Source organism: Manis pentadactyla, chromosome 8 (assembly GCF_030020395.1).
Source record: "Manis pentadactyla isolate mManPen7 chromosome 8, mManPen7.hap1, whole genome shotgun sequence".
Lineage (NCBI taxonomy): Eukaryota > Metazoa > Chordata > Mammalia > Pholidota > Manidae > Manis > Manis pentadactyla.
Window position 1 is genome coordinate 115,102,556 of NC_080026.1, and position 72,089 is coordinate 115,174,644.

Below are 72,089 nucleotides of genomic sequence, written 5' to 3' on the forward strand. Positions count from 1 at the left end.
CTGGGACTCCCAGCTGCTGGGCTAAGTGTCCCAAGATGTTTCCATCCAGCTGTGGGGTCCCTGTCCCTTTAAGACTTTCAAAGAGCACTCGCTTTTCTTTGTCCCAGGGGCACCGGCTGCGGGGACCCACTCAGAGATTTTACTGTCCTGTTTCCTTAGTATCCAGCACACCATGCACTGTGTGTCTGCGCTCCGATGCGGATGGCTAGGGCTGGGTGTTTAGCAGTCCTGGGCTCCCTCTCCCTCCCCGCTCCGATTCCTCCCCTCCCGCTGGGAGCTGGGGTGACGGGCGCTCGGGCTCCGCCGGGCTGCGGCTTGTATCTCACCCTCTTCGCGAGGCGCTGGGTTCTCGCAGGTGTAGATGTAGCCTGGCTGTTGTCCTGTATCTTCTGGTCTCTCTTTTAGGAATAGTTGTATTTGTCGTATTTTCAAAAATATATATGGTTTTGGGAGGAGATTTCCACTGCTCTTCTCATGCTGCCATCTTGGCTCCTCCCTCTAAAATTACAATTTTTATATAAAATTATTTTAGAAGATTTAATTAAAATAAAAATGAAATATAAATTTTAGCTGTATTTAACCAACTCTGATTTTAATTTTCAATTTTCATTGTTGTATTTTGACTTTTGAATTCTAATAAATCATTTAAAATAGTTAGATAAATGGCATATAGGTCTCTGTTTATATCCTTGTCTTAGAATTAGGGGTGAGCTTCATTTGACAATCTTCCCTCCCCACTTTGAACTAACTTTCTCAGTGTCCTTTTTCAAAGCAGTATCTAAAGCTGGTATGTTTAGTGTGTTATTTGCTGGGATGTTGGTTACAAACCCTTTCCTTGTTTCAATCTAGTGTAGTTATTTCAGCAACAAGATCCAAGTAAGCAACTTGGGACAAGAAATGTAATCATAAAGTAGTGCTCCACACACACAATAAAAATATTTGGAATATGAAAATAAAGTCTGAATCTGTTACTTAAATGCACAAAATAATAACATTCATCCACTTTTACTATCTGGCCCAGAATCTCCATAAAAATGGAACCTCTTTCCGCATTATTTATTCTAAAACTCCTGGGAATTATGACTCCCTATTTTTCCTCTTTCAGAAAAATGCTCACTTCAAGTTAAATGCCGAATTCAACTTAAAATTCCAAGCTTTCACATCTCCTGAAAAGAAGGGTTCTTTAAGACAATTACAACTAACTGAAATCTGCTTGAAAGTTGCAAGACTCTGGGCAAAACCTTAACTTTTCTGAGATTCAATTTTCCTGTTCATGCAAGAGGGATAAAATAATTCATGTGTCATAAGTGTAAGATGCCAGGCACAGACTTAGCAGCTTAATATTAGTTAGCTATTATTAGAGCAGAAAGGAAATCTGTGCAGAACATACAGACTTCAGAGGAAGGTGGACCCAGGTTTGAATCCAACTCTGCCACTAACTGAATGTGTGAATTTTAGTCACATACTTCACGTCTCTGAGTCCCAGTTTCCTCTGTAGCATGGTCATCAGGAGGATCCAGATTTAATAGTTCTTAACACATAGTAGGAGCTCAATAAATTGTGGTGAATTGCCCTCACTACTGTAAAAGGGGTCAATTACACCAGAGAATAAGTATATGTTCCCTATTGCAAACAGTTATTCTTGTACCTTAAAAAATGTTTCTTTCTACCCAGAGAAACTGCTCCCTTCTTATTCCAACTTTTCTTAAAAACTTTGCTACCGTTCAACAAAAAGAAAACAATTAGCTAATACAGAGGAGGTCATTTATTCATCTACATAATGGAAGAATTTCTAGTATGCTATATAACCTCTGTTCATATTTAAATGATCTTAGAAAACCTAGTTGATGGGTGAAAATTCATCTTTCAGATATCATGGGGTTTGGCTGGAACCCAGGAGAAGCCAGGAGTAAAATGATTTCTTAGTGTTTTTTTGTCTGTTTATGGTTGTGTATGGGTTTGTGTTTTAGGGCTCAATGAACTTGAACTGGCCACTGTTCTTTCGGCCTTTAAGACAAGCTGAATTCTACATAGGTATAAAAAAAATCTCATAAAAATTGAGAATTAGGTTTATTGTGTCCAGGACTGATCTAGTGGTGGTAGGGTGGACATATGCAAGGAAAGATGTAGTTGAGAGGGTTAGGGCAGGTTTAGCATGTTGGGCACTTCCTAAAAATGATGGAACGTACTGGTTATCACCTTAGGAAACTCCTTGGGTCACTGATTATAAAAATCATCTGTAGGTCTTAAATTTTATTTCTAATAACGGTGAATCATTCAGAGCAAGAACTGCAACAGACTAATCCCTCCCGGCTCATTCTCTGGGATGCTCTATACTTCCTCTCCTGAGAAAGACCACTCACATGGGTAATAATAACTTAAGCCTTCTAGGAAAAGAATGCCAACAAAGAAATAGTTTCCCTACTTTATTTACATGAGTCTCTGTTTTGAGACGAGGAGAGGAAGTGGAGTTTGCATTTTGCACCTTTTTAAAAAAATTTTTTTGTCATACTAAGCTCTGTAACCAGCAGGGTGTAGAGGTCAGGGCATGTCCTGAATATCAGCCACAGATATCCCCAGACACCCAGCTGGAGTGTCCCTTTTCATCTGAACTCCAAAGTCAGGGTTACATGGAGTAAGGGATCCACATGCTTTTTCAATTAGACTTTGTCCACTTCCTCTCTTGCTTCAGCACAGGGCAAGTTCAGCTTTCCGGGTCAGGGCTGATTCCAGCCCCAGTCAGCCTCTCTGCCCACCTTACATCCTCTACCTACCATTCACTGGGAGCAGTGGCACGACTTGCCCCATCACATTCTTCTTTGGTGTTGGCTTTAAAATGCTCCGGTTGTGGTTAAATATATGTTGGAGGGGGAGGGGAAAGGGCTTGGTCAAAACACACACAGGCCGACTAGTGAGAGAGAGGCCGCAGAACCTGCGCAGCGCTTAGGAAGTACTAAGAGGGGCAAAGCCTGACTTTTCTCCAAGCCATTTCTCCCTGTGACTCAGAAATGTGGAATCATGTCAGTTTTGTGCAGTTCTTTAACATTTAGCACTGCATGTGTTTGACACCCACATCTCAGCAAAGAAACTCTTTAGGACAGAAACACATCTCCATTTCTTCCTCACCCCATCTCAGCAAAGGACACCATCATCTCTGACTGTGGTAATCATAAATCTAGGAGTGTCCTTGACTCTTCCTTCCTTCTTACCCCTTTTTATCAATCCATCATCAAATCCTATAGATTTATACCTTCTAAAATAATTTTTCAATACATTGACTCATCAGTAGTTTCAGCTGGGGGTGATTTTATCCATATGTTGTCCAGCAGCTGTCTCTGGGGAGGTCTCTCCCTGCACACTAGGTGAAACCTCAGCCTAGACAGAGGAGGGTTCTTGATGCTGATGATAAAAAAAGAATTTTCAAACAGGTCAGAGGAGTAGAGGTAAGGAAGAAATTAATTAAAGCTAGGGTAGCAGCAAATAGCAGCAGTGCAGGCAGCAGAGCACAAGGACGAGCAGAGGGGGAAAAAGGAAGCTCATTGCATTCCTGCTCAGCATAGGGCAGATCCCTTGCCAACTTCTGAAGCCAGGGTCACCTGGCATCTGGTGTCTGCTTGAATCTTCCGGGTGTGGGTACTAAGCCCCTACCACCCAAGGATTTGGGGGAGCCATAGAGCACTGGATGGAGTGAGATTAAGTTCTGAGAACTTCCCAAAGGCAAAGAAAGTAGATTTGGGGGCAGGCTACCAAAGAGCATGATCTTACAGCTGCAGTCCTATCTGAGTAACCCACGTGACAGTGAGATAGGGAGGCAGCAGGGAGTAACTCTGCCCAGTTAGAGTATAGTGTGGACCCTGAAAAAAGACAAAGTCTTGCTGAGGCTTCAGAAATGTAGAGGAAGAACAGGGTGCTTGAGATTGAAACAATGTAACAATGTACACCCCATCGGGACCCAGTGATATGGAAAAGCTTGCTGGCAATAGTCACAGTAGGCCCATTAGTTTACATTAGGGCATCCGGGTAACCTTTACAGAGATAGGATAAAACATAACTAGCATTCTGCTAAACCTATAGAAAACTAACAGCTCCCACTGTAACAAGCATAAAACCCTAGACACTGAGACCCCAAGCGGCAGCCTTGCCCCTCCCTGCACCTGTGGGGAGTTCCAAACTTTCTCTTATCCTGAATAAAACTCTCTGTAAATCTCCTACCTTGCTCATTCATGAAGTTCATTCTTCAACTCTGTGAACAAGAACCCCAGTATCAACAGGAACTTGCAAGCCCATATCAGAGATCCCTGCAGCCCTTCCATCCTTGTCTGAAATAGAACAGAGAGAGTAAAGACTTGTGCTTAAGTCTAGAAAACTGAATGAAATAGCAAAATAACAAAGATGCTTACCATTGGAAGAGTGAAGAGACAAAATGCAGTAAGTTGAGCAGCAAGAAGTCTTCATTTAAGGCAAAGTACAGACTTGAAGACAGGGCAGTGTGGGCAACCTCAGAGAGAAGGCGCACTTAAGGGCTTAGGGTTCTGTCTTTTAAGGCTCTCAAGAATGGGGCAAAGGGCCAGGGGGAAGCATAGGTTTGACATGTAGTCTCATGATGTCTGTCTCCCGTAAGAGACATTATGTCACCATCCATAGTAAGTCCTCTAGATATTCTGTAAGATAAAGTTAACACAAGGAATTTCTTGCTCCTGTTGTTCCCAAGACAGTGGTTACCCTCAAGCAGTGGGCATATACCATTTAGGACTACTTGCCCTGACGTAAGACAGGGTTAGTTATTGGTTGATTATCATATAGAAAGCTTACCTGTCAAGTCCCAGGTTTTTAAAATGGAATCTAAGCCTTAAAATGGAGTCTCTCCTTTTCTTCCTTTTCATCATAGGCAGGAAAAATTAATCCTGACGCTTGTCTCATTTCCCTGCCCTACCTCACATAGACATTTTGGTTGTCCCATCTGGAGAAGTGCTCCTGGCACCCCCGAACCCCTCTTCCAACCCCAAATGCCAGTAGTGCTGGGCTTGAAAACCCTGCTTTGCTTTGCTTCCCTTGTTAGGACCATGAAATAGGCTCCTAAAAGATCTTCCTATTTCTATTCTCCCCACTCGCCTACCCAATTGATAACCCTCTTGCAGCCAGAATGATCTTTTATAAACATAGATCTGATCATATCATTCTTCCCCTTAAAACCATTTAATGTCTTTCCATGGCTTTTAGGGTAAAGGCCAGAATTCTCAGCCTAACCTTTACCTGGCCCTTGGCTGCTTCTCCAGGCCCATCATCTCCCACTGCTCCAATCACACCGCTTTTCCCAGTTCATCCAATCTGTTGTTCTGCCTTAATACCTTTACAAAAACTCTCAGCCCATTTCCCCCTTCCCCCTTGCTGTGCCTCCAGCAATCACTCCTCTTCCTTCTGAGCACGTGTGCAGACAGACCATCTGTCACTGCCCATCCAATTAGGTGAGGACCCTAACAAAAGCGCTCATGATATCAATTGCCTTTTCTACTTACTTCAGTCTATAAATTCTATATTTGTATAATGAAGTGGGTGTCTATTCTCCTCCCTGTAACTAGTTTCTAAGTTCCAAGAAGAAAGGAATTTTATCTGTTTTGTTCGTTATTTGTTCTAAGTGACTAGCACAAGGCATGGGAGGTACTCAGTAAATATTTGTGAATGGAATGAAGGCAAGCAGGTGGCTAAACAGCCAGAAGAGACCTAAAGAAGGAAAGAGGACTGGAAGGGAGGAGTAACCGCTGCGGACCCGAGCCGGGATCCGGCGTTCGCTGCCCGCGGTCGGGCTGAGAGACACCTGGCCGATGGCGCAAAGGCCGGGAGCGAGATGAGTCCGTCTACGCAACCAGCCGCTCAGCCCTGTCCGTGAGGTCGGCGTCCACCGCCCTGCGACTGACTGCGGTCTCGAGGAAACCCTTTCTTCCGACCTGCATCCCCTTCCTGCCTTCTTCCTCCTACCATTCTTTAGATCTGCTCTTCCGGAAACTTCGACGTCTTCTCCTTCAACCCCGACGCCTTCCTACGAGCTCCTTCCCTGTGTGATCTCTTTGCTCCACCCGCTCATCCCTTATCCGACGACCACATGCCCGGCAGTCTACCCCCGCCCTGTTTCTGCGACCCCACCCCTAGCTCGCTGACCCAGTAGTGCTTTCCTCCACTTTTCATTTCTGCCTCCTCTTTCTGGCTCAGTGTTCCCTTCAGTGACTTGCTGCCCCCCGACCTTTCATACATATCCCCAGCCCATGCTTGTCCCACAGTCTTCCCCCACAGGGCCATCAATTCCTGCCTTCTAACTCCTATCCACTAATTTTGGATTTACTTGCATTTATAGTGGCCTTTGGAAAGCATAAAGTGCAGCACAGATAAAAGGGGGTATTTCCTTACACATTCTAGACTGTTACATGCACTCTGTTCCATACAGCATCGTCCTTCTGTCCTGGCTGTATACACTCAATTTCTTGAAGTTTCTCACCAAACGGGTGTCCGTCTCTTGCCCTCTCCACCATTTTTGAGCATAGCTTTAATATTTAAAAGTAGAATCTCCCTTCATCTCAGATTCTCATTCCTTGTAGAATACACCCACAACACACTCCTTATTTAAAAGTATGTTCCTCTTGTGTTCTAACTTTTCCATTCATGTTGACTTAATTCCTTTTATTTCTGCATTTATCTGTATTTTTAGATCTAAAATATAGCTACACATGCTTCATCTCTGCAAAGATGCAGTTTTCTACCCAACTCACAACCACGAAGCAGGGCTGCCCTATTCAAAGTTGTTTTTTAAAGTTTATTTTTAAAATCAAAACAAATGATGAAAGAAAAGCCTAGGATATAACCGTTTTCTATTAGGATCAAGCTCTTCTTTCACTCTGTTGTTCTCCCTTTTTCTTTTCCAAGTATACAAGACCCCACAATGCTTTCTGAGACTTTCTCAAGTTTGTTCAGAGGATTTGCTTCACTGAAAAAGTTCTCTGAAGGTGGCTCTTGAGACTTATGGAACTTTAGATCTACTTTTAAATTTCTGTAGTGCCTGGACTAAAACTGTCTCACAGCCAATATGTGTTCTTTTATGTTTTTTCTTTTTCATCTTAGAGATTGTTTTGGGCAGAGAGGGGGTGGAAACCAGATAGATGTGTTTCAGAGAACTTGATGACCTTTTGTTTGCTTTGTTAAAAAAAATAAAAAGTATTTGAAATGTATTGATGGTGAACTATCTTTTCCCAAAGATGGGTGCAAGGATTCCCTAAGCAGAATGTTCATTTTGTCAACAACAGCACCATTTGCTATCCTTGTGGGAATTTCATAATATTTATTAATATTGAAACCAAGAAAAAGACTGTCCTTCAGCGTATGAATGGAGTTGTGGGCGTCGTGGCAACTAATCCTCCTTATGAAGTTGTGGCTTTTTCTGACCGGAAGCTAAAACCTATCTTCTATATATGCAACTTCCCTGGTTTGACCAGAAGGACCAAATTAAAAGGTATCCTGCAAGCCCCTTCCTCTGCCATAACTGAAAGATTTTGTTATAAGATGTGACCAGATCTAGTTCTTATCAATGAGGGGTTTTGGGGGAAGGGTTTTGTAATATACATTTTTAAAGAAGGAATCAGGCTGATCATGGCTGATTTAATCACCTGGGCTACAGCCTTGCTACTCAAAGTGTGGTCTGCTTACCTTCAACATGGCATCACCTAGGATGGTACACATACAGAAACTGTCCCATCCCAGACCCAGTGAATCAGAATCTGCATTTTAACAAGATTCTCCAGGTAATTCATATGCACATGAAACTTGAGAAGCACTGGATCAGAAGACTATCACAGCACTTAAAGCAGTTTGAGAACCTTTTTCAGAACATTTTTTTCTTTCCTGTTGATTTATTGAAAATCTTGGTGAATTGATACTGTGTAACTTCTAAAGATAAGTCTCCGAGCCTCAATTTCCTTATCTGTGAATGGGATAATAGTAGTATCTACTGTTAAGTCTGTGTTGATTATAAGTGAAATTGTATGGATATATGTATATACATACAATTTCATTTATGTAATGTGTCAATCAATGTTACCTATTGCTTAAATTATTGCTGAATCCTTATAGAAACAGCTGACCCAGACCGGACAGCTGCATATCTACTGGAGTCTTCATCTGATTCCCTCACTTAACACATTAGGGCAGAAAGCTCCAGGGAGCTTGAGGCTGGTCCTAGTTATGTAGCCTTACAGGTCAAATACGTGTTTGGGTCAAGCCAGGGAATTCCACTATAATTAATAACATCTTATTTGTGGAGAATTAAGTTTTCCTCATTAATCAGACTACACTAAGTAAATTCAGCAAATAACAAAGTTTAGTGTTATATTATGCTCAGTTAAAGTGAGAAGAGTAAAAAAAAAAACAGAAACAGAACCATTAAAAATAAACAGAACTTGCAATAAAGATACTAACGTAAAAAAAGACAGATGTAGAGAAGTCAAAGCTCGTACCTGTCTGTGGAAGCACACTGAAGAACAGCAGAGAGGAAGACCAGAGCCCCACACAGGCAGGCAGAAGCACACACCTCCTTGTCTTAGCATCCTCATAATGCACATTTTAAATACAGTGTTGCTAAGACTTAAAGTCATGTTTCATTTCTTCAACTACAGGTACAAACGAGAGTAGAACTTTGTATAGTTCTTCCAAGAACTGGAAGATATTAAGTAAAGTGCCAGATATCGCCTAAGGTACAGAGATATGGAAGTAAGCTAAAATGATTACAACTCCCCAAGTATTTAAAGTTGTTTGAATAACTTTTCTAATTACAGAGTTTCATAAGTTTATGGAATATTTTATGGTTCTTAGGTCATTTCAACTCACACTGGGACATACACACTGCAGTATGCTCAGTCCTGCATGGAAGTCTCCAGACAGTGACCTAATGGTCTTAATTTACTCTTAATATTTTTTAAAAGCAGATCTTAACTTTGCTCCTAGTTTTCTATTCCTAGTCTTAAAAATCAGCCCCAGGAGATCACTTTTTCCAAGAGCTAAATGCCTTTGAATTATGTGAAAATCTTTAGATAAAGGAAATAAACTCTGGTCTGGGCTTAAACTTAATCTGAGCATGATAATTAAATCCTTGTAATGGATTTTGTATTTCAGGCAATGTTCTTCTGGACTACACTTTGCTTTCATTCAGTTACTGTGGCACCTACCTGGCTAGTTACTCCTCTCTTCCAGAATTTGAACTGGCCCTCTGGTAAGTTGCAGCATCCTGCAGATATTCTTTCACTGAGTTAACATTTTAACCTTGTCCTTCTGGGTGTTATCAAAGGATGAAGACATGAAAAGTCTGTAACAAAGAAAAATGGAAGGAATCAAAGCCCTAATCATAAGGTTTAATATAGTTGCTACTTTCAGGCATAAAGTTTGGCAGGGCAAAAGCTATATGAGACTTAAATTGCTTACTGTCCTCCTCTTTTTATTAATATGTTGTATTTCCTTTGTCAGGTAAAGAATACATTAATAGATACATAAAAGTTTCATCTTCAAATAAATAGTAACTGAGTTGTTTGCATATTTTCCACTAATGTTGAAATTAAGGTAGTCTCTATATAGAGCTCAATTTGAAGTAATTGTTTTTAGACACATCGAAACAATTATATGTCCAGAGAGTGGAACATTCTACCACATTTGGCAGCTGCATAGGAAATACCTGTGGGCAAGTATTGTGTCTTTGCTGGATCATTTCATGTGACCAACTTCAAAGCTGCACTTACCCTTCCATCCATAATATAAACTTCTTCAGGCAGAAATATGTCTTTTAAGAAGTACAAAATGTTCCAGCAATAATTGAGGGTACACCTTACATACCAACATTTCTCATACAAAAATGTAATAATCTAGATTCAGAGAGCCCATTTAGTTTATGCAGTTTCTTCTTCTAAAAAGTTTTATTCAGGTACAACTAATATTAGTAAACTGCTCATATATAAATTATGCAATTTAGTAAATTTTGACTTGTGTATACACCCCTGAAACCATCACCATAATCAAAATAATAAATATATCCATCACCCCAAGAATTTCCCTGTGCCCCTCACTGGCCTTCCTTATTGGCCCTTGCCACACATGCCCCTCCCCCACTGATGCCATTCCCCCACCCCCAGCCCCCAGATAACCACTGGTGTGCTTTCTGATGTCCTCTGCATTAGTTTAGTTTGCATTTTCTAGAATTTCATATACAGGGAGTCACACATTATATACTCTTTTTTTTGTCTATCTTTCATGTGGCGGCATTATTTGGAAATTCTCTTATGTTGCTGTGTGTATCAGTAGTTCATCCCATTCCATTCCCTGGTATGGATATACCACAGCTTGTTTATCCACTCACCTGTTGGTAGATATATTATTAGTTTGCTAGGACTGCTGTTAACAAAGTACCACAAACTTAGCGCCTTAAACAACAGAAATATACTGTCTCAGTTCTGGAGGCCGGAAGTCTGAGATCAAGGTGTCAGCAGGATTGGTTCCTTCCGGGTTATGAGGGAGAATCTATTCCAGGCCTTGCTCCTTGGCTTGGAAATAGTTTTTAGAGACATTAAACATGTCTTCATCAACACGTCTTCATGTTCACATGACGTTCTCGTGCACGGGTATCGGTCTCTGTATTTCCCCCTTTTATAAGGATACTAGACGTACTGAGTAAGGCCACACTAAATGACCTCATTTAATTTAGGAAAGACTCTACTTCCAAATAAGGTCACATTTTGAGATGTTGACGATTAGGGCATCAACATATTAATTTGCCTGTGGGCAAGTAAATGGGGAGGATACACAATTCAACTCATAGAAGTACTTATGAGTAGGAATCAGCCTCTGAAGAGCAGAAAGAAGATGATTCCAAGCAGAGAAAGGCATTTGCAAAGGCCATGAGGTCAGAGAAAATATGGCAATTTTGAAGATTTAATTAAGAGGTCATAAATGGAACAAGTGCTTGGCCATGAGAGGCAAGCCTGAAGGGACAGTCTGAGGCCCGCTCATGAGCAACCTTGTAAATGAATAACCATGTAGTTTTATCATCCAAATCAGGATACTTGTGGAAGTGACAAGGGCTGTTATTAATTAATACAGAAGGATACTTTCCCTATCTACGAGCCATGCTAATGAGCACATCCTTTATCCTAAGGGCGATATTAAAGGGTTTTAAGTAGGAATGTGACATGCTCAGATCTGTGGGTAGGAAGACCCCTAGCCATACCGTGAAGGTATACTGGAGGGGATTAGTGAGAACATGAATTAGAAGGCTGTGGTGGTCCAGGTGAGAGATGATAGCAGCACAGACTAGGGCTGTGGGAGTAGGGATGGAGGGCAGTGGGGATCCTGGGAGTGTTGAGGAGGCAGCACCATGGCACTTGATTACTTGGCTGTATGTTGGGTGTGGTGCTGAGGGAGAGGAACAGTCAAGGGTCATACCCAGAGTTGTGATGGGCAACCTGGGGACATTATGGTGCTATTTAGAAAGATATCCCAGAGGGAAGTTGGGAGAGGCAGTCAGGGAAGATGAGTCGAGACAAGCTGAGTTGAAGGTGCCTGTGACAATAAACAGATGTGATCACCCTACAGAAGTGGCTTAAACAAGACAAAAGTTTCTTTCATGTGCCTAAGTCTGGGTATGAGCAGCCCATGGCTGGTATGGTGTTCCCTGGTGTCAGGGACCAGTCACCCATTATCTTGTTGCTCTCCCACGCTTAATGTGTTGCCCTCGTCTCTAGTTTAAAGTGGCCACTGCCCAAGTAGTTTTGGGAGCCAGCGGGAAGGGAAAGGGATAAGGGAAAGGGCACAAACCTTTCTTGGAATGCATAGCCTGGAAGTTGCACACATCACTGCCACATGGTTCCCACTGGCCAGCTTAGAAGCAGGCCTTGTTGAGCTACAAGGCTGGCTGGGAAACATGGCCCTCACCATGGGTGACCATGTGGCTGGCTAAAAACCAGGGGTTCTGTGACTTGGAGGGAGAAATGGAGGATAAATGTTGAGGGCCACACTAGCCTCTGCCACAGATATCCAGGGCTGGAGCTCAGCAGAGAGGGCTGGAGACAAACATTTGGGAGTTGTTAAATCAGACTGGTAATCAAAGTGCTAAAAGTGGTTAAGAACATCTAAAGGGTGGAACCAAGAGGAAAACAAATAAAAGGGACTGAAAGAGGACAGGGAACCTAATATGAGATTCAGGAGGAGCAGTTGTGGATGGAAAATGGACACTAGGCACGAGGGTTCCAGAATATGGCTGTGTTCTGTGAAAGCAGAGCCTGAGGCAGCAACTCGGGAACCCCACCTTTAGTTGGGGTTCCCCAGGAAGGAGGAAAGGAGGAGAGCTCAACATAATGAGGGCTCGTTATTTTGCTGGCCACCACTTAGCACCAATTGACGGCTTCATCTCCCAGGTGGTCTTCTGAGAGGCTGTATGAACTACATGAACGGGGACAGTCCTCAGACAGTGGGCTGGGAAGGGCAGAGGAAGAGGTAAGAATTTACCAGTTCCTGCTGTCCCACCAGTCAGAAGTTCACTGCACAGGGTGGTAACTGCTGCATTTTCAGGTTTAGTGAGACCTTCTGTGTGTCATGCCCAGGGGCCATGCCACTAGGCATATGGAGCAGGCATGAGGGGAGGCACATGTACCCACGTGAAGTCAGTCGGAGCCTACCCAGTTGGACAGCCCCTGAGTCAGCGAGGCAGAACAGGCTCCAGAAACTGTGGAAGCTGAGAGGTTTGAGATGTCCTGTAAGAGGTGTGTGCCAGCGAGGCATTCCAAGAGTCATTCCAGAGGCAGTAGTGGTGAGCTGCATCAGATCCCACAGACGTGAAGTCAGACAAGGACCAAGAAGAGCCTGCTGGAATTAGAATGAAGCCAGATACTGCATTTGGAGAGGCTGTGTCAGTGGAATGGTGGTGGGTCCTGGGACAGGAAGAGATGGGGAGCAAGGAAGAGGAGGCAGCGAGCTTAGGACAACCCCGTCAAGAAATTAGGCTCGAGGGAAAGGGAGAAAGACATGGAAGGGTAAATTTGAAGGAGGCTTTTTTACAGTTGGTACAGATGAGCACTCAAGTGTTGACAGGAAGGAGTCAGGAAAGAGTCTAAAGATGCACAAGTGAAGGAATAACGGATGAACTAATGCTCCTAAGAAGGTGAGACCCAGCGCCCAGAGCACAGGCAGTGCGAGTGGCCTTAGGTAGGACATGCCTTCCACTGTGATGGGAAAGGACAAGGAAAGAATGATACAGGGCCTCACAGGTTGTTATGCTTGGTAGCAGAAATTTGGGGAATCATCAGCTGACGGCCTCTATCTTCTTCATGGGACCCAAGGCCATTTAGTGGGAGTAAGAAGGAAGTGGAGGAGTTAGAGGCTTTGGGAAAATGGGCAATATTGAAAATGGCTGCTTTTGAGAATGGGAGAAAGAACTGACCAGAGAAGCAGCAGGACCAGAGGTCGTACTGAGGGTCCAGTGGAGTGATAACCGTGAATGTATAATGTCACTAACACGTGGTCCTGTGTTCTTTGTTCCTCTCTCTCCAGCAGCCTGGGCTCCCAGTGGTATGTCTCCAGGGCTGATGGGTTTTGCCAGGCATCTGAGGCAGAAAGTCAAAAGATTCCGGGAATCAGCAACGCTGGTTGCTGGCTGATAAGATGGACAGGACACTTGTGATGGGGATGCAAGGACAGGAGAGCCAGAAGGGAGCTGAAAGACAGGGCAAGCTCAGTAAGCAGCAGTGCCAGGTTCTTAGTCACAACTCTGAATGGAGTGCTGGTTCCTTGCATGAGGGGGCAGCTCACATTTATTTTTTCCTCCCATTTCATTTAGCAAAAGATCTTGCCTGTGGAAGGAGTTCAGGATATTCTCTTCAATGGGTAAATGAATGAATCCATGTTAAAGTACTAATACTGTGATTTAAAGTCAGGAAATGATCAGTTGGTATCAATGTGTATAGTACACCTAGATCCACACAGAGTATTCGTATTTAGTAATTAGAGATTTAGACACCCACAATTGTTTCTCAGCAAATGCGATGATACATTCCACTTTCTAGATGTGGATGGATTAAATCCACATTTAATAAAGAGGATAAAATAGTGTTAGTAGCATATGATAGAGTGTTATTTTTAAAACACTCAGTTATTTTGCTTTTTTAGAAGGGTATACTATAATTATTTATAAATTTGATATTAATATGGAGTAAATAAATTGCATCATAAGTTAAGTCTCAATCTATGTAAATTATTTTCAAATAATTAAGTAAATGTCCTCAAGATATGAAATTCAAATGAATTATTTTTCACCAAATGCAATTTTCCTCTAAGGAACTGGGAATCAAGTGTTATTTTGTGCAAGAAGTCACAACCTGGTGTAGATATCAGCCAGATGACTTTTAACCCCATGAACTGGCACCAGCTGTGCTTGTCAAGTCCAAGTACAGTTACTGTGTGGACCATTGAAAGAAGTAACCAGGATCATTATCTCAAATCCAAGTAAGAGACTTCGTTACACACAACAGAGTTGTGGTCTTCATTTGCATTCATGTGATGTGACTGGATGCCGTGTGTGTGTGTGTGTGTGTGTGTGTGTGTGTGTGTGTGTGTGTGTGTGTGTGTGTGTGCGCGCGCGTGTGTTTGTGTGTGTGTGTGTGTGAGAGATACGTGATAGATCCTCTCCTGTGATGCTGGGCAGAGGCAGCCAGCTGCAGCTCCCGACCAGCCAGGTGATCCCACAGGTAAACGACCCATACAATTACAACCATTCCGTACCTGTACAGCCATTCTGTTTTCACTTTCAGTACAGTGAAATATTAAATACTTTATTGTAAAATAGGTGTTGTGTGAGGTAAGTCTGCCCAACTAAGTCCAATGTAAACGTTCTGAGCACCTTTAAGGTGGGCCAGGCTAAGCTATGATGTTTGGTAGGTTGTGTATTAAATGCATTTTTGACTTACAGTGTTTTCAGTTTATGATGGGTTTATCAGGAGGTAACCCCATTGTAAGTTGAGGAATATCTGTATATATATTTTACTCAGTGTTTTCAAACTTGCATTAATTGTCAACATTTAATATTTGGTAAGATTTCTCATAAATATCCAGATTACGATATTCTCTTGAAATTATGGAACCAAAATTCTCATGTCAATAGACCCTCTTGACTCGAACTGAGTGCCACCTACCACCTTTAGGAGGGAAGACACTTTCCTGTTTGCCACAGTCCTCACCTGGCCACACACATCACTTGCCTGACCTGTCAGTGCTCAAATTTACATTTCCTGCTTTCGATATTCACTTTGAACATTTCTGAAAATCTCTGTGTACTTAATGTATAACTGCATTACTCATCCTTTGGTGATCTAATATATAGTTTAAAATGTACTCTTTGGCTTTTATCTGTCTTTTTTCGTAAATTATAACACTTTCGTACCTTGCTTACCACCCATAAGCAGCAATTACATCAGTGACTGGTTTCTGTTAATCTGATTATTCTGATGTCTCTTATTTCTACAGGTTGGTAAAACTACCTATGGAAGATGGGACATTTTTTAATGAAACAGATGTAATTTTCCCCCAGTCATTGCCCAAGGATCTTATCCATGGACCTGTGCTCCCACTGTCAGCCATGGCCGGGCTAGTAGGCGAAGAAGCAGAAACTTTCGGGGTAATCACCCGTCGCCTCTCCCAGTTTGCTTACAGTTCTCATAGTCATCCTATGAGACATGCAGGATAGACAGGATCATCTTGGTTTAGCCCTGGACACCACAGAGAGGAAGGCTCTGGAGATTTGAGTTTGGACCTGGGCGGATGATGGCGCTGACAGCAGAAACAGGGAGCCCAGATGTGATACCCGTTTTGGACACACTGAATTTGTTGGGAAGGCCTGGTGGGAACTGGCCAAGCGGACCTAGCACTGGGGAGAAGGCAGGGCTGGAGACGCAGAGGTCAGAGTCATTCCCACGGACAGGCTGATGAGAGGGCTGGGGAGGGGACCTGTTTCGACGGAGAGGAGAGAAAGGGCATCAGGGAAGAGAGCCGGAGAGGAAACTGACTGCCAAGAGCTGGGAGGAAGAAGACGAGCCTGAGGAGGAGCAGTCACAGAAGCAGGAGCAGGTCTGGAGAGAAGAAAAAGGCCATGGAAAATACGGCCTTGAAGAAAGTTTCAAAGAGAATTTGTCAACTCTCATTCATTCGTCCAGCGTATTTTTCAGGCTCCTCCTATGCAGCAGGCACTGTTTTAGGCACTGTGGTCACGTGGTGACCAGCCAGGCATAATCCCTACGCCTTGGAGCTTCACTCTATCAGGGAGACAGAGCAACACTACCACCACCACCAAGAGTAAAAAGATCCATTAAATCATTGCAAAATGCGATGGTTATAACCTGATAACTGGGGAGGGCAGGAGGTGGAGGTGAGGATGAGGTTAATATATGGTCAATGGGGAGATGACACCTATGCTACAGGCAGGGTAAAGAACGTTCAGGCAGAGGGAACTGCATGTGCAAGAGCCCTGGGGGAAGAAAAGAACTCTTATGTTTGAGAAGCTGAAAAAAGACCCATGTGGCTGCAGCAAGTAAATGAGGGGACGTGCAGAGCAGGCTGGATCAGAGAATAGCACATTCAGGGCCTTTGCAATGAACCTAAGGAGTTTGATTTAGCTAAGCTCCAAACTGCAGTATACTAATGTTTGTGTTTGAGCTCTAAAACACCAATAATGGAAGTAGAGGCTCCCAAATATCTTTGACCACTGCAGAGAAGGAAGCTATAGATACTAAAAATAAATCAGTGTGGTAAATTAGTTGATTAAAAAATCTCTGGCAAGCAAGAGAATAGGTGGTATGCTCTTAGTATTTCCTCTAAAGGATGACAACTATTCACTTTTAAAATTACAGAATATGCCTAATTCCTTCTAATAGCACAGGTCTTAGCCTTGAAATTCAGCCACAGAGCGGCAGCCAAGTAAAAAATAGATCAGTCATCAAGGTTTACAACTTGAAAAAAAAGTTTCTATGTTTATTATTTGATGCCTAGGAACCCACATTTCCAACTATTGCAGGTCTTTTTTCCTGCAGTAAATTTCTGTAGGAGTCCTCATCTTTCACATTTTGCACCAACATGATCAACTCTGCATAAAATATTTAAAATTCAGGCATTTGTCCTTGTCATTTGAAAAATGCTATGAAATTCCTGCTTTAAATAAGTGGAGTTATCTTTTTTTTTAATGCTCATAATAAACAGGCGTCTTTATTTCCTAGGACTTTCGCACTTAGGGTATTTTAAACTTCTTCTGAAAACGGAAATTTAACGTTAAAGTTTGACATCTCTAAATCATATGTGGAATATTAATGAAGTGACATAATTTAAATCTACATTAGAAATTAATTTTCCCAGTACTTTTTCATGGGATGGGTAAATAAGGTGAGAAAAATGACTAAAATGTTGATTAATGTCTGAACAATGAGTGAAATCATAACCAAAAACAGATCTCAATGTCTCAACTCTATTCCTGCAAATGACAGTTCTCATGACCTGGGTAAAATGGCAAAGAAATCAGTAATGACTTGATCTATGTAAGAGTCTTAAAAAATGTCAAGCTGTGGACTTTTACAAAATTACAAATATTAAATACTCCCATTCTCTCTCTTGTAGCTAACACTAGAAAGGTGCATTATAGGCCTTTAAATAGGCCTGCATCACACTATACAACTAATTTAAGGCCTTAGAAATGGTATCCAGTAATAGCATGGGGGAATCAAAGACAGATGTTATCTGAGCAGAAACTGGATCGAAGATAATGAATTTAATCTCAAGTGTCCACTTTTCTTTTTCTATCTACCTTTTTTTTTTTTTCAAACAGTTGCTAAATAGGAATTCCTTTTATAAACTCAGGTATTCTGAGACATATTCAGATGCTTACAATTTTTGCAGCAATATTAAGTTAGACTTAGATTTTTCATTTTTGGTGTTCAACTGATCAAAATGTTTGATTTATGATTCCAGAGGACTGAACAAGGAGGTGGTGTTACCAACAAATATTTTTAAACACTATTGAAATCTTTTAAAGTTCTCAGAATTAAAAACAGTTTGTTTATATAATCCATAATATCACATTCATTTTTAAATTGCACAGAACATGTTTATTGATGAAGGGAAATAATAGAACAGGTTTCTTTTAAAGTAAGAAAAGCCACACACAATACTACTTTAACGTACTAAGGCCAGAAAATTCCAAGTTTTAATCCTCACCTTCTGCTGCACACACACACACATTCACTGGTGGTGTAAGAACCATATACATGTGCTTTTTAAGCATTTTTTTTAGCCCATTGCCATGCCAGGTAAGAGTATGTCTTTTTGTGATTTATAGTATAAGACTAGATGGCATCAAGACAACTCAAGAAACTTTTAAATAATGGTATATAATTAAATAATGGCATTTAGAGGGTAACTCTTTTCCCTTAGAGTCAAATCTCAGACACACAAATGTCATCAATCAACAGCACTTTAATCCTCTTGGGTGGTCTCACCCTTTACCCACTGGGTGATGAAACTGTTACTCATGTATTTATTTTCTGACCATCCAAGTCTGTGAGGGCATGAAATAGACCAATCACACACCTCAAGTCAATGTGTCCTCCTAAAAGCTTATCATGATGAGTACTCCTATGTAATGCTCCTGTGGGATTTCTGCCTTAGTCATATTTCAAGGTCCATCCCAAATGATAATTCTCTTTCTCCACACTTCCTGTAGTCCACGGAGAACCAATTGCTTTCTCATCAGTGCTCACATAATATTTAAACACCCTTCTACTAAAACTTACTATGCTTCCCGATTCTGATATTTGTTGATACTATTTCTTCCCTCAATAGGTAAAATAATTACTTTGGCAAAGCCACACCTGTTCTGTGCTAACAGAAAGGGGGATGGCCCCTCCCTTCCTGGACATGAGGCTGCAGAGGGCATAACATTGAAGTATAACTGTTTAATAAGGCAGAGATCAATGAACTATGACCTGTTTTTGTATGGTCCCAAGCTAAGAATGGTTTTTACACTTTTTAAAGGGTTGTAAAAAAAAAAAAAGGGGGGGGATATGTGACAGAGACCTATGTGGTTCACAAAGCCTAAAATATTCACCATCTGGTCCTCTATAGGAAAATTTTGCCTCAAGTCCTTAGTCCATGTTATGTTTAGACTCCAGAGCCAACTTTTATTCTAGGTACCTCTCATAGATTTTGTACACTTCTTTTTGAGTTTTCCATGGAATTAAAGTTACATAGGATGTTTCATGAACCTCACTAGGGAGGCCACCAGAATCAGGCAAGGGATCCTCTTCTCATCCCCAGTGAAAGCTAACTAAGCAGAGGATGTAGGCCAGCCTCTCAGTAACCACTCAAGGAAAACCACATCCATGCCCTCTGAGGAACCAGGAGGGAGATGTGGATGCAGGTCTTCCTCCAAAAGGGCGATTTTAGCTAGACAATGGCTTTCTTAGAGATGCCAAAAAAGTCCACCAAAAAAGAGTACAGAAGTTATTACTCAAAACTTTCACAAAAATCTGTGACATTTGAACTCTTGTTCTAGAATGCCTCATTTTTTCCTGGTGATTTAAAATGTAGCGAGAGAAATGGAGCCAGGAAGTTCACTTAACTGTTGGCAAATGACAGGACCAGTGACTGTATATAGGTCCGTATGCATTTGTTCCTTTTTGGAAACTGTTTTGATGGGTATTATTTATCTGGCTCTTAAACCATGACTGTTGTCTTAACACAAGGTTTCTAATCCTTCCCTGAAGCCTAAAGATGATGTATATCCGTTGCTCCACCCGACTATGCATTGCTGGACTCCCAACAAGTGACCTTTACATTGGCTGTGAAGAGGGTCACCTTCTGATGACTAATGGAGATACCTTGAAGGTGACAGTGCTTAGTAAAACAGAAGATGGACCACCAATGGGTGAGAAACGGCTTTGCTTCGTATCCCCTTAAGTGCAACTACTTCTGGTGTTGGTTTTGCACTCAAAGATGGATGTTTTGTTCTCTGTTTTTCTCTTTCTTGGAGACAACTTTGATTCTTCATTCTCCTTTATCTGCTCATTAAGTTACCAGGTTCTGTGGGTATTCCTTGCAGCTATCTGATGTTTATTCAGTGTTCTATGCTCTAGGCATTCTGCTACCATTCTATTTGCATATTTCATATAATCCTCAAGACAACTTTATAGGAGATACATTTTTATCTCCATGATACAGATGAAGAATGGAAGTACTGTGAGGTTCTGAAACATGCCCATAGTCACATAAGTAGTAAACTGTGGAGCTGACACCTGGACCCAAGCAATAAGACTTCAGAGTCCAAGTTCTTGGCTACTACGCTGTATCCTTTCCCATACATATGCCTGTTCTGTTTAATAAGCTGATTATGCCTATTCCTGCTCTCCAACCCTTCAACTCCTTTTCTCACAGTGACCTTCTCTTTTAAGACTATCCACCATCTTTTTACATTTGCCATCAAATTACCCTTTACATTGCTTGGTGAGAATTTTTAAGAAAATCTGATCTATTCTGCTTAGATCTGGTGTCCATTCCTGGTCCCATCTGCTGTGGCCAGGGTTGTGGTGGGTCACAGGAGCCAATGTCCACCCAATAGGGGCTAGGTGGAGGTCCTTTGAGAAGGGAGCCTCACTAGGGCAATCTCCCCAAACCTGTGCAATGCACTCTCAATTCCATTTCCTGTTTTTATTTCACGCTTTGATTTCCACAGCAACCTTAGGACCCATTGCACTGGCCTTCAGCTCAGCTGACCCAAACCAGGCATGTCATCCCTGCCAAACTGCCCTCTTGAAGACTGCAACTCAAGGACAGCTCTGCATGATTTCAAGCCCTCTCTAATCTGATCCTACCTGCTCCATTAGTATTATTTCCTACCATTCTCCAGTATGAATGTTTGTGCAGCCAGTCATTGCTACCCATCATTTCAGACATCCCTCCAAGCTCATTCCCTCACTTTATTCTCTGAATCCTCAGGTTCCCTACTCCAATCCCGGCTCCTGCTGCAGTGCCCCTCATTTGCTCCCTCTCCTATTTTCTGACTCTCACTTCACTGATAAACCTGAGGCCGTTAGGTTCAACTGACCTGCCCAGCCCCTCTTGTCCCTTTGTCATCACCTGTGCTGTCTGCTTTGGTTCGCTCCAATCTTGCATCCATCCACAATGCCATCCCACAGCTGGCTAGAAAGTAAGCCTCGTTGCTGGCCTACCTTTCCAGTTTCAGCTCCTCCCATGTGGGCCTTTTACAAGTTCTCATCATTCCTGTGCTCGCTCCAAATTCTCCCTGCCTACATCTGCCGCTCCCTTTGTCTAGGTAGCTACCTGTCTCTAGGCAGCTCTAGGATGCTTTTCTCCACCTTCTCTATCTGGTGAAACTGTCATCTGTGGAGCCTTGCCTGTCCTCACCCCAACCTTCAGGCAAAATTAGCTGCCTCTGTCTGGGGTCCTGTCATGCTCGTTCCTTTGTCAGAGTCTCGCCCTGGGCTATTACAATGCTCCGTGTGCACGTCTGTCTTTCTCATCTGTCACCAACTCTTTCAAGTCAGGAACTGTTTTACTCATCCTTTGGCTCCAAAGCTGAATCCCAGAGATTGCTACAGAGTAACTCAGCACCTATATGTGTTCATAAAATGAATTATAAAACAATATTTCTCATTTCTAAACTACTCTCCCACTCATAGAATGTTATGTACAATTTAGGACTTGCTCATGTGCAGTTTTATATTGTTCACTATTTCCTTCCTGTATACCGTTTCTAATCATTTTCGTGATATATTATACATGCTTTCAAATTAATATTTACCTAGCCTCTACAATGTGTAAGGCACTAAACAAGGTGCCTCAGAATTGCCATGGATGACAAACACAGAATCTCATAATCTCCACCCTTAAGGGATTTATATTTTTTTAAAGAGAGTAAGACCAGTAGATAAATAATTACAGCTGGGTAGATTAACATAATATCATTAAGGAAGAATGTCACAAAGTGCTACAGACTTCAGGTGAGGGAAACAGACCAAGTGAAGTCATTTGGAAGGTGGCATTTGAAATGGACCTTGAAGGATAGGCTCACGGGCAGAGATGAAGGTAAGTGGATTTTTTGGGTGATGATAACTGCATAGACAAGAAAACACAGGAAAGGTTGAGATGCACGAAGTGGTCCAGTTTGGAACATGAAGTATTACAAAGGGATAGTGGGGAATGAAGGGACATCTCTGCCATGTGATCTTGAATGCCTAGCTAAGATGTTTATACTTAATTGAGCTAACAGTGGGAAGACATCAAAAACTTCTGGATGGGGATGTACCCCAAGTGGAACTGTGCTTGGGGAGATTAATTTAGCCATCATTCAGGAAAGAACAATCCCAGAGCAGGTGGCTATAAGCAGCAGGCACCTAGACTAGACAGACAAGAACTTGGACTCCAGCGGCTGTTGGATTAGAAAAGAGGCTGCTGGGAGATGAGCAGTCTTTTAAGGGAAGAACAGAATGCCTCTTAGCATCTGGCAAAATGCCAACCATGTGTGCGGTAAACAATTGGATAGATGCTGTCTGAGCCTTTGATCTTGTAGTTCTCATGTTTTATTTACATAAAAGGTAGGATGCTTTTGTTAGTTTTCCCCAAAGACAATTTTTATTAGTACCACATGTCCTTACAGCACACTTTCTCCTCTTATTTTCTTGTTGTCCACTGTTCATTATTTACTTAAGTATAGAATTTACAAATCATAAAATATACAAATCTTACATATGCAGCTTGATAATAATATAGGTTTAAGGGTTTGTTTTTGTTTGTTTGTTGCTGGCCTCTTAAAATCTCTGACAATGCCTTCCTTAAAAGGAAAATATATTTACTATATAGTTCCACAATATTTAGTTACATAGATCTGATGACAGAGAACTTTAAAAATTTCATGTGATTTTTATCAATAATCATTGCTAGGCAGCTTTTATTATTCAGTGTTTGGGAGGCCTCATAGAACATAATTCTGACATGAAGTTGGTGGTTTTTTGAAAGAGGATTACAAAGAAATGAATAGTCCAAGGAAATCAAATCAGAATTATTTCTTTTTTCCAAAAGATGGAAGAAATCTCATCAGTCCAGTCACCATGGCATATCAGAAGGGAGGCGTGCTTGCTTCTGGAATTATAATGTATTTTTTTCTTAAAAATTAATTGCTTTCAAGAAATATACAATTTCCCTTTGCTGCCAGTTACTCTTATGAGCCATAACTTGGGATGTCAGTTTCTTTCTAATAACCTTATAATTAAAGTTGTTTGCTTTCTGGATGGTATTGTAAACTTTTTATATGAAGAATTTCAAATATTATTACAAAAGTACAGAACAATATAATGATGTAGATATACTATGTTATTACAAACAAGCAAAAACAGAATTAACCCCCTTGCCAAAAAAAGGCAAAAACAAAAATCTAATATCTGTACAACCAATACCGTGCCTGTTTGTGCTTTTAATAAATTAGGTTATCAGACACAAGTGGAACCTTTTGTCTAAGCATCAGTTTAGCTTCTTGTGCACATTTAGGTTACATGTATCATATTGTTATTGCTAATATTAAAGTTAGTATTAAGGAGGATACAAAGGAAATAAACAGCATGCTCCTTACCTTTGGGTTATTTAGGGAGGTAAGAAATGCACATAATAATGATCAACATACATTACAGCTAGTGTGCTTTGAAGTAAGGAGACTGCTCTACACAAGCCACACAATAAACTGTCTTATTTGCCGTACCTTCTATATAATGAGGAATGTGGTAAGTAGATGCTAGAGATGTGAAAAAAAAAGAGAAATCAGTAAAATTTTAGGTGACTGAAAAATGTGTCACAAAAGAGATAAAGCTGAAACTCAACCAGGAAACATGGTTAAAAGTTACCTAAATAAGATAATAAGACAGGACACTCAAGATAATGTAAACATGGATGATGTTTCCAAAAATTAAGAGTAGATGATAATCAATGAGACTTAGCTTGTCTGATAAGGAAAGTACACTATGCATTGACTGAGACTGATTTTCTATCTTTATCTCATTGTTTTTGGTCTCTAGGATGGCTTTGTTTATTCTGTTATTATTAAAGATTCAAGTTACAAAGTAGAGGATTTTCTTGAGGTTGAAGGGCCTGTGGAATATATGATGTTTTCTCCCAGTTACAAAATGTTACTGATTCAAACAGACCAGGTATGCTAGCTAGATGGTGATATCTTGATATACAATTTTCAAATATTATTATCATCATTTCATGACAGGAATGAAGGACAGAGTGGGCTGCATAATGATATTCTACTCTTCAGGACTCTTCAGGTTGCAAGTGAAAAGTACCCAATTTAAAAGGCCTAAATAACAAAGAGATTTTTGTTTGTTTTTATGCACATAACTAAAAGGGCAAAGAGTTTATCTGGATCCAGGAGCACACATGTTGCCACTGGTCTTGCTTTTCTGCCATCGCTTAGCTCTGTTTCCTCTCTGCTGCCTCCCTTTCCATGCAAACTCTCTCCCCTATGATGTCAAGAGAGCCTCCCACAACTCTAGTTTATATTTCTATCCTCTTGATGATCCTGGTAGAAACATACCAGCTTGAAAAGATGTCCTGGAATCTAGACCCATTGTACTTACTTGGGTTACCTCTCTACCCCTGGGTCCATTAGTATGTCCAGGAGGATTCTAAGCTCCAACTGGCCAGGCCTAAGTCTCATGCCTATCCTTGGACTCTGGGTAGAATCACCCAGCCCAAACATGGACTGAGATTGGGATCATGGGTGGTTCTCTAAGGAAAATACAGGTTCTGAAAGAGAAGAAGGGGAAGAAATAAATGCAGGATAAAACCAAATACCCACTTCAATTATACTGTTAGGAGGACCCCTAGTTAATGGAATGACCCTCAGAGGTCAGGTTTGCAGCAGTCTATATCATTAGGCAATGATTTTGGATACAAATAAAGTTAAATGATTTTCTCCCTAAAAGAAATTTAAATGTAAATATGGAAAGACTGCATGTTCTAATAATTATCAATAGTCAAAACAACTGTGCTATGTTTTAATAAATGATAAGTAAAATGACAAACTTAAGGTATCTATAGAGAACAGGAAACCATAAAAGACTGTAACATAACAGAAGGGAAAAAGTACAAGAAAGCACCTCTAAAGAAGAAAAATATATTAACAAAGTAAAAGTTAAATGAATATGTCTGACAGAAATTGGATACAGCCAAAGAGAGAATTAATAAACTCGAAGATGGATTAGAAGAAGTTATTCAGAATGTAGCCCAGAGATGCAAAAGGATAGTGAATATAGAAAGCAGGATAAGAGACATGAATGATGTGGTGAAAAGATCTAACATACAATCCCAGAGAGGAGAAAGAGTCAGGGAGAGGCAATGTTTAAAGAGCTATTTTCCAGAACTGATTAAAGACATGAATTTACATATTGAAGAGGCTCAATGAATCCCAAACAGAAAGATACCCACAAAAAGTTACCTACAGAAAGATTACACAAAAATATATCCACTCCTAGACTTAACAAAGTGAAATTGTTGAATACTAAAGACAAAGAGAAAATCTTAATAGCAGTTGGAGAGGAAAACAGATTATTTCAAAGGAATTTAAATTAGACTAACAGCTGCTGTGGCAATAATGTAAAAAATAGCAGAACGATCTTCCATGAAGTGCAAGGGTCAGCAAACTATGGCCCCATGGGCCAAAACCAGCTTACTGCTATTTTTGTGAATAAAGTTTCATTGGATCACAGTCACACTCATTCATTTATGTTTTGTCTATGGCGGCTTTCACACTGCATGGTAGAATTAAGTAGTTGTGAGAGACCACATGGCCTGCAAAGCCTAATATTGTTACTATCTGCTCATTTATAGAAAAAGTTTGCTGACCCTGTTGTTGTGAAATAAGTTAACTACCACCTGAAATTCCATACCCAGTGAAAACACTTTTTCAATATAAGAGTAAAAAAAGACATTTTTTAGAGACTCCAGAACAGATTTTTGTCAGCAGCAGTTCATCATTAGAGAAAATTCTAATGAATGTACTTCAGGCAGAAGGAAGATTATCCTTGATGGAAAGACTGGGATGCAAGAAGACTAAAGAGCAGTGGTGAGTGCATGGAGACATGTAAGTGAGTATCACTTGTATAAAACAGCAAAACTAACAGGAAGTTGGGTTAAAAATAACATAGAATTAAAATCCAAGACAATAATAATGTAAGTTGGAGGGGGAGAAGTAAATGGAATAAAGCATTCCAAGTTATTTATATAGCCCAGGAGGGGAGTAGAGGTTTTAAGTAACTTTGTGATATTTATAAATGAAATATCCATGTTGTAATTTCTAAGGTAACCACTAAAAGAACTGAAACAGAAAATGAAATCTCTACACTATAGGGGGGGAAAGTGATACGTTAAAAAAAACGAAACACCCAAAACAAGGTAAGAAAAGAGAGAAGGAGAAACACAAAATAAGTGAGAAAAAAGCATAATTAAAATGCAATGTTTACATTAAAATATATTACTAATTATAATCAAAATAAAACAGACTAAGCTAGTTAAAAGGCAGAGATTGCCATACTAGTCAAAAAAAAAAAAAAGGCAAGCCCAACTATGCTGTTTACAAGTGACCTATCTAAAGATTGAAAGAAAACAAAAATAAAAAATACAGTAACACTGAATGTAAATGTAAAAATTGACAGTAAATAAAAAGATGGAAAAAGATAAATCATGCAAACATTAATCAAAAGAAAGCCAGGTATAGTAATATTAGACAAAATAGACTTTAAGGGAAAACAAAGATAAATGGGCTTATTTCTAAATAGTAAAAGGTTAAATTCACCAGGAATATATAAACATTTAAAATGTATATGTACTAAATAAAATAGTCTCAAAATACATAAAACAAAACATAGTAGATGACAAGGAGAAACAAAGTCATGATCTCCATGGGAAATTTTAATGATAAAATAAATTATGTACCCTCAATACAGCAGCCTAAGTGAGCAAAGCATTTCTTTTTACTAGTCATAGTCCTCCAGATTTCCTCTGTTATTCGGAGCAAAAGTCAAAATACTCACTATGCTTTACAAATTCTCACCCTTCATAGTGTGGACTCCAGTCTTCACGCTGGCCTTGTTTCCTGTTATTCTGCTTCCGGGTCACCCTGCTCCAGTCATGCTGGACATCGTGCTGTTGTCTTGAACTCATCAGTCATGCTCCTCCCCATTCTTTGCAGTGGTAGTTCCTTATGTCGGGAATACTATTCCCACAGACTCCACATGAGTCCTTTCCTCATTTCCTTCAACTCTTTTCTCTAAAGTCACCTCCTCTGTAAAGCCTTTCTTGGACACTCAGTTTAACATTTCACCCTCTTTTTTTTGTCACATCATATCCTCTTTTACTGCTTTATTTTTTTCTCCTTAAAATTATTGCTCTTTAGCTTACAATATATCTTATTTGTTATCTGAATCCCCCAGTAGAATGTAAGTTCCATAAGAGCAGAGAATATCTTTTTTTTATTGAAGTATCATCGATATACAGTCTTACACTGGTTTCAAGTATACAACAGAGTGGTTCAACAGTGACCCATACTATTAGATCCTCACCCCCACCAGGGCAGTTACTCTCTGTCAACACAGGAAGATGTTACAGAATCATTGGCTATACTCTCCAAGCTGCACTACCGTCCCTGTGACCAACTTATCTTACAAGTGAGAATTTTTGTGCCCCTTTATCCTTCCCAACTATCTCAGCCCTTCCCCCATGGTAACTACCAGTCACTTCTCACTGTCTGTGAGTTTAGAGGGCAGGGAATTTTTATCTGTTTTATCCTCTGATGTAGCCCCAGCCTCCAGAGCAGTTCCTGGCAATATATGTTGAAGGAATGAATGAAAGGTAAAATAAGTAAGTACTTAAAAGTTGTAAATTTTATGTAGTTGTATGTTTTAAACGAGCAAAAATGTTTGTGTTTAGCTCAAATAAATTGAAGCACTTAGTATCAGTTGAAGGCAGACTTCTTATTCCTAGTTAAGTGGCTACACCATATTACAGTTACTTTGCAGAGATATATAACTTACAAGGTATTTTTTTTTTGAGAGGTGACTTTGGGAGCTGAGAATTATAGATATGTCATAAAGTAACAGCTTCAGCCACACCTCCACAATTTCCACAAAGGCTGACATAGTTTTCATTAGTGCCACCATGGTCTAGTATGTAATAGGATTTAGTTCATCTTAACAACTTTACTGGTTTTCTACATTTTATAAATTTTCTACATAAATAGACATTATTTTTGAAGTCAGGAAAAAGTCTTTTATTACATTTTGTTACTTTAAAAATGCATGGAATTTGAGAAAAGAAGAAAGTCCTATTTACTGATTATTTTAAATGAATGAATGACTCAATCAATTCAGCAGCTAGATTTTAAGCTTCTCAAGGTCAGAGCCTTACTGAGTTGCTCTCTAATTTTCCATTACCTATTCCCACACAGTGCCTTGCTTACAGGCATTTAATACATATTTGTTGAACTCAGGGTTGCATTACTTTTGCATTACTTTTCTTTCTTTTTTCTTTTTGGGTATATTTAACAGGGATCTGTTTATATTTACACTTTTGCTGAGGAGCCAACATTTGAAAGAGTCCTAGAATCTTGTGATGGGAAATTTCAGGCGATTGATTTGATCACACCTGGTAATGAATACTGCATGGTAAGGAATATTTTATCATTTTACAGCAGGATTTAAAAATGAGATTTTGGAAGTTTGTGTGTGACCTGATACAAACAGGAGGCACAGGGTATTCTTGAAGATGTAGAAATGCAAGCCACTTCCATCATCAAATCTATTGCCCATTTAGAATGACATCATATTGTGTCTTCATAATATTAAGTCTCTGAAAATGGCTCAAGCAGTTGAAATCTTAGGAGTCATCCTGCTTGTATTCACCATCCAAGCTTTCCAAGCCAGGTCTTTAAACACAGTCATTGCTAATGAGTTGTGAACACTCATTAAACTATTAATATTTACCATCTTTCAGAGTGATGAAGTCCCATCTGAAGATGAAAATGAAATAGTTGCCAAGCATAAAACATGAACTCAGTCTATAGAAAGGAAACACACCCTCTACATTTAGAAAGTAAACTGTTTTTCTGGTGCTTAACTGTTCACCTGTTGTTGATCTCAAGAAACGTATTTCATTTTTCATATGATTTATCAACAAATCCATTAAGATTTTGGGAATTCTAGCCAGAAAAAATATGTAGACTATGGAATAGTTAACATGTAAAGTATTTCCCAGCCTTGAGGTTCTGATTATATGATTTTTCTTCCAGGCCTTCTCTGATTAAGATTTATGTCTATTCTTACGGTTGTTTCAATGTGATATTTTTCTTTCTTTTATATAGACGCTCACACATTCAGGAGAAATTAGTGTTTGGTGTATAGAAGATGGTGCTTGTGTTAGCAGGGTTTATCTGAATACCCCAGTAAGTGTGCCTTGTAAAGGCATTTTTTAAAAATACTGTATCCTAATCTAGTCTACTCATTCAAATCCACGTCAATAGCCCACAGAAATACTTGTTATAGATGTGTTATTGCATTTTACCTTATATAGTAAGAGTAATTCTTGTGTATAAAGTATATTCTATAGCCCAGAGGATAGAAAATAAGGTATTATATTGGTGTATAGAGAGGACAAATTTTTCTGTGGTAGTGATTATTTCTGAAATCCCAGCGGTTTATATCTCAGTCATGCTATAAGTTCATTGTGGTCTGGCAGGGTATGTGCTCCACATGGTCTTTCAGGAAGCCAGGCTGATGGAGGCTCTACCCAACAAGAGCTCCTCAGTGCACTGGTATGGGAAGAGAGGGCTGGAGGGTCTTAAATGAGCAATTAAGTGCTTTTACGCAAAAATGAAACATCCCCTTGGCCATAATTAGTTAAATGGCCCCATCTAACATCAAGGGATCTGTTAGAAATGAAAGAAAATTGCTCTCTAAGCAGCTTGAGCCAAAAATAAGAAATGGGAGTTATTGCCTTAATCAACTATAAAGTATAGAACTTGTCTGGCCTCAGGTATAACTTGATCCAGCAACTCAAATCCTACCAAGGATCTTGTCTTTCTGTCTGTCTGTATACCATGTCTTCAGTTTCATCTTAGGCTTCATTTAGTGATACCAAGTGCCACAGGTGCCAACCTCCTGCCAGGCCATCAGGGAATAAAGCCTTCTACAGTGAGAGGAGAAAAGAAGTTTCTCCTTTCCAGAAGACTTAGTAAACGTCTTCTAATGCCTTAATAACATCCCTGAACTAATGTCTGTGGACAGGGGAATGAGAAATGCTAACTGGCTTAAGCTTAGCCTGGAAATGGGTCAGATCTATTTCACTCAACCCTGGAAACAGGAGAGAGACAGTGTTTCCATGGATATTAAAGAAATTTTCCAGAAGGAGGGTGTGTGGATGCTGGGGGTGGCAAACCAGAATTGTTCACAACACTTGCCACAAAGTGATACCATTATTTCCACCATGTTCACAGTGGATTTTATGTAAGATAATATTTTAAAAACACAAAAGTAATAAGAAACTACGATAATGCTATTTTTCTCTTAAATTATCATTTGCTGTATTACACAGTTCTAGATGAGATATGGATCTTGGTAGTAGCTAAGGAAGTTACAATCCTTGCCTTTTATAAAATTAAAATCTCAGTTACAAAACAAGATGAAGCATCATTCCTTACATAAGAGGATTCCAAGATGTAAAAGGTACATGATTCAGTGGACAAATAAAACTTACCCCAAAAGGGAAAGATTAAAAATTCTTACCTAAAAGACTGTGAAATATAGGTAGACTCCTGTGTGAAAAGGCTTTTAGGTACTCATTTCTATTAGAATTACTAGAACTAGAAGAGATCTTAAAGTTCATCTCATCGAATCTCCTTTACAGATGAAAGACGTACAGACATTAAGCAACCCACTGCGGGGCCTGTATAATCAGGACTTACTACTTTGTTCTTCTTGGCTAAGGAGAGAAAGAGGCACCATCAGAAGGTCTGCTCTCTGCTTTAGATATATTCCCATCACCTACCAGAGAGGAGAGATTAAGACAACTTTCACGGTTAGCTCAACAAACCTTTTCTGAGCTCCTAACCAGGCATGGTGCACTCATGTACTTCAGCCCAGGTTGGGGAGAACTGGTGGTTTTTCCTCGCTGGAGGATACCACTCCCCTGTGGGGAATCAGTAAATGGACTGACACAGCCATGCTGAGGCCAGATCTTCCTGCCATACCCAAGACTGTGTCCCCATGAACACTTAGGCAGTGGTCCTCAGAGAACCCGGCCCAGCACCATGATGGCAGGAGACCTGGACACTGCAGCTGTGTGTGACGGCGCCTGCTAAGGCACGTCAGACGCCTCCAGACACTGCTGCACATTTATAGCTCAGGCCATGATTACGCTGGAATGGGTGATAATTTCAACTGATTATTCTGAGAATACATACACATACACAAATGTACAACCAACACACAAGCAAAGCTCCCATAAAAGATTTCAGTTAAAAAAAAAAAACCTTACCATTCCACTTCCAGTTTCACACTGAGCTATTGATAAAGGTTCAACCTGTTTAAGCCTTGGAAAATTCACTTTTAAAAATAAAATAAAAATCTGCTCAGTTGGGAAGCTGTGCATTCTAATGAGGCAGGACACCTGATTTCTCATCTAAGCTTTGTCACCAGGTACAGAACCCTGGGGCAAAATGCTGCACTTTTCTTTTTTCTGTTTTGCAGAATGATTTCTATTTTGCCTCCATTTTATATTCTGAAAAACAATTCTCTTAAGATCTTTTCTATTTTTAATGTTCTGATTTTATTCAAAACAACCTACAAAGTGTAATTATGGAAGAATGAATCCGATTTCTTTTCTTAGACATCGTATTTTGTAAATGATTATGAGATAAGCAAGAATCTGTGATGTATTTCTTTGGTTACTGAATATATGGTCCAGTGATATGGTTATTTTCTGAAGTCTTCCTCAGTCATACCAGCATCCCAGGATCTACTGTTACCCAGCAGATGAATGATAACTTCTAAAATTCACTAACATTCTAAAAAGTTTTCCAAAAGATGCTAGAAATGTGTTTTAAATTTCTTATTTTATTTTTCATTGTTAGTGGTATAATCATTTCATGACCAATTAGGGATGAAAATGAAGCATGGCTTAAAGAAATTTTAACATATTTTTATTATTCTAATTTTAAGTTAAGAAAGTAAAATGTACAGATTCCTGTGACTTTTTATGCAATCAGTTAGCTCAGGAATATTGAGTATGGAATTTTTAATACCACACAACGCTTGCCACTCTTCTTATTCAGCAGGCTTTTCAAATAAATTCTAGAATTCTTATGTGTAGGAAAGCTGGCTTTGTTTTCTGGCACAGTGAAGTTAAGAATCTGGGGGTTTGCTTTAAACAGGCAACAGCTCTGGCTTGTTCTCCCTCCTCCCTCTCTGCAGCCGTGGGGACTGTGGATGGCTCTGTCCATTTCCTCGATGTCCGAGATGCCGAGTCCCCGCAGGCAGTTCACAAAGCCTTTCTCTCCGAAATGTCCATGCAGCACCTCCTGTAAGTACCGCCTGCTTCTGGCAGCAAGGTTGTCAGGCTTGTCTCTTGAGAATTTCAGGAAAGCCATAATTTTTTACCCAGAGATATTCTGTCCATAAACAAGCAAAAAAATGAGTACTTCTTCTTAATTACACAAATAATTCTCAAGCGCTTAGTGTGTGCCAGGCACTTCTGTTGTATTAACTTTACCAGATAGATACTCTTATTGTCTCCATTTTACAGTTGAGAAAGATGAGGCACAAAGAGTGTAAATAACTTGCTTAATATTACGCAGGTAGTAAATGGCAAACGTTGGGATTTGAACCTAGGCAGTTGGGGTCCAGAGTCACTGCCTTTGCTCCTAAAGGATAGCAACCATATACAATGTTCTGCACCTCATTTTTTGTTTTGTTTTTTTCACATAATGCTGTATGTTGGAGAATGTTTTCTGTTTACACATAAAGACCTTTCTCATTCTTTTTTACATCTACATAGTATTCCATTATATGAATATACCATCATTCTTTAATGGAAAAATTACATGTATTAGGTTTTTCTGTCACTTGTACAGACAGGACAACTGTTGATACCCATTTTTAAATTATTTGATTGAAGTATTGCTGATATACAGTCTTTTATTGGTTTTAAATATAAAACACAGTGACTCAACAGTTACCCATATTATTAAGTCCTCACCCCCACTAGTGCAGTTAGTCTCTGTCAACATAGGAAGATGTTACAGAATCATTGGCTATATTCTCCATGCTGTAATACTGTCCCTGTGGCCAACTGGTATTATGATTGAGAATTTTTATGCTCCTTAATCCCTCTCTTCCCACCCATCCACCCCAACCCCTCCTCCATGGTAACCACTAGTCACTTCTCAGTGTCTATGAGTCTACTGCTGTTTTGTTCATTGTTTTGCTTTGTTTTTAGATTTCACAAATACAAAAGTATTTGTATTTCTCCACCTGGCTTATTTCACTGAGCATACTCCTCTCTTGGTCCATCCATGTTGTCACAATGGCAGGATTTCTCTTTTTTATAACTGAAAAATATTCCACTGTATATATGTACCACATCTTCTTTAACTGATAATCTATTGATAGACACTTAGGTTACTAAACATAGGGGTGCATGTATCTTTTCTAATCAGGGCTTTTGTTTTCTTTGGGTAAATTCCCAGAAATGGAATTACTGAGTTGAATGGTATTTCTATTTTTATTTTTTGAGGAACCTCCATACTGCTTTCCACAGGGGCTGCACCAATTTACATTCCCACCAACAGTGTAGGAGGACTACCATTTCTCCATATCTTTGCCAACACTTGTTATATCTTGTCTTTTGGATGGTGGCCATTCTAACTGGTGTGAGGTGATATCTCATTATGGTTCGATTTGCATTTCCCTGAGATCAGCAGTGTGGAGCATCTTTTCATGTGCCTGTTGGTCATCTGTATTTCTTCTCTGGAGAAATGTCTGTTCAGGTCCTTCGTCCATTTATTAATCAGGTTATTTGTTTTTTGTGTGTGTTGAGGTATATGAGTTCTTTATATATTTTGGATGTTAACCCCTTATTGGGTAAATCATTTATGAATATATTCTGCCATACAATAGGTTGCCTTTTTGTTCTACTGATGGTGTCCTTTGCTGTACGGAAGCTTTTTAGTTTGATGTAGTCCCACTTACTCATCTTTCATTTTGTTTCCCTTACCCAAGGAGACGTGTCTAGGAGAAAACGGCTCATGCTTATGTTCAAGAGATTTTTGCCTATGTTTTCTTCTAAGAGTTTTGTGGTTTCATGTCTTACATTCAGGTCTTTGATCCATTTCAAGTTTGCTTTTGTGTATGGAGTTAGACAGTAATCCAGTTTCATTCTCTTGCATGTAGCTGTCCAGTTTTCCCAACACCAGTTACTGGAGAGGCTGTCTTTTGTCCATTGTAAGATATACCATCATTTTTAAAAGACAGTAAATTGATGAGCATTTAGAATGATTTCAAATCTTTTGAGCAATACTTTTAAGAAGACAGCATAGAGACATTGGACTTATAATAGTTAGTATATAGTTAGTATTAGTCTTTCTTTTGTTAATTTATGGTAATAGTATTAATAAGAACTAACATTTGTGCCCTGCTTTAGAGCTTGAGGTGCTGTCACACACTGTGGCTGTTGAATGTGAATGTGTCAGACAGGTATTGTTTGTCCCTCTTCCACACAGAGAATTCAGATCCAGAGAGCTTAAGAAAAGCGTTTTCCCAGTTGCCTGGAGGAGCTGGGTTTCTGCGGTCTGTGCTGTTCCTAAAAGCTCAGCTGCCGCCACTCGGTGGGAAGGGTCTGTAACTTGCCTCCATGTACACCCTGTTCCTCCATACCATATTTTTTGATGCCTCTTCTTTCCTAGATCCTTTTTTCTTATCCTAATGTGCATTTTCCCATTTTTTTCTAATTTGGGGAAAGTGTAGAAACCTTTCGCTACATTCTTCCTCCTCCTGCCAGATAGTGGTCCTGAAGGATACTGAAATGTCACACCCATCACTAATTCAAGAATTGCTTATTTCCACTTGCAGTATCAAGAAAGCGCTACTGTAATATTACATTCACTTACAATGAAGTAATTGCCCATCTTTGGTGAATCTTCTTGACTGGATACTATAACTTGCAATTTGAAAATATCATTAGCCTAGAATGTAATGATTATATTTGCATGTAATAGCTTAGCTTTTATAAGGTCTGATAGTATTAAAAAATCACAAATGATAAAATGACTGGTTTTGAATGTATTGCCATGCTGTCAGTAAATAGGTTTACCATTTATTAGTGAAATAGGTAAAATCTGATAATCATATTTTTTCTTTTCCAGTTATGACCAGCGAGGAATGTATCTATTAGTTGGAACACTGGAAGGATACATCTTTGTTATCAATGCCAACCCCTCAAGCTTATTTCAGATTCTTGGATTCATAGGTACTACATAGAATGTTTATTCGTCTTAAAATATTGGTCACTTTATTCCAAAGAATTTAAGGTTGTGAAAATTGGCCTATAGTGAAACAATTATTTTCTAAGAGAGAAACATTTAAATAACCGTTAAAAGTTACTTGGGAGAATTCCTAAAGTTTTAGGAGGTTTTGGGAAACATCTGGTGGTCCACAGTTGGTACATGTTGGTACATAGTTGATGTTAAATAAAGTTTCTTGAATTAGTTTAATGAATTAATGAAATGGCTAAATATTCCTAATGTTATTACAAAGGGAAGTTGGGTTGATTATCTTTGAAATGTATTTTAAAATAATATTTGATCTCTATTTAACAAAGATATCTAAAGAAAGTTTTATTACATGTATCTTTAATGCTTCCTCTTTAAACCAAATGATGTCCAGACTTTTCAGTAATGTTCATCCACATGCCCAGCAAAACCACAGGTCTGGTAGATGAGGTAGCACTTGTGTGATAGACAGTAAGAACTAATACTTTTCTCTCTGGCTTTAAGTACCAAATATATGTGTATGTTTTCACCCTAAATATATTTCTAAATCCATTCATTGATTTTTTAAAAAATTACTGAGTGCCTATTAGGTATAATATGTTGAACTTAGGCCTCGTGGGGGCATGGAAAGGTCAAGGAGACAACTTAGTGAAGGAAGAATAAGTAGAATGCTGTGTAGGCTTAGAGGAAGAAGCAGTTGTGCCAGGTGTGAGGAAAGGAGTGGAGGCAAAGGCAGGGGGCACAGACAAAGGGGGGTATAGGGCTGGGGAGGGTTCGCTGATGGTTTAAAGTAGTGGAGGATGGGCACCTTAGTATTCCAGCTCAAGAGAAAAGTCTGAACAAAGGCACTTGGAATGGTGGGGAGTCTGGTGTAGATGATCATGGCAGTGGAGCCTGAAAGAAAACAGCAGGTTTTGAATATCATTCCAAGTCTGGATTTTTTTCATGGTCAATAAGTTACCATCAGAGGTTTTCAAGATGGGACTGGCATAATTTGAGTTGTTTTTTAGAGGACAATGCTGGCATGAGTGTGAAGAATGGAGCAGAGAGGCAGGAGAATAGAATAAACATGATGAGTCAGGAAACCATTATAGTATTCCAGGCAAGAGGTGATATTAATCATAACAATAGCTGACAAGCTCTGTAGATTTGAAGCCAGTAAGTTCTTTATTTGAGGATAGACAGCATATGTTTGGAAATAGAGATTTGAGTTCAAGGCTTTAACAGAATTCTGACCTTGAAATCGTGCAAGCTGATGAGATGGCTTAAGACAGAGTAGAAGCAAACCCAATTGCTTAATGATGCCAAAGAGGTAACCTATGTAAATTAGATGACCTGGAGTGTGGTAGGACCTATGGCTGGCCTCAGAGTGGATGCAAGTCCTGCCTAAGGTAGGATGGGAACAGACAGAGGAAAAATACAATGAGTAGGGATAAGAAAGCTGAAGTCCAGCTTGGGTCAGATGTCCTAAGTCTTCAGAGAAAAGATCATCCACTGACCACCTGAAGGCAGAGGCTGATATTGAGGGCCTGAGAAAGTAGACACATGCTGAACAGCCCCCATGGGGAGTGGAAGTAGTGACTGTGGAAAGAATAAAGGTGGGCCCAGGCATGACACCTTGCAAAGGTCAGACTACCTGGATTCTAGAGGAGCAAACTCACTAAGTCATGTGTATATCCACCACACCCACAATACCTTGACTACAGATGCAAAGAACAGATGCCTGACTTGATGCCTGACTTTATCCTGTTATCAGGAGTGGGCAAACTGCCTGGAGTAGACATTCAAGGGGCAAAAGTGGGCAGTGCTACTGAGTTGAGTGGAATGGCAGCCCTCCTTTGCTGGGCCTCCCTTGCTGGGAAAGAAGCTGAGCCCAGCTGAGCTGGGTTGAATATGCCAACCCAGACATCTAATCAGGAGAAACCCCCATCCGTTCATCAAAAATGGCCCTATCAGGCATGAATCTGCAAAGAAGTAAAAAGCTAACCTTTTCAAACAATATTGCTTCTCTCTCACTTACCAACTTTACATTTCCCTGTATGGCCCCGGAAAATGACTGGTTAGCCAGAGACGGGTAAGATTCCTCAAGGGAGGAACAACCTAAGACAGGCACAGTCGCAGGGGGGCCATCAGGTGAGAAATTGGGGATCAACAGAGGTGAGGCTTAGAACCTCACCCCCCCTGTTCTGAGAGAAATCTTCTGCATACGTGGATGTTTTATTGCCCTGGTCTAGCTTGGATTAACACATAGTCTACAGGCACACACCTGATCATCTACATTTGCTCCCTTACAACACTAAACTATGTTTTCTACCTTTATCTTGCATCTACCTACCACTTCAGCATTTTATTAAAAAAAAAAAATAATAATAATAATAAGGGAGAAATGTGGGATTCACATATAAATCAAGTATAAAAATCAAACGAATATTCATATTTGACCTGATTGTTTATAGTTCATAATGCTGATCAAAACCAAAAGTTTCTGTGATGATTGCCCTTGTACTGTTCACCATGTAAGAACTTGTTCGTTATGCTTCAGAAGATTGGAGACTGATAAGAATTAGGCTTGGGATGGATTAATGATTGTGCATTGAGCATTGAGTCCCCTATACAGAATTTTATTGTTGTTAACAACCATTTGATCAATAAATATGAGAGATGCCCTCTCAAAAAAAAGAAAAATGGCCCTATCAGTTATGTTTAAAGGTCACTTTAAATGTAAATAAATTTGGATGTAAAGATTTAGTTAAGGCAGGTTTATGTGATATCTTACTTGGGAAGAAAAAAGATTCTTTAAACTTATCAGTGACCATTGTGGTGCTGATTTCTACTTGCTTTCAGAGGTGAACAAAGGCATTTTACAAATTTCCACGGTGTCTCTTTTGGAAACAGACATAGTGGAAGTGATGGTTTTTTCCCCACTTCCAGAAACAGGAAGAAGCAGGCTGGAGATATTTACTCTGCCTAAAATACTACCACACGGTAAAGAAAAAATAAGAAACCAATTCTAATCTGGGCCCAGATGAATAGTTGCTATAGTTTTTTTTTTTCCCTTGGTGACAGCAATTTTTTCCTCAACATATGAAGAGGTAAAATGGTCATGTTTTATGCATCTTACAAAGGGAATCTGTTGTGGCTGAGAAACAATGTGAAATGTGGAGTTTCCTCTAGATATTCATTCATATGAGTCTGTCATATCAGAGGAAAGAAACAGGATTGACTGGCACTTTTGTTCAACTGATTTGTCATTTTCTGATGTCTTTTGTTTTGTAGCTATAAGTATACATAGTTAAATTCAGACAGGTTAGTTTGTGGTTGTTTTCACTGATAAAACTGTAAAGAAAGCTCTCTGGATAAAGAGGTCTGATAAACTCTTTGTTTAGATAACAAATATACCTGGGTAGCTATTTTGCAAATATATAGAGTATAAATAAGAGAGCTGAAAACCTCAAAGAACTTTTATGTTTTAATTAAGAATCTCTAGACCATTTATAAGTTTATTTTAGTGATGTCTCTACTTAACTGATGAAATTAACCAAAGCCTTATAGGAGATATGTTACTCACTATTAGTCATTTAATACTCAAGTAGTTCTTATGGTTCTAACAGCTCTAATTTAAAGTTGTTTTAAATCATTTTTATCTCCTAAATAGCCTCTGCATTATTTATTGAGCATTCAGATTTTTTATTTTGCTTTTTATAGTTGCTCATAATGATTTAAAAAAGAAAATCAATATATGGTACAAGTAATCTTTCCTTTACCCCAAATCTTATAGTTTCTGCAAACTTTTCTGATGAAAGAGGAAGGCTGAATGATGAATTCATTCATAAGATCCTGTATGAGATAGAGCATACTCTGTCCTCTGCGGTGTTGGACTTTAAAAGTAACCAAATATATGGCTTCTGTAATCAAGTGCCATACATCTGCAGCTATCTTCTTCCTGAAAAAGTATGCCAAAACTTAAGGGTGTTATTATTTATCTTAGCAAAAAGATTGACAAGTTGTATTAATTAGACATGGTGTATGCTTTAACATCATAGTCCAGTTAACAAATGGCCTTATTACAGTAACATAATTTCCTTGAATTAGATATATATTAGCATTATTTGTTAACCCATCATAAAATACATTTGAACAACTTCATATTTGTGCCACAACACATCATACTTGTCAGATAAAGATACATATGACACAATATTAGTTTACTGTCTTTGAAAACAGTCTATCATTAGGAATTTCATCCACAGATGTCAGGGATTATGGGATTAGTGATTTTCATTGCAACATTGCACCTGGACACATGTAGGTCCAGGGAGAGGAAATTCCGGGTCAAAATACCTCTAAAAACCGAAATCAGTCAAAGGGAGAAATAAAGTTTAAAATCCGTTTACTGTTTACAAACTGCAGTCCAGGCCCTTCTCTTTCCTGCTCCAGCAGAAGCAAAACCTGCCTCCCCTCACCTCTCAGGTACAGATAAGCCCTCTTCACCCAGGTAATTGCCCATTGATATGGAGATGAACTTCTCTCCACCCCTGAGGAATGATGCAAATGCACTAAAGCCATACTTGTCTCCGCCCTTGGGCGCCTATTGATATGCAGATGTACAAAAGCCAGGAGAGATATTCTGGAAATGTTACAGTTTCACCCACAACACAACATTGCACAAAACAGTTAAACAATGTTTCTGCCATCCTTTTATCCACACTCTATTCAAACATTTCCCATTGTGCGTCACTCCTTCTACATACACTGACCAGATTATGTACCACTCTTCCTCTCTAAAGCCTTCAATTGAAGCCCTTCTCTCCCAGAGCAGCCAGTGTCAGCACAGTGTGAAGGAGAAATTCAGAGAAGGAAGAAATGGCTTATGGAAAGGAAGATTAAAGGAAAGTTTAATGAAGGAAGTTATATTTGAAATGGTCTCTGAAGAATAGGTCAGATTTAGACATGGAGAAGTACTCTGTACAATCTTGGTAGGCGGGGGTGGGAGGTTGCTGAGATAGGGAGGAGACAAAATAGGTGGGGATGAGGTGGGGATGCGCATTCCAGACAAAAGTCATACAATGTGCAGAGGCTTGTATGTGGAAATACAAAGGGGATTATTGACTGAGGTATTTTGACATGAGCATGGAGATAAATGAAAAGGATTAATAAAAAATAGACTGTCGGTATAGGCTGAGATCTTTAATGGGAGCTAAATATAAAGAAGACTTTTCTTAGTTGCCAAAACAAATTTTTATTTGTAAACAAAGATGAAAAATGTGGTGTAAATGCAGGTCCCCACTTTATCATATATCAGTTTATTTCCATTGGAAGTATTTGTGGATTTGAATCTGACCATATATGCATAATTGTAAACCCTAAGGTGCCTCTCCCCTAACCTTTTCTATAATTTGGTCTTTTTTTTTTGATTGGCAGGCACATAGTGGTATTTGCATTCTTAAGCTGTACAAAAAAGTGCAGAGTGGACATTATGGACCTGGAATGCTCTCTTTGTCTCCACATGGATTGTGGCTCATAACAACAGCTAAATGTGGCATTCTGTGTATCCGAGATATTCATACTTTGGTAAAAAAAAATTTTTTTTTTTTATCTTGGGATGTATATCTTGATCTCATACAAGGAACAAAAGCCCTTAGGAAAGGAATTAGAATTCTTTCTTAGGTAAATTGACCCATAACTTATTTATCACTGATTATCAAGTCAACATTTTGTGGGTGTTTTTACGTGCTAAGGTTTGAGTCTCTAAAGGAGGAAACACCAACCAGTAGACTAAGATCTGTAAATAAAGAGCACAGGCAGGGATATGAAGGGGAGCTCCAAACCAGCTCCATCATCACTTAGTTGTGTGTCTTGGAAACTCACTGAGCTTCATTGAGCTTTGGATGGTCATCTGTAATATTAAGGAAACCTTAATCGCTGTCAGTCTGTGGGATTCTGTGAGAGACAGTATGTAACATTGCTCTGGAAGAAGTGAATTGCTGTGCAAACCTAGGAATTACTGCTGCTATCTCCTTGGACGGGAGGGCCTCTGGGCTGGCTGCTGCCCCCCACCTAGCGCTCAGTGCTGGAAGAGCATAAGGGAGAAAGGTGTGGTCCTAGTGAGTCCTCCTCCATCACTTGCAGACCTCAACATCACCACTACCACCACCATTTCTGATTTCCATTGTTTCAGACCTCTGAGCAAGTGAAAATAGTTTCTTCTCCCAAAAAAGTGGAGGATACTTTTCTAGGTTTTAGACCAGGTTATACTGGTTTTCAGATAGTGCTGTCAGCAATTCTTACTCAGAGTTCTGCCCCACCTACCCGAAGCATCACAATCACCCATATGACACACTCCTGAGATCCACAGATGAACTGGGCTCTGTGCAGATCTAGGTCTCCTTGCTCACCTGTGCAAGAAAGTATATTTGGAATACAACAGGGCAAAAGTGATATTATTATACAGGAAAATCTCAAATTTTTTAGAAATTATTTTGAAGTGAACAATTTGCAAACTGCTGTACTCATTCAAATTATTTGTGATGTATGTTACAACTTACAGAGGCATGACATGACAAGACATCAAAGTTTTTCTGGGTGATTCTATGCAAAGCACCTCATATGTGAGGTTCTTCATGGCAGCACTATTTGTAAAAGCAACCTGATGTTCATCAACAGAGGACTTGATAAATAAATTCTGGTACATAAACAGTGCATAAATAAAATATGGAGCATTAGGCAGCTGTAATACAGAATGAGGAAATCGAAAGCAATAATATGGAAAGAACCCCAAGACATAGTCCTAAGGAGGAAAAGCAAGGTGCATAATATACATATTATGCTATAGTTTGTGTTAAAAATTATGTTTGTATAAAAACTTGTTTAAATGAATAAAAAAAAATCTGAAAGGATATTGAAGTTACTAATTACATTATTACCTTTAGGAGGAAATTGAGTAATAAAGAGAGGAAGGAAATTCCACTGCATACTCTTCTGTAGTTTTGAATTTTGAACTATATGAATGCATTACCTATTCAAAAAGTTAAAAAATTTAAAAAGGCATCATGGTTGAGAACCAGTGTGACATAGAAATCCCCATTTTTAGTCGGAGAGGTTAAACTGTTGCCCTATGTACCAAATTAGAGCTCTGTTTCATTTGGATTCTAATTAAACTAGTCTAAGTAGCATCCTCCATGTGGGGCATGTCACCCTCATTCTTCACAGCACCCATCAGCTCTCATCACACTCATAAATGGGGCCTGATTCTGAAGGCCTCTGAATTTGCCATCTGTGCTTGCTCAAGACCCCTTCCCTAACTTCATAGCCTTCAGCAACTGTACACACTTCTGTGTCTGATTTTCTGATTATAAATTAGTGATAATCCCTCTCCTTCCATACTACAAAAATCAGGATTGGTAACGTCTTTAGAACTAGGGATTGTCAGTGTTATGTATTACCTAAAGTCTACTTCCATACCAACTAAAATGCTTTTAACAAACAGAAAAAGATTTAGCCACAAGCAAAAGTACATGTAACCCCCTGAGAAAAGCCACATGGTAGAATTGCATGTGTAAGTTCTGCACTCTGTTTCTAAAACTATTTAGGAAACATTTGCTCAGTGTCGGAGTCATTCTCACCAGGCACACGGGATTCAATCAGTGAGAATTTCAATGGATGGACAAAACATTCTGGTGAATGGGAAAGGTGATGGCACCCTTGTTTACCTAAGATGGAGGTATGCACAATATACAATAAGCAACCCCGTGAGTTATGGTGTTTTAAAATAAAGATTTTGTTATTTAGGTATAGCAAGGCCAACATAACAGGACAGAACTGCCATTGAAAAGGTTGTTATCCCAACGCTACCAAGATGAGGGGGTATGCCGTGCTGCGGGGGACGCCATCTGGGGAAGCATCCGGGTGAGAAAGGATGCAGAGGAAACAGGGAAAATGTGGGCAAGGGCCTCTACTGTGCAAGGGAAGGAGCAGACAGGCCTCGGGGTGGCTAGTTGGGATCATTTCAGCGTGTTCTGTGGCAGAGGGGCTGCCCTAGTTGTCCGTCACTTGGCCCAGGGGTGATTAGGGCAGGGAAGTAGTGGTCCTGAGCAGGAAAGCCCAATAGAGGAGACAGTTGAGGGTGCGGGCTGGACTGATGGGTTTGCATTTGAAAAGTGGGCTCCAGGGTTACTTGTTCACTATCTCCAGCAATTGGCTGGTCCTGGCAGTCCTTCCAGGGTCAGCAAGGTCTCAGATGTCAAGGCCTCAAAATACAAAAACTACAAACACAAAGTTAATACATGTTAGATGACCAGCCCTAACTTTTATAACACCTGTTGGAGGAACATAATGAACAAGGACAATTCTGAACAGTAGAAACTTTAAAACTTAAAAGCTCCTATTTATCTGTAAAATCCTGATACACACAGACAGATTTACTTTCCTAATTAGACTTTTTTAGACAATATTAAATTATTTAGACTTTGCTTAGATTAACAAAATTCTAAATAAACAAATGTTACCCAGTCATAGAGATGAGGACCAAGGGGTACAGAGCATGAAGATGACAGCCTAGAGTTGAAATGTCACCTTGTTTAATATGCTGACGGACATCAGTAATCATTGAGCAATTCATTTCCACGAAAATAATATCTCATGGTGCCTCCTGTGATCAAAACAATCATAAAGCCTGGCCTTTCTCAATGACCTTGTGAAATATTTAATATTTGTAAATGGTAAATAAATATAAATGGAGATTTTGTATCATAGCAATTTTGTGGCCACTTATTTCAAAAACATTTGAAGACTGCATTGTCATGCCCATTTATACATGGAATAAAATTTATACATGGAATAAAATAAAATACAAATTTGTATCTCATATACAAGTCCTAACACATCCTTTACGGTAAGTGAACAAATAGCATATCAGGCAACAGCAAACAAGTGCTGGAACCTCATTTATGGAAGTAATATTTTTATCCATTCGTAGTTAATCACAAGTGGATTTCTGACTCAAAACAAAGTCAAGTTTGAACCTTGGTCCAGGACTAATTAGCTTGTGATCTTACGCAAGTGGCAACCCGTCTAAATCACCATTGAATAACGATGTGATTCAGGGTGGGGTCTGCAGGAACTGTGAACTTGTTAGAAATGCACTTTCTGAATCAGAATCTCTGTGGGGGGCGCAAGGAATCTGTTTTTGACAAACCTGCCAGGCAGTGCTAATGTGCCTAAAGTTTGAGATGCCCTGATATACTGAGTGGAGGTAATAATACTTCCTCAATGGAGGGTGGGAATTATGAGGACTGCATGTGATAGTGTGATTATGTATGTGAAACAGCATGACACCTACTTACTACATTATAAGGGCTCTACCAGAGTGGTGGCCCTTTTGTACAGTGACCAAGTCAGGTGAGTACAGAGGATATGTAGGGTAAGGTTGTGGGGACAGTGTGAGGAGACATTAGCCCAGAGAGGTCAAGAGGCTTATCGATGTCCTGGAGCCCATGAAAGGGCTCTCCCCTAAGACGTAGAGTCCTAATAACTACAGGGCACTGTGGAGCGGTGCCCACGTATCTCTTTGTGTAGAAATAGTTAGGTATCTGGAAATAATACTGCTAAATGTGACTTTTTAAAATTATGATTTTGTAGCCTGTGTGTTTTCTTTTTATTAATGTAGGCAGTTTGGAGGAAACTGAGCCAATGAAATTCCTGAATATTGCCAACAACTTTTAACTTATTTAAACAACACCATGGATGAGGAGAATAATTATTTAAATATAACCCGAGGAGATGGCTCGGATTTGGGATCAGAATCTGAACACACAGTTGAGTTTCAATAGTGTTTGTTCCTCCTCCTTCTCTTTCTCTCTTTCTCATTCTTTCTCTCTAAATAATATCATTTTCAATTTGTGGTTTTCTTTGAGCAGATAAGTAGTAATATTCCCCTTTATCCAGGTGTCCCAAGATTTTCAAAAAGAGCATAAGCTACATCTGAAAGAGCCTTTCTCAAAACCATCCCAAATATTACATCTTAGATCTTATTTAACTCATGGCACAAGATCTGGGCTTTCCTTAGAAAGATTCTTACTATCAATTTCGGTGCTTGATCAAACCAATATCTCTATATTTTATATCACATACTTTATTTAGGAAGTGTCTAGCCGAAGAACAACATTCATTCATTCAATCATTCATTCAGTCATGTAACACATATTTATAGAAAACCTACAAAGAGCCAGGCTGTGGGGAATATAAGCATAAACAAGATACAAATGTTTCTGCTTCCATGGAGCTTACATTCTAACTGGGGGTTGGGAGTGAGCAGAAAGAGATAGATAAATCAGGAAAGATTAGATAGTAGCAAGATCTATTTAGCAAATAAATATGTGTTGGTATGATAGTGTTTGGCTGGAATAGCCTCTATTTAGTAAATAAGGAGAAAACATTTTAAGCTGAGAAATGAACAAGAAGAGGGTGCCACCATGCAAAGGCGGGGGCAGGGGGCAAGAGTGCCCAAGGCAGAGGAGAAAAGAGCTTGGCATGTTTGAGGACCTAAAGGAGGCCTGTGCGGTTGAAGTGAGCAGGGCTGAGAGTGGTAGGAGATGAGATCTTCAAGGCAGGAAAAGACCAGGTAAATATGGGTTTGTAAACCAGGTAAAGAGTTTGGATTTTATGTTGTGTGTGATGAGAACCTATTAACGTGTTCTGAGCAGAGGATTTAGATCTTGTTTACATTTTGTGAATATTTACTTGTCACTGTGTAGAGAATACTTCCTGTAGGGGGCAAGAGTGGAAGCAGGGAGATTAGTTAGGAGGCTATGGCAGAGGTCCAGGGAACAATGATGGAGGTGGGGGAGTGCTGTGGAAAGGAAGTCGTAGATTCCAAGTAGGTTTCAGTAGTAGAGTTGAGAGAACGCCCTGATACATTGGACATAGAGGGAGAGAGGAAAAAGGACTCAAGGATGACTCCTAAGATTTTTACTTGAACAACTGTGTAGAAGGTGGTACCTTTCACAGAGACGGGGAAGACTGTAGGGAGGGAGAAAGAAGGGAATCTGGAATCAGCTACCTATGCTGAGCTGGAGAAGCCGGTTGGACATCCAAGCAGAGATACCAAGCAGGTCACTGGATAGCTGAGCCTTGAGATCTGGGGAGAGGCCAGGACTGGAGATGTTGATTTGAGAGTCAAGGGCATATGGTTGGGATTTAAAGCCATGAAACTAAGTAAGGTCATCATGGAAAAACAGATGGTGAGAAACAGAAGGGGACCAGGACAGAGAACTAGAGAAGTTCTTCCAGGAGCAGAGCTCAGGAAGGCAAAGGAAACTGAGAAGGGGGCTGGGGGCCAGTGAGGTCACAGGAGGGCCAGGAGAGTGTGCCGTCCTTAACTCTTTGAAGACATTTTCCTACAAAGGAGAGCACAGAAAGGGGGTGGTGCCTAAAAGGGAATGTGGTGGACAATGGAGAGTACAGGAGATACTAGAGCATGTTTGAGAAAGAGTCAGTAGAAGGGAGAAATGGATGATGTAGAAGGGCGATGGGATTTTTATAAAAAGTGTAAAGGCCTTGAGAAGGAGGAAAAGATTAAGATCCTGAGTACAAATAACATGGCAGGCCTTGACAGGCAGGAACATTCTGTCCACAGTCACAGGAAGAAGACAGAGACCAATTGGGTGACCCGTCTGATCATTTCTGCTTCTCAGTGAAAAGTATGGCTTATATAAATAAGGACAGATTGGTGGGAATTAAGTTAACAAAACATCACATCTTGGGCAGGCAAAATATTTGGTATTATTTCAAAAAATGCAACAAGTGCAAAGGGATTCAACGCAGGTATGTGAAGTAGAGTGGGCATACAAGAACTTTGTGAATTTAAAACTTAAGCATCTGTCTTCTTTTAAGATAAATAAGAATATGAGGTCAAGCATTGACTCATCGCAAGAAGAGTTAGTTCAAGTTGATAATACAAAGAAAATTTCATGGATACAACAAAAAGGCCAAGAGGTATTTGTAAGACATGGGAGAGGTTTAAAATAACATTCTATAAGTGTACCGAATCAAGCAATTTTCTTTGAAAACTCATTGGAAAGTTAGAAAGTAGAATGAGATACTACTTGGCAGAGCATCCCATCGTACAAGCATAACTTTCCTTAAACAAACAAATACCCTACACATAGCCCAATCTTTTAGAGTAAGTTGCCTGAGCTTTAAGAACTGTATTTAAGCTAATATGAAACCAACAAAAGTGTCCAGGCAAGCTAGAGCCAGGAATGAACTGTGGTACTCGTGCTGGAGTGGGTGTTGGGGAATGCTGCAGGGCCGACTTAATGAGCAGGGGTGGGCTGGGAACAGAAGGCTCGTCGTGGCTGCAGATGTGCAGGAAGGTGACAGTGGTAGTAGCTCACGCCTGGATTTTGCTTCTTATCTAGTCTCACTCAAGTTCGCAATAAAATAGAAATAGCAAACTGGTTTTCCTTTGTCAACTGTTCTCTATTTAATTTTTCACTCACTATTTTCTTTCCATTGGCCTTATAATTGCCATCAGTTCCCAGTTGCTTCAGTAGTCGCCTACATAGGAGCAGGTGACTTAAGGTTTTGCAGTGGTGTTATTTCATGTATACTTTATATCATTACTCTTTACTTTTCTTTTCCTGCTTCTAGAGAAGTGCTATCTACATGTCTACATAGCTATGTATGTATGTGTGTATGTGTGTATCTGTCTATATATCATATAAGGTATCATATCTCTTGCCTGTTAAAGTGATACGCTTGTTCTATTTCAGGCCATCAAAAAGGAGGTCAAATTGTTTTCTGAGAAAAGGAAAGAGATTAAAAAAGGAATCAAAGCCCTTGCTAAAACTGTAAGTGTTGTGATTTCATATATGCATACATTTCGTCCTCAGGCTACAATTACTTTTGAACTTTATTTTGTTCAACACAGCATGAGGAACTATACCTATTTTGTCCTCTGCCTGTAAGCTCAGTGTTCTGGGGTACTTAACAGGGTAGAATTTGGGCCATACCATACTATATAAAAACAGGTGTTGTTTCTCTGTCTTCCTCAAATACTGAGTGTTGTTTTTTAGTATTTATTTTTATCAAAGTAATATGTTTACATTTTTACAAATTCAATAACAAGTTACACAATTAAAAATAATGTTTTTAAAGCTGCAGCACTGTTGTGCTTTGTTCCTGCATTCCTGTGGTAACTTTTTTCAATTCTTTCAGCTTTTTTGTTGGGACATTTACTCCTTCTTTCTAAATAGTCCTTTTAATACTGCTATTTCTTTATATTTTTATTTTGACACTATCTATGGGCTTCCTGGTATGGAAGATGAATGTGTAGGTTCTTTTATACTACCTCCTCCCACTACAACTTACACAAAAATCCATAATCAGTATGCACACTGAGTATTTTACAGTTACGTAACTATTCTTCAAAGCTAAGCCACATGGTACGTGATGATTACATTTCCATTTTTATAACTTTTATTTGTTGCAATATGTAACGTTTGTCTCCGAGTTTTTTTTTTTTTGGTCCTCCTGGGAAGTTTTATTTTATTGTATATTTGATTATTTATTTATTTATTTATATTTTTGAGAGGGCATCTCTCATATTTATTGATCAAATGGTTGTTAACAACAATAAAATTCTGTATAGGGGACTCAATGCTCAATGCGCAATCATTAATCCACCCCAAACCTAATTCTTGTCAGTCTCCAATCTTCTGAAGCATAACGAACAAGTTCTTACATGGTGAACAAATTCTTACATAGTGAATAAGTTCTTACATGGTGAACAGTACAAGGGCAGTCATCACAGAAACTTTCGGTTTTGATCATGCATTATGAACTATAAACAATCAGGTCAAATATGAATATTCATTTGATTTTTATACTTGATTTATATGTGAATCCCACATTTCTCCTTTAGTATTATTATTATTTTTAATAAAATGCTGAAGTGGTAGGTAGATGCAAGATAAAGGTAGAAAACATAGTTTAGTGTTGTAAGAGAGCAAATGTAGATGATCAGGTGTGAGCTGTAGACTAAGTGTTAATCCAAGGTAGACAAGGGCAATAAAACATCCACGGATGCAGAAGGTTTCTATCAAAACAGCGGAGGTGAGGTTCTAAGCCTCACCTCTGTTGATCCCCAATTTCTCACCTGATGGCCCACCTGCGACTGTACCTGTCTTAGGTTGTTCCTCCCTTGAGGAATCTTACCCGTCTCTGGCTAACCAGTCATCTTCCGGGGCCATACAGGGAAATGTAAAGTTGGTAAGTGAGAGAGAAGCAATATTGTTTGAAAAGGTTAGCTTTTTACTTCTTTGCAGATTTATGCCCTGTGGCTTTTATGCCCAGTATTTGTCTTGAGGTATCTTTACCACTTGGAAGAATTATGATACTCTGTAAATTTGATATGAGGCACCAATTCTATTTAAGGGTTGTAATTAGGAAGGAAGAAGAAAAGCTATAGAAGTAGCAGGCGGAAGAAAACATGGGAAGATTGATTATTTCTTTGACATATCTTCTTGTAGAATAACTTAAGCATGTATAGGTTTTGGACTACTAATTAAATTGCGCACACACATTAACATAATAGGAATACAGTTACATAACCAAAGCAGACCTATAATTACCAGCCATCTCCAGTGAAACCAAGAAAACCAGTTAGGCACCTTAGGCATTTGTGAAAATTTATCTATGATATGATGGATATTGTCCAACTGAACTTGAACAGACTGAGAGAAATCAGACAAATTAAAACAACCCACTCCTGGGGAATGTTCACATCCCATATGTTCTTTTAACAGTAGATAGTCTGTATTTGTAAGATTTTGGAGCACTACAACTTGCACTTCTCCTAATTCTTGTTTGAGTCCCAACAGTAGAGATCCAGTCAAATTTGTTGTTTTACTGTATGCACAGGCCAGCTTAGATATCTCCTTCTTCATTCCCATGGCAAGTCCAGGAACCAGTGGGATGAATGCAGCTACAACTGTAGCAGCACCTGGATCTTTGTTGAGGTTTTTTGATGATCATCTTCTGGTATGACTCTTCCAGAGCGTGCTGATGTTGGAAGTTCTTCTTCATATCGTATCTTAGTTCATTTTCTGGGTAGCCAAATTAGGCTTTGATCCTCTGTATAAACACAAACAGACCCTTTGCCCATACTTTGATATGCCCTTTATACCATTGTGTAGAACTCATTGGAGGTCACCACACAGGAACTGCTTTTTTTTTAAGAGAAAGGAATATTATCAGAAAAATGTACCTCCATAGCTGATCATCTGACACCCTTTAAGTGATCAAAATTAAGGATATTTAAAGCATGCACTAATCGTTGATTTACAGTTAGTTTTATCCTGTCATAGGGTAATCCCCCTTTTCTTTCTTTCTTTCTTTTTTTTTTTTTTTGTTATCATTAATCTACACTTACATGAAAAATATTATGTTTACTAGGCTCTTCCCCTATACCAGGACCCCCCTATAAACCCCTTTACAGTCACTGTCCATCAGCATAGCAAAATGTTGTAGAATCACTACTTGTCTTCTCTGTGTTGTACAGCCCTCCCCTTTCTCCCACCCCCACCATTATGCATGCTAGTCTTAATACCCCCCTTTTTCTTCCACCCCCTTATCCCTCCATACCCACCCATCCTCCCCAGTCCCTTTCCCTTTGGTACATGTTAGTCCATTCTTGGGTTCTGTGATTCCGCTGCTGTTTTGTTCCTTCAGTTTTTCTTTTGTTCTTATACTCCACAGATGAGTGAAATCATTTGGTATTTCTCTTTCTCCACTTGGCTTCTTTCACTGAGCATAATATGCCCTAGCTCCATCCATGTTGCTGCAAATGGTAGGATTTGCCCTCTTCTTATGGCTGAATAATATTCCATTGTGTATATGTACCCCATCTTCTTTATCCATTCAACTACCGATGGACATTTAGGTTGCTTCCAATTCTTGGCTATTATAAATAGTGCTGCGATAAACATAGGGGTGCATCTGTCTTTTACAAACTTGATTGCTGCATTCTTAGGGTAAATTCCTAGGAGTGGAATTCCTGGGTTAAATGGTAAGTCAATTTTGAGCATTTTGGGGAACCTCCATACTGCTTTCCACAATGGTTGAACTAATTCACATTCCCACCAGCAGTGTAGGAGGGTTCCCCTTTCTCCACAGCCTCGCCAACATTTGTTGCTGTTTGTCTTTTGGATGGTAGCCATCCTTACTGGTGTGAGGTGATACCTCAGTGTAGTTTTAATTTGCATTTCTCTGATAATTAGCGATGTGGAGCATCTTTTCATGTGTCTGTTGGCCATCTGTATTTCTTTTTTAGAGAACTGTCTGTTCAGTTCCACTGCCCATTTTTTAATTGGATTATTTGTTTTTTGTTTGTTGAGGCGTGTGAGCTCTTTATATATTCTGGATGTCAAACCTTTATCGGATGTGTCATTTTCAAATATATTCTCCCATACTGTAGGGTTCCTTTTTGTTCTATTGATGGTGTCTTTTGCTGTACAGAAGCTTTTCAGCTTAATATAGTCCCACTTGTTCATTTTTGCTGTTGTTTTCCTTGCCCGGGGAGATATGTTCAAGAAGTGGTCACTCATGTTTATGTCTAAGAGGTTTTGCCTATGTTTTTTTCCACGAGTTTAATGGTTTCATGACTTATATTCAGGTCTTTGATCCATTTTGAGTTTACTTTTGTATATGGGGTTAGACAATGGTCCAGTTTAATTCTCCTACATGTAGCTGTCCAGTTTTGCCAGCACCATCTGTTGAAGAGACTGTCATTTCGCCATTGTATGTCCATGGCTCCTTTATCAAATATTAATTGGCCATATATGTCTGGGTTAATGTCTTTAGTCTCTAGTCTGTTCCACTGGTCTGTGGCTCTGTTCTTGTGCCAGTACCAAATTGTCTTGATTACTATGGCTTTATAGTAGAGCTTGAAGTTAGGGAGTGAGATCCCCCCTACTTTATTCTTCTTTCTCAGGATTGCTTTGGCTATTCGGGGTCTTTGGTGTTTCCATATGAATTTTTGAATTATTTGTTCCAGTTCATTGAAGAATGTTGCTGGTAATTTGATAGGGATTGCATCAAATCTGTATATTGCTTTGGGCAGGATGGCCATTTTGATGATATTAATTCTTCCTAGCCACGAGCATGGGATGATTTTCCATTTGTTAGTGTCCCCTTTAATTTCTCTTAAGAGTTTCTTGTAGTTTTCAGAGTATAGGTCTTTCACTTCTTTGGTTAAGTTTATTCCTCGGTATTTTATTCTCTTTGATGCAATTGTGAATGGAATTGTTTTCCTGATTTCTCTTTCTATTGGTTCATTGTTAGTGTTTAGGAAAGCTACAGATTTCTGTGTGTTAATTTTGTATACTGCAACTTTGCTGTATTCCGATAGCAGTTCTAGGAGTTTTGGGGTGGAGTCTTTAGGGTTTTTTATGTACAATATCATGTCATCTGCAAATAATGACACTTTAACTTCTTCTTTACCAATCTGGATTCCTTGTATTTCTTTGTTTTGTCTGATTGCTCTAGCTAGGACCTCCAGTACTATGTTAAATAACAGTGGGGAGAGTGGGCATCCCTGTCTAGTTCCCGATCTCAGATTAAAAGTTTTCAGCTTCTCGCTGTTCAGTATAATGTTGGCTGTGGGTTTATGATATATGGCCTTTATTATGTTGAGGTACTTACCCTCTATTCCCATTTTGCTGAGAGTTTTTATCATGAATGGATGTTGAATTTTGTCAAATGCTTTTTCAGCATCTATGTAGATGATCATGTGGTTTTTGTCTTTCTTTTTGTTGAGTGGTGGATGATGTTGATGGATTTTCGAATGTTGTACCATCCTTGCATCCCTGGGATGAATCCCACTTGGTCATGGTGTACGATCCTTTTGATGTATTTTTGAATTTGGTTTGCTAATATTTTGTTGAGTATTTTTGCATCTACATTCATCAGGGATATTGGTCCGTAGTTTTGTTTTTTTGATGGGGTCTTTGCCTGGTTTTGGAATTAGGTTGATGTTGGCTTCATAGAATGTGTTTGGGAGTATTCCCTCCTCTTCTATTTTTTGGAAAACTTTAAGGAGAATGTGTATTATGTCTTCCCTGTATGTCTGATAAAATTCTGAGGTAAATCTATCTGGCCCGGGGGTTTTGTTCTTTTGATTACCACTTCAATTTCGTTGCTGGTAATTGGTCTGTTTAGATTTTCTGTTTCTTTCTGGATCAATCTTGGAAGGTTATATTTTTCTAGGAAGTTGTCCATTTCTCCTAGGTTTCCCAGCTTGTTAGCATATAGGTTTTCATAGTACTCTCTAATAATTCTTTGTATTTCTGTGGGGTCTGTCGTGATTTTTCCTTTCTCGTTTCTGATACTGTTGATTTGTGTTGACTCTCTTTTCCTCTTAATAAGTCTGGCTAGAGGCTTATCTATTTTGTTTATTTTCTCGAAGAACCAGTTCTTGGTTTCATTGATTTTTGCTATAGTTTTATTCTCAATTTTATTTATTTCTTCTCTGATCTTTATTATGTCCCTCCTTCTGCTGACCTTAGGCCTCATTTGTTGTTCTTTTTCCAATTTCGATAATTGTGACATTAGACCATTCATTTGGGATTGTTCTTCCTTCTTTAAATATGCCTGGATTGCTATATACTTTCCTCTTAAGACTGCTTTTGGTGTATCCCACAGTAGATGAGGCTTTGTGTTGTTGTTGTCATTTATATCCATTTATTACTGGATCTCCATTTTGATTTGGTTATTGATCCATTGATTATTTATGAGCGTGTTTTTAAGCCGCCATGTGTTTGTGAGCCTTTTTGCTTTCTTTTTACAGTTTATTTCTAGTTCTATGCCTTTGTGGTCTGAGAAGTTGGTTGGTAGGATTTCAATCTTTTGGAATTTACTGAGGCTCTTTTTGTGGCCTAGTATGTGGTCTATTCTGGAGAATGTTCCATGTGTACTTGAGAAGAATGTGTATCCTGTTGCTTTTGGGTGTAGTGTTCTGTAGATGTCTATTAGGTCCATCTGTTCTAGAGTGTTGTTCAGTGGCTCTGTGTCCTTATTTATTTTCTCTCTGGTGGATCTGTCCTTTGCAGTGAGTGGTGTGTTGAAGTCTCCCGAAATGAATGCATTGCATTCTATTTCCTCCTTTAGTTCTGTTAGTATTTGTTTAAGATATATTGGTGCTCCTGTATTGGGTGCATATATATTTATAATGGTTATATCCTCTTGTTGGACTGAGCCCTTTATCATTATGTAATGTCCTTCTTTTTCTTTTGTTACTTTCTTTATTTTGAAGTCTGTTTTGTCTGATAATAGTATTGCAACACCTGCTTTTTTCTCTCTGTTGTTTGCATGAAATATCTTTTTCCATCCCTTGACTTTAAGTCTGTGCATGTCTTTGGGTTTGAGGTGAGTTTCTTATAAGCAGCATATGGATGAATCTTGCTTTTTTATCCATTCTATTACTCTGTGTCTTTTGATTGGTGCATTCTGTCCATTTACATTTAGGGTGATTATTGAAAGGTATGTACTTATTGCCATTGCAGGCTTTAAGTTTGTGATTACCAAAGGTTCAGGGTTAGCTTCTTTACTATCTTACTGTCTAACTTAACTTGCTTGTTGAGCTATTATAAACACGGTCTGACGATTCTTTATTTCTCTCCCTTCTTATTTCTCCTCCTCCCTTTTTCATATGTTGGGTGTTTTGTTCTGTGCTCTTTTTAGGAGTGCTCCCATCTAGAGCTTTCCCTCTAAGATGCCCTGTAGAGGTGGTTTGTGGGAGGCAAATTCCCTCAACTTTTGCTTGTCTGGTAATTGTTTAATCCCTCCTTCATAAATAAATGATAATCGTGCTGGATTCAGTAGTCTTGGTTCGAGGCCCTTCTGTTTCATTGCATTAAGTATATCATGCCATTCTGTTCTGGCCTGTAGGGTTTCTGTTGAGAAGTCTGATGATAGCCTGATGGGTTTTCCTTTGTAGGTGACCTTTTTTTTCCTCTCTGGCCGCTTTTAATACTTTGTCCTTGTCTTTGATCTTTGCCATTTTAATTATTATGAGTCTTGGTGTTGCCCTCCTTGGACCCCTTGTCATGGGAGTTCTGTGTACCTCTGTGGTCTGAGAGGCCAATTCCTCCCCTAGTTTGGGGACGTTTTCAGCAATTATTTCTTCAAAGACACTTGCTATCCCTTTTTCTCTCTCTTCTTCTTCTGGTACCCCTATAATGCGGATATTGTTCCGTATCGATTGGTCACTCAGTTCTCTTAGAATTCTTTCATTCCTGGAGATCCTTTTATCTGTCTCTGCATCAGCTTCTGTGCGTTTCTGTTCTCTCTTTTCTAGTCTATTAATGGTCTCTTGCGTCTCTTCCATTCTGTTTTGAAGTCCTTCCAGAGCTTGTTTTATTTCTGTATTCTCCTTCCTTAGTTCTTGCATATTTCTCTGCAAGTCCATCAGCATGGTTATGACTTTTGTTTTGAATTCTTTTTCAGGAAGACTGGTTAAATCTATCTCCCCTGGTTCCTTCTCAGGGGAAGATGTAGCAGATGCTGAAGCTGTCTGGGTTAGTCTTGTCTGGATCAAATTTTTTTGCCTTTTCATGTTGATAGGTGCTATTGACTGTCAGCTGGGAGAGCCAAACTTTCCACTTGCTACTGGCCTTTCTTTACTGGGACAACTGCGACCCCTAGTGGCTTGTGTTGGGCAATTGCGTGTAGACTGGGTCTTTGTGTCTTGCCCGGCTGGTATGGAGAAAGCTCCCTTGCTGAGGGCATGGCCAGCCTCCCGCTGCTTCTCTGCTTTGGCAGCGCCCCGGAGGGGTAATGGACAGGGGGCTGTTTGGCTGTTTACCTCTGTGAGGGGTCTCAGAGCTGTTGCCCAGGGGGTCAGTGCGCCTGAGTTTCCCTGGAGTTTCCAGCTGCTGTACTGTGACCTGGGTTGTTTCCGTCCAGCTTCTGCGTCCCTGTCCCTTTAAGACTTTCAAAAAGCACTTGCTTTTCTTTGTCACAGGGGCATCAGCTTTGGGACCCACTCAGAGGTCTTGCTGCCCTGTTTCCCTAGTTTCCAGCCCTCCACGCATGTACTGTGTCTGCGCTCTGGTCCGGATGGCCGGGGCTGGGTGTTTAGCAGTCCTGGGCTCCCTCTCCCTCCCCGCTCCGATTCCTCTCCTCCCGCCGGGAGCTGGGATGAGGGGCCTCGGGTCCCGCCGGGCAGCGGCTTGTATCTTACCCCCTTCGCGATGCTGGGTTCTCGCAGGTGTGGATGTAGTCTGGCTGTTGTCCTGTGTCTTCTGGTCTCTCTTTTAGTAAGAGTTGTATTTGTTGTATTTTCAAAAATATATATGGTTTTGTTAGGAGATTTCGTCTGCTCTACTCATGCTGCCATCTTGGCTCTGCCCAGTGCGGAACTTTTTAACCACTTGATGAAACAAACACATGGCTAGAATTTGAATCTCATCAAAAACAGAAATTGCGGCCAGACTATGGGTGCCTAACTCAAGGCAGGTATATAAAATATTTTTTAACTTCCCTAGGGCAAGTGTATGTAGAGAGCAAACTTTTAATAACTACATGAGTACATGAAGAATGGAAGGGAAGAAGTGAAGAAATTAACAGTTTTAAGCATTGGATTTATAAGCATGTTTTGTAACTCTGGGGCAATTATTGTGTATCAGAATTTTTGATCTTTTAAATGGTCGTATCTGGGTGAGGGGTGGAGGTATCACCCTTTTGTCTTTGAGGTTAGTTTTGTAATGAACTTCAGGATCATCTACTCTATTTCTAGTATTTACATTTTAAGAAATCTCAGGATTGGAGAAATTTAATAATTAACAAAGGTTGTAACTCTAGTCAGTGCGAAAGGTAGGATTAAAATCGGTATTTCCTGACATTCTCATAAGTGGTCATTTGGACTTGTCATTGATTTGACCCCAGAGTCAAAGTCAGTAAAATGTTTGTTATTTACAATTCCTCCTGTTCTATTCTTATTTTGTATCATCTAATTTTATTCACTTTTTTCTTATATCTGTTGAGCACTTTTTGAGTGCCAAATACCACGCCAGGCACTAGGATTCAGCAATGAAGGAGGCAAGTATGGTCTCTGCTGTCATTGAGTTTACATTCTTAAGTCAGAGAGATACATACATACTAAATAAGTATAAGTATAAACAGTGTTTGGAAAAGTGGAGTATAGTATGATCTTTATCAGGGCAAGTTTTATTATATCTCTTTTATAGATGAGGAAACAAAAAACCTTCCAGGAAATCGTTAGGCAAATGTTGTAGCAAGAAACTGGGACTTTAACTAATGGTCCAGGATTCTTGACATCTTATTCCTTACATGTTTGTATAGAGGATCTTAGACCTTTTAGAGTTTTTAACTAGTTTAAAGTTAGATTACAAAAAAAGATTACACCTGGTGGAGTTGAACAAGCAAGGAAGATTTTATTCAAGGCTTAATTGCAGTAGGGGAGAGGGATTCAACTCAACTCTATTGAAACAAAGGATAGGGGAGTTTGAGCCTCTGGGGTAAACTGTGGAAAAGGGCTTTAGGGATGAAGTTGCTGAAAGTGATTGGACCATCTGAGTTTTCTAATTGTTACTTATGGAAGTTAGGTTCCTACTCTTTCACAAAGACTCGGAGATAGGGTCACTGTCTTTCTTGATGCTTACATTTCAAATGGATGGCTTCCAGGTCCTTGAGAAAGAATGTTTTACAACATTCCTGGGTTATAAAACTGGCAGAAGGCTAGAAGAAAAGAAAGTATTTAAAATTGCAAGTTTTCTAAAGTAAATGGTCTAAGAAAAGGGAGGTTATATGTACCCAACATCATGAAAGGACCTCTCTGAAGTTAAGTGAGGCGGAGGGAAACAGTAAGTCCATCTTGGTCATAGACTATATTAAGGAGCTGATAAAGCTATGAACCCTCTTCTCCCCCAAATACACATATGAACTAGAGTAGAAATCTGATCTTTTGCTTTAACATCAATTCGCACTGCTGTTTTAGGCAGCTGAATTTCTATTTCTGAAACCTCCTACCCCTACTCTAAGTCTTTGTGGTTAGGTGGGAGACAAGAGGTACATACTCAACTCTCTGGCTACAAAGGTTGGTTAAGGAATGAGCATTTGACACAACTGGCCAAATATGGAGGTATTGTGAAAGAAAAAAATTTCTCTTACTATTGGAGAGGAAGGAGGAACAATCTAAGACTGGGTTGCTAGGATGGCCATCAGGTGGAGGGAGCCCGTTTGAGAGTGAACCCAGCAGATGGGAAAGTAGACCTGGGAGACTGACAGCAACAGAGTCCTGATGACATCATTGCAGCCTCTGGATCTAGCCATGCCTTAAGCCAGCAGGTTCTGTTATGTTTTGTTTTGTTTTTAATGAAAGTGAATGTAGTCCCTACTTTAACTGAAACCAGTTTGAGTGAGTTTTCTGATATTTTCAACTTGAATGAAAGACAGGAGTGGGAATGAGCATTTTTTTCTTTAATCATCTAATTTTTTTTCTGAACCATGAAAAGATAATACATATTCAACTTATTAAATATTGTACAAGTGTGCTACTGAGTACAACACAATATGCAGGGCACTGAGATATGTTTGTCACCAGACTCTTAATACAGAGCTCAACCCAAAGTTAGGAAAGAAGTTGCTGAGGACAATGGACCTCCATGCATACTTGGAGCCACTTAAGGACATTAATCCTTTCAAATACCTTCAGGAGAATCCCTCTGCTTCCTACTTTGTGCCATTGGGCAAAGCTGATTTTTCTCCCATTACAATCACAGACCTCTAAGAAGGCTTTATAGCTGTGGGCTGGTGTGTGCTCAAGACTAAAGATGTCATTATGATGATGGGCTGTTCCTCACACCCAGCCCTACTTGTGGGAAAAAGGAGACAGTCCAGCATCAGCTAGTTCTCAGAGCTCAGTGGTCATCTGCCTGCAGCCCCATTACATTCTAACAAGACATGAATCCTCCAATATAGAATAATCAGGACAGTATTGGGTAATATTTCTCAGGGTGTTCAGTGTAGATGCATAAAGGGAGACAGTTCCATAAAAACTGCTTCCCCTTGTTTAGATGGTTCTACCTAAAACCATGGGGTCTGCTTCATTCATTTTTAGGTATTATTCAAATTCTTTTAAAATATTTTACTGATCAATTTTAATCACTTATTTAGCAAGTTCCCCCCACATGATTGGGATTCCAATGCATAACTCGAGGGCTTTATTTTTCTAGATGCCTAAAATTTATTAAGCCCTCACTCTAGGCTAGGGTGTGTACTGAATGAGTTTGTATAGATCCTTATATTTAGTATTCCAGGAAACTCTGTAAGTACTGCAATCATCCCTATTCTAGAGATGAGAAAAATCAAGGTTCAGAAAATTTAAGTGCTTGATTCTGACTCAAATAATGAATAATTGGGAGCAGTGGGATTCAAGCCCTAGGCAGGATGCTTCTGGATCCATGTCTTTATCCACGATTCTTTGATGCCTGTATGAAAGTTTTAAAGATCTAGGGATTTATATTAGTTTTCTATTGCTGCTATAACAAATTACCCAAACATAGTGGCTTAAAACAACACAAATTTATCATCTTGCAATTTTGGAGGTCAGAAGTCCATAATTGGTCTCATGGAGCTAAAATCAATGTATTGCAGTCCCTAGGGAGACTTTGAAGGAAAGTCCATTTCTCTGTTCCGGCTCCTGGAGGCTTCCCCATCCCTAGACTTGTGCCTCACTCTCATTTTCAATGCCAGCAATGGGCAGTCCATTCTTCCTCATATCACATCACTCTGACACTTCTGCTTCCCTTTCCCACATTTTTTTTCAGCTTTATTGAGGTATAATTTAGAAATAAAAATTATATATATTTGCAGTATAAAATGTGATGTTTTGATAAACCCTTACATTTTGAAATAATTACAATTAAGCCGATAACATATCCATCACTGCACATAGTTATCAGTGTGTGTGTGTGTGCATGCACATGCATGTGTGTGTGTGGTGAGAACATTTAAGATCTACTCTCTTCCTCTTTCACATTTAAGGACCCTTGGGATTATGTTGGGTCCATCTGGATGATCAAAGATAATCTTCCTATCTCAAATTCAGCTGCTAGGAACTTTAATTCCATCTGCAACCTTAATTTCTCTTTGGCATGTAACTTAATACGTTCATAAATTCAAGGGACTTGGTCACCCTTGGCAGGTCATTATTCTGCCTGCCTTCAGCTCAAGGCCTAGAGATACTATAGTGATCAGTTCTTATTTCCTGGTATACCCTTGGTTCTGCAAGACACAGAACATAAAACTTTTCCTGGGACAAGAAGTGTTGGTACTCCTTGAATTACTTATTTAATGTAACTGGCCCCTAAAATGCCATGAGGCAGCATTTCTTTTTCCATCACCTGCCTACATCATCTGTTAAGTTAAACTTACTTAGCCAAGTATGAATAAATGAAATCCACAACCTTTGCTGTGTATTCCATGACAAGAACAGCACCCTCTATCATAGATAATGGCATATCTCATAGCTTCTCAAAGGGGCTAGATTAGCCAGACACACCAGCAACATCTGACCTATACCTGTCTAGGTCATGCTTTAGTCTTGCCGCTTACCAGGTGTATCATGGAAGAATAGTAGTTTCTCAGAGTGAGGAAGGAAACAGGTTAGGCAGGAACCGAGCTGAGATACAGGCCCAACAGCAGCCTTGGCTGATCCCATGGTGAGCTCTGGAGCTAGAATGGCCTTTTGGAGTTGTCCAGGTTGGGCTAGATGCTGTTTATCAGTCATTGGATATGGTCCACCTTGCAAGAAGCATGTCATGGGTGAGGCAACTGTCTCCTACCACAGCAGAGGGTCCCTCTGCTGACAGCACTCAGAACAGTTGAGCAACAAGATCTTCATTAAAGGATCTGGGTGGCATTTTAGTGTTGCTCTGCTCTCACCGAAGGGTAGTTTCATGAGGTCCAGTCACATATCTCTAGGGGCCAAATAGGTTGACCCATTTTGCCACAATGGAGAGAGGAGTTGCCTCTGAAAGTAGCTACCTAATGAGGCTAAGAAGTGCCCAGCAGATCCAGGTTGGAGTGAGATACTTGCCCTAATGGTTCTAAGGATATGTGTGGTTATGGTGGTTAATAAAAGTCACTTAAGTTGCATTAGGCTACTTTGTTGTAACTTCCCCTGTAATTATGCATTGTAATTGCACAAAAAGGACAAAGGCTTTCTCTGAATCCTTCCAGGTAAAGACTTCCTCTGCCGGAGAAAGCAACCAACATTGCAACTTCCCATTTCCTTCTCTGGGGAAGCTAATGTTTTTTAAACTCACATAAACATAACACACCCATGCATACACACTCAAGAGAACACCACCACCAATATCACATACTAACATCAATACAAAAAAGTGGATTGTTGTTACCCTGATGGCCTTTTGAGCTCAAGCCCCTAGAAGGAAGTTTCTGTCTCTCAAAGTCACATTTTTCTTGAATGAGAAATTCTCAGTTTATTTCAAGAAGACCTCAGATTATGGGATGGATTCTTCTAGAGTACCCTGTCTCAGGTCTTGCATTGAATGGTGTATCTGGGTTTTTCTTTCTTTATATTCTACCTCCCCCCCTTCTTATTCTAAGTGTATTCATTTGTTTATAAAAATAAATACTTTGCCAGTAACCCTAAAAGTAGGTAATATTATTGAACCTATTTTAAATATGCAGACCCCTAGACTCAGAGATATTAGGTAACTTGGCCAAAGGTTATTGAGCCTGAGATGGAGCTGGGGTTCAAACCAGGTCTGTCTGACTCCAGAGCTCATGTCCTTCACAGCTCAGATACACTGTCTTCCCTAATGAAAGGGTCACAATTGTAAAATGGGCAGCCTTGCAGAGAGGCTCCCTACCCTGTTAAAGCAACACTTAGAAAACAGCTGACTCAGCTTATAAGGGCTGATTTTTTTAAATCTTTATTTTTATTTTTATTTTTTTTATTTTTTTGTAGATAATTATTTTTTATTGAAGGGTAGTTGACACACAGTATTACATTACATTAGTTTCAGGTGTACAACATAGTGATTCAACATTTATATACATGACAATTCTAGGTACCAGCTATCACCATACCAAGCTGTTACAATATCTTCACTATATTCCTTATGCTATACATTACATCCCGGTTACTTATTTATTTTACCATTGGAAGTGTGTATTTTTTTTTTTTGTGAGGGCATCTCTCATATTTATTGATCAAATGGTTGTTAACAACAATAAAATTCTGTATAGGGGAGTCAATGCTCAATGCACAATCATTAATCCACCCCAAGCCTAATTCTCGTCAGTCTCCAATCTTCTGAGGCATAACAAACACGTTCTTACATGGAGAACAAATTCTTACATAGTGAATAAGTTCTTACATGGTGAACAGTACAAGGGCAGTCATCACAGAAACCTTCGGTTTTGCTCAAGCATTATGAACTATAAACAGTTCAAATATGAATACTCGTTTGATTTTTATACTTGATTTATATGTGGATACCACATTTCTCTCTTTATTATTATTATTTTGAATAAAATGCTGAAGTGGTAGGTAGATACAAGATAAAGGTAGAAAACATAGTTTAGTGTTGTAAGGGAGCAAATGTAGATGATCAGGTGTGTGCCTGTAGACTATGTGTTAATCCAAGCTAGACAAGGGCAATAAAACATCCACGTATGCAGAAGATTTCTCTCAGAACAGGAGGGGTGAGGTTCTAAGCCTCACCTCTTTTGATCCCCAATTTCTCACCTGATGGCCCCCCTGTGACTGTGCCTGTCTTAGGTTGTTCCTCCCTTGAGGAATCTTACCCGTCTCTGGCTAACCAGTCATCTTCCGGGGCCATACAGGGAAATGTGAAGTTGGTAAGTGAGAGAGAAGCCTTATTGTTTGAAATGGTTAGCTTTTTACTTCTTTGCATATTTATGCCCTGTAGCTTCTATGCCCAGGATTTGTCTTGAGGTATCTTTACCACTTGGAAGAATTATGATACTCGGTAAATTTGATATGAGGCACGAATTCTATTTAAGGGTTGTAATTAGGAAGGAAGAAGAAAAGCTATAGAAGTAGCAGGCGGAAGAAAACATGGAAGGATTGATTATTTCTTTGACATATCTTCTTGTAGAGTAACTTCAGCATGTATAGGTTTTAAGCTACTACTTAAATTGCGCACACACATTAACATAATAGGAGTATAGTTACATAACCAAAGCATATCTGTAATTACCAGCCATCTCCAGTGAAACCAAGAAAACCAGTTAGGCACCTTAGGCATCTGTGAAAACTTATCTATGATATGGTGGATATTGTCCAACTGAACTTGAACAGTCTGAGAGAAATCAGACAAATTAAAACAACCCATTCCTGGGGGCTGTTCACATCCCATATGTTCTTTTAACAGTAAATAGTCTGTAGTTGTAAGATTTTGGAGTGCTACAATTTGCACTTCTCCTAATTCTTGGTTGAGTTCCAACAGTATAGATCCAGTCCAATTTTGTTGTTTTACTGTATGCACAGGCCAGCTTAGATATCTCCTTCCTCATTCCCATGGCAAGTCCAGGAACTGGTGGGATGAGTGCATCTACAGCTGTAGCAGTGCGGGGATCTTTGTTGGAGTTTTTTGATGATCATCTTCTGGCATGAGTCTTCCAGGGAGTGCTGATGTTGGAGGTTCTCTTTCATATCGTATCTTAGTTCATTTTCGGGGTAGCCCAATTAGGCTTTGATCCTCTGTATAAACACAAACAGACCCTTTTCCTACACTTTTATATGCCCTTTATACCCTTGTGTAGAACTCATTGGAGGTCACCACACAGGAACTGCCCTTTTTTTTGTTGTTGTTTTGTTTTGTTTTGTTTTTGGTATCACTAATCTACACTTACATGACGAATATAATGTTTACTAGGCTCTCCCCTATACCAGGTCTCCCCTATAAACTATAAGGGCTGATTGAAATGTGAATGCCCCAAAGGAGGCTTTTGAAGGACCGAGGTTCATTCTGGGTCATGGCAATGCATGGGTCATCCAACTTGAAATAATGGATGTAGTGGTAATAATTCTTCTCAGGGTAGATTGTGCAGTATTTAAAACAGGGTTCAGGGAAAAAATGTGTTATTTAACAAAGCATCATTACAGCTTTAGAGAAAAATGACCCATCATTTGTCTTTAATTCTATTTTTTTCCCCCTGGTCCCTAATTTGGACCCAGGGGTTCCTCATTAATTGTGTAAATGCGATTAATGACTTCATGCCAGTAGAGAACATAAAGTACTTAAGAACTCCAGTCATGTGACATATTATTGTAGTAGCAAATGGTGAAGCATTTACCATTTATATAGTACTTTATTTGCAGTGTGCCTATTCTGATGGCATAGTCACATACACATTATAACCCTAATGATCACTTTGTGCTTCTCTATTTGTTATACTTGTATGTATTTGCGGCACTTGAAATTTGTAATATTAAGCAAAATTAACGCTCATGAAAGCATGCAGCTGCCTGCCCTGTGTGGTTTGGTGATTCATGTATTCACAGACCTTTGCCTCTCCTGCTGAGGATCCTAACCCCAAGTATCCCAACCAAATGTTTGGACTGTTTGGGATCAGGGACTCTAGATCAGTTATCTTCTGTTGACGGAGATTTTCAACAATGCCCCAGGGTTATTTGGTTCACTGAGCAGCCTTTGTTTATGAGCAGCTTCTCCATTGAGAGATCTTAATTTCTGGCTGCAAACTCCATAGCCTTTAATCCACTTAAATCGGCTTAGACTTTCCTTGAGGTGCTTTAATTCTGATTGACCAACTTCTTACTGACAACTATCTAGGAACATGCAGAATGGACATTAGTGCTTTTTCACACTTTTACCCTTGAAGGCTATTTATAATTCTTCCAGTTTCTGTAATAATAAACATTCCAGAATATTAACAACAATAATAATGTAAAAATAAAGATTGTTTGAGCAGTTGGGTAAGTACTCTATGTATACTGTTTTGCTTACTCTTCAGAAAGCCTTTTGAGTTAATGCCTAGTATCATTCCCAGGTTAGAGAGGAGGAGGCTGTAACTTGGAAAGAGTTCAAGTGAGTTGCCTGTGGTTCCATATCTAGGAAGTTTTATTCTAGTGTTTAGACTCAGGCAAAATGTATTCCAAAACAATTATGAACCTTACATTTACCCCATAGCAGGGAGAGGATTTCATGCTGGTTGTGGAAAACTGTCATCTCTGATCTGCTTCATGTACGCAGATTGCTCTGATGCCTACAGTTAACAGTCAAGGAGTTATCCTTGGCAATACACTCCTCTTTGTCTTCCCGTTTCTCTCCTGCCCCTCATAGTCTTCCTTTAAAGAATGATTATCAGTTTCTTAGGATTGTGTTTCTCCTGTTCAGTTTTGAATTCAAGAGTTTATAAGTTTATAATTCAGCTTTTTTAATCCCATATTTTAATAAGATTCAAGGGTCTTTGTAGCATTGTTGTTTAATGACATATCTATGATACTGAGATAATATCTGGAAATGGAGTCTTATTTTTCTATAAAAAAGTGAATTTCATTGAGATTTGAGAAATTGTAACCTCTTTTTTGTTTGCTCCATCCTTTACCCTCTTACCTTACAAAACTCTAGCTTCCCCAAATCACTTCTCACCTATGATGGTGATCTGGGATACAGATTGACACTTGCTGTGGTCACATCATGAGGCCTCTCTGTATCCTTTGAGGTGGGTATGCACCTGGCTTCTGGAGCTGAGGTGGCAGAAGGTGGAGGGATTGCTGCACCCTAGCTATTGGTGACAAAGTAGTTTTCTCTTACAGTCAGGGAATCTGTAGGTGCAGCTCCTCTTTGGGAAGAACTAACTGTTCTCTTTTTCCATCCTAGTCGGTGACTATGAGGAAGGAAGATGCCTTTTTGATCAACTATTATGTGCTAGTCACATTTAGACTTATCTCATGGAAAACCCATTGCTTTTTCTCTTTTCCCTGAAACCCTGCTTTATGAGGCAGACAGATGTGAAGCAACCTAGAAAACTCAGTTTGCAGAAGTTGCCATTGGTTTTCTCATGCTCTTTTTTGTCCAGGAGGAGGTTTTAGATTGAAGCATTGCTGAACCTGTCTACTCTAGAATGCGTCAGGACACAGATCTGGGAGTTGCCAACTATTGAATAAAATATTACTCCTGCTTTTCTCCCAAGTAATATTCCCAAATTCTCAACATTTACCTAAGCCCTCTTCTTATCTATTACTGTCCCCTTTAATCTGGAGTTGAGAGGATCATATGGTTCTGAGTTTTTTTACTATCACTCCCACCCTACCCACAGAAGTCACAAAAGAAAGCAATGTGGCTGAGCAGTGTCCTCAGTGAGCTGGGGTTGCATGTCACAAGCCCATTTTATAGTGTTAACCCCTGTAAATGCTATTTGGGAAAGCCTGTGTCACTTAAAGAGCTGCTGCAACTCAGGGCCTCAGACAGCTACCATTTGTAACATAAAACCAGAATGAATAAATTCCTGTCTGACAGATTTAAAGTCTGTTGAGACCCAGGGAAAAATCATCCAAAGCACCTGAAGATTGACTGATCTTCCTGTTGTCAACAGGAAATGAGTAAAAAATTCAATGAATGAAAAGTGTCAGCATGTTGAATCTCATAAATCTGTTAGCAGTCTTAACTCTCCATGTACGTGAAATTAAGCAAATCATTTTTCCTCTAACTTGAATTATGTACTCTGAATTATAGATAGATTAACTACTTCCCAGCTTGTAGCCGTGCTTATGGAAAACATGGATATATTTTATGTTAATTTCAATGTGTTTCTGATTCAGTGGTTAGGTTGGCAATTGGCCAAGCATAAGGTTAAGAAAATTACCTGTAATAGCTAAGTGTAAACCATTTTTAAGTATGCACACTGAGATATAATTGGTGATATTGACAACACTTGAATTGCATTGATTTTCCTATCCAGCTGAAAACCTTGTTGCCACATTTATTCTATTCCTCTTTTTTAATGAAACAATTTGTACAGTGAAAAAGAAGTACTAGTTAAAACTTCCAAATGCACTTGGATATATGTTATCTTCAAAGATATCAGAATAGTGGTCAGTTAACGATTGCTGACTATGCAGGGCCTTCATGTACTGTTGTGCTAGTTGTACATCACACAAGGGCACCCAGCCAAGGAGAAAAACAGTGTCTGGAATCCTGCCCATACTTAATTTGCCAACTTGGCCACCCAGATGAAGGGCCTTCTTTAATTTACACAAAAACACCATATGAGCAAACACAAGTCAGCTACTATGTGCCAGGAACAGACTAGAAGTTCTATAGGCTGTATTATATATAATGTGTATGAAACCTGTAGAAAATATTTATTCATTTACCCACCTAGAGATATGGGGACTGAAGCTCAGAAAAGTGAAACAGCTAAGCCAGAGTTACATCGCTAGTAGGTGGACACGCTGCTTTTCAAACCTTGATCTGTGCCACTACAGAGCCCTGGGCTTATTTTCCTGGGTTCTGAGTCCACTGCTGCAATTCTGAAGTAGTTTGCCAGGGAAAGGTGCTGTGTCATACCACAGATGTAGTGGAGAAAAGGTAGCCTACCTGAGCTGCCCCAGACAGTTACAGGCTTTTTGTTCGTTTATTTCCCCACATCACTGTCACAGCATCAACCACTGTTCACTGGCTCTTCCAAAAAAAAAAAAAGGTCACTTTACTGCTCAGATTCTGTTTTCAGAATGAACACAGGGCTACTCTTCTAATCAGGGCTCATTTTATACCAAGAAAGACAAGTCAGACGCAGAGAGTGGCTGGAGGGATTGCAATGAGGTCTCTGGCGAAGACAAGGAAAACTGAATACCAAGCCTCAGGAAGATTAAGACTTTAATTTTTCTTAGTTTAATCTCTTCTTCTCATGGCTTCTATAAATTTGTTGATTCATATGTTCCATTTTGTATTACTTATCTGCTTCCTCGGGGAATCTAATTCTTCCTAAACCTGTGTGCATGTGTTCTGATACTAGGAGCCCCAACCGTGTCCATGTAGCACCCCTCACACTTGGCATTTGTAATTTAATTCTCTGTCTCCTGAGTTGAATTCCCAACTATGGGAATCCCACTGACTTACTGCTCTTCTCATGCTAGATATGCTGTTCAGGTATTTTCTTCTGCATTATTTAGCTGCGGCTGGTTCCTGCAGATACTTGGTTGCCAGAAGGGATTTAGAATTTGGGCACTATGTAACACGCACTCCAAGATAGGCATAGATTGGCAGTTTCCTAAACTAGATTTAATGTGCTTTCTAGAGTTTCCAGCTGATATTATATGTAGGAAGGGTCATTAACAGATGCAACACATGGCAAAGGCTACAATATCTAAAATTCTAGTCCAAAGATGGAGTTTGACAAAATAAAAGAATAAATGAATCTTAGGGTGTAAAGATGCAGAGAATGAATGGCTACCAGAATTCAGGAAAAATCTGACTATCTTTATTGTTTGTTGCCCATAATAATACCACCCCTTTAAAAACTCCAGCCCTATTAATATCAGTGGGCAGCAGACCTATAGTGCCTTCAGCCACCAGCATGTACATGTGATCTGATGCTAGGCTGTAATTCCCACAGTCTGCTTAATACCTCCCTTGTCACTTGGTTCCCTCAGCTGCAGCTGTCTTTAGCTTGACTGGAGTAGCCCATTTGGATTGTACTTCTTGGGTAGTCTGTTTGGATTGGCAGTCAGATTTCAGATGATCTTTGCCCTGGTCTGGCACGCTCTTAAGATGTGGTTATGCATGTGGATCCTTTACCTCCATCTGGTCATATCCAGCCTATCATTTTATAGGTCTTTATGTAACATGTATTGAACATTCACTTAAATCAGAACTAAACCTGTTTGTTCTTCACTAATTCGTTTAACCTTCAAAAAGACCCTGTGTGATAGCTAATATCGTTATCCCTATTTTGCAGAGTGAAAGAAGGTTTTGGAAAGATAAGCTGTAATATCCAAGACAAACCAGAAACTAAGAGGCTTAGGTGGGATGTAAGCCCAGACTCTGGAGCCTGTGCTCGTGCGCCGCACCGCCCTGGGTGGGGGCAGTGTGCCAGATGAGAGCACCCGCACTGAAACCTCCTCTATACGAGGGTGCACTGCTTGTTTCTTGAGGTTTCCTTATGGAAGAGTTTCCTCTCCACTTAGACCTAAACCGTGGACCTTGGCTATTTGGAGGCACAGATCAAGTTTTCAAATATTTGTCTAATGGGACCTGTGCTATACTTCAGCTTTCATCGCCATCGAAGGAAAGTCGTCACTGTGACGTATATGCACGTGTGTTTATCTGTATGTGTATGTTTGTACGCTTTTTGCTCAGCTTCAACTCGTTTTTCCTCGGAGGAAACTTAGAGTTGTTTCTCTGAGCTTGTGCTGTCAATGATCAGCTTCCCCAAAGTCTAAATTTTATTCTGAAGCAGTTAGTACTTTATAGGTAAGTGTCATTGTGTGGCTCATTGATTTCTTTTGGTGATTAATTAACTTAAGTCATTTGATGATGTTAATGTATGTGAATAATAATAGTGTATTATTATCAAAATTTTATTTATATCAATATACTATAAATCATACAATTTAAATTTATATCATTAATTATATATACTTAATTTTAATTAATGTATTTATGATATGATTTATTATAGTATATATTATACTTATTCATATATTAATATATAAATACATATTTGAATTATAGTAGTATATAAAATTATATAAAAATATGTTATATAATTTTTATATAATCATGTAGTTAATTTGTAGCATTACTCTTATATTTTAAAATAATATATTTTAGAATGCCAAAAAATTTTAAATTTCTGCTTCCACTGAAATGGGGCTCTTTGTGGTAAAAAACTTGGCATCACTTTGATGATACAATATTCTTTTAAGCCATCTAAATTGAAAGCAGATGTTAATAACATGCTTTTAATCACTAGTGGGTGATTTAAAATAAAAACTAGCAAACAAAAAAACAAAGCAACCTTTTCGACCTCTCCCAGCCTTCTCATCTTCCCAGGTGATTTGAAAACTACTCAGGTCACTCTGGACTGTGGTGGCCAAGAGGGATGAAAGAGGAAACCACAGATGGCTCTGTACCACATTCTTAAAGTGATGGTCTGTCTCCAGCCCCTTTGGGCCAATTTCTGTCACTGAGATGAAGCCATCAGGGTTACTTATATCCTGACATCCCAACACACACACACACACACACACACACACACACACACTCATACATCATACACATATTGTTGCTATTACTTATTGTTGTTATGTGAAAATTTAGTAGCGTAACATGACAGCCACTTTCTTACAGCTCACACTTCTGTGGTGCACGCATTGAGGCAGAGCTCAGCTGACTGGTCCCTTTGTTCCATCTGGCATTGGTGGAAGTTACTTTTGGGATACAGCTGGCAGACAGTCTGGTCTAGAGTATCCACCCGTAATGGCTTAACCCACTTGTCTGTCACCACGTAAGTATGGATACAAGGGGAGGCTCAGCTGTGCAGCAGACGGGAAAGCCTACATGTGGACATTCCAGCATGGCAGTGTCAGAGTAGTTAGAGGTACATGGTGGCTCAGAGCTCTAAGAGTTCATCAGTGAACAAGAAACACATACAGCTTCATGTGCCTAGACATGGAAGCTACATAATGTCACCTCTCATTCTCCATTGGCTGAAGCAGTTAAAAATCTACCCAGATTTCAGGACATAGACCTCACCTCTTAATGGAAGGGACATTAAAATATATATGGCTATACTTTGAACTAACATATGCTTGAATGTACTTGAAAAGACATATTCTTTTTTATTACAAATCCCAAGATCTTGATATAAGCAGGAAAGCTGTCTCATACAGAAAGGTGTCAAATTTCACATCTTTCTTCAACTTCTTGACTTCAGAGATGACTTCCTTCTTTCTGTTCCAGTTTCCTGAGCTACAACAAAAAGATCATTCACAGCCAGATATCTACTCTGGACTTGGCTCTGCTAATTTTTATATTATGTGAGACATTTACCATGCAGCCTCAGTGTCCTCCTCCTTACAATGGAGATGAAAATGCACCTTTTTTTTCATGTTTTTCTAAGAACAAAATAGGATAACATGTCAGAATGCTCAACAGTTAAACAAATACTGCTGTACTTACTATTGTTTTTATTAGAACATATTTATATGTGACTTTAAAGGAAGTTTAATATGTGTGCATGGCGGGGATTGGGGAGTATGGTTTTCCCGTAAATCAGCTGAGACAAACCTTGACCTTGAGGGAACCTGAAGAAACAAACATGCCCTTTTCGCATTGCACTTCCTTTGATGCTGTGAGTTCTGCACTTTCCCTTCCTCAGTGCTGGTTGT

At 39.5% G+C, this 72,089-nt stretch overlaps 4 long non-coding RNA genes across 4 annotated transcripts; all 4 read left to right on the forward strand.

The window, feature by feature from the left end:
* Positions 1-7,460: 7,460 nt before the first annotated feature.
* Positions 7,461-16,593, forward strand: LOC130684639 (uncharacterized). Its single transcript, XR_008999002.1, has 4 exons — positions 7,461-7,498; positions 9,154-9,250; positions 14,353-14,520; positions 15,538-16,593. It is a non-coding gene; the product is annotated as an uncharacterized LOC130684639 (long non-coding RNA).
* Positions 16,594-28,703: 12,110 nt separating this feature from the next.
* Positions 28,704-32,656, forward strand: LOC130684644 (uncharacterized). The gene is made up of 3 exons (XR_008999007.1): positions 28,704-28,784; positions 29,480-29,560; positions 32,546-32,656. It is a non-coding gene; the product is annotated as an uncharacterized LOC130684644 (long non-coding RNA).
* Positions 32,657-38,590: 5,934 nt separating this feature from the next.
* LOC130684642 (uncharacterized) lies at positions 38,591-41,210 on the forward strand. The gene is made up of 3 exons (XR_008999005.1): positions 38,591-38,644; positions 39,438-39,610; positions 41,081-41,210. It is a non-coding gene; the product is annotated as an uncharacterized LOC130684642 (long non-coding RNA).
* Positions 41,211-42,795: 1,585 nt separating this feature from the next.
* Positions 42,796-48,663, forward strand: LOC130684640 (uncharacterized). The gene is made up of 4 exons (XR_008999003.1): positions 42,796-43,379; positions 45,324-45,471; positions 47,549-47,650; positions 48,430-48,663. It is a non-coding gene; the product is annotated as an uncharacterized LOC130684640 (long non-coding RNA).
* Positions 48,664-72,089: the final 23,426 nt, after the last annotated feature.